Source organism: Hevea brasiliensis, chromosome 9 (assembly GCF_030052815.1).
Source record: "Hevea brasiliensis isolate MT/VB/25A 57/8 chromosome 9, ASM3005281v1, whole genome shotgun sequence".
Taxonomy (NCBI): Eukaryota; Viridiplantae; Streptophyta; class Magnoliopsida; order Malpighiales; family Euphorbiaceae; genus Hevea; species Hevea brasiliensis.
Window position 1 is genome coordinate 29,130,970 of NC_079501.1, and position 70,349 is coordinate 29,201,318.

Sequence of the window (70,349 nt, forward strand, 5' to 3'; positions counted from 1 at the left end):
AACTGTGTCTGTCACTCTCCTTTGTTCTTCTACCTGTCGGATAATAGCATCCTTTAAATCCCTAACCTGTGCTGTGAGTTTATCATACATCAACTTCCTCATGGTGAGCTGTAACTTATAATTGGATTTTTCTTTCTTCACTTGCTCTAATTCACACTTGAACGCCATGACTTCTTGCTGCCTTGCCCTCGATTCCATCCTTGCTTTCTTAATCTTGCTACTTCGCCCTAAGCCTCTTCTAACTGATACTGGACATCACAAAGTTGTTTTTGATATCCCTCTTCTACTTCCATACACTTATTCCTCCATTTTTGAACTTCTTGATTTTTCTCTTGAGTCAATTCTCCCTTTTGCTTGTCTAGTGCCTTGATCATTTTTGTCCTAAATTGTTCTGTCCTCTATTCCTTTTCTAATTCAAACTGCTGAAGCCGCTCCAGGCCATTATGGAACTTCTGAGTTAATTCTTCATATTGTGATTTTGATTGTTCCAGTTGAGCCTTCAAACTTTGATTCTCAGAGACCAAATCTTGATAATAAGACTCACACCTGCCCCTAGCTTCATCATAATAATCCTCAATGCAATTCTCTTGCAGAGCCCTGCTTTCTGAATTGATGAAAATTGGAGTGAAATATCCATTACCTCTTTGCTTTCTCCAAATGGGATATCCCACTGTCATACTTTCTCCCTTAGGTCCCTGACTCATTAAAGTCAATTTCTTCCAAGCTCCTCGTATTGCATTCAATTCTTTGACTTTTTCCTCTTTGCTGTAAAAGTGCATTTCTGAGAAATTTTTTGTTCTAGGAATAAACTGGCTAGAAGCAAACTGTCTCATTATTAAGGCTGGTGAGTAACCAGAACATCCTGTGACCCCTATCAGTGGGATAAATTGATAATCCCCTACTCTAAAGATGAAAGGATCAGATGTGTGCCACAGCTTACTCCAAGGATAATTCTGGTTGTTGTAACTCAAGATGATTTGTTGCCACACCATCTCACTTTTGCTCTCTATAGCTTTTGACACCAAGCTTTCTATAATCGATCGACCCAAATTCCTTGTTAGCCCCCGAGTTTCTTGCGGAAGAAAATGAACAATAAACCATAAATATAGCAGTTGAGTGCAACACTTTAAGCTTCCTATTCCTTTTTCTCCACAATAAGTTAAAGTCAAGAAAGTTTCTGCAAGAATAGCAGGAATTGGATTTATGTGCATGAATTCTACCGCATAAAATAGCTCCACCACCTTATGAGTTATGGCATTGGGCGGTCCAGGCAATAAGATCAGCCCATAAATAGTTAGAGCCAATGCTCTTATAGCAAGCTCGTCCTTCCCAGATTGTAAATGCTTATGAAAAAGTTGCTCAAAAAAAGTCCAAAATCATCCACGGGAGCTGTCCCAAGTAGCTTTACTATTTTTGGCCTTATCATTTGTCATTTGTAGCAACCTAACAAGGCGTTTCCAATTCTGTCTAAAATCCAATTGTAGAAAAATGCAATCAGAAGCTATATAAGGTATTTGTAGAAGAGCTTGGCATTCTTCAATTGTTAACACTGTATCAACATCGTTGAAAGAAAATACCCTATATGTAGGATTCCAGAATGATAGGAGAACTTTTCAAGCAGATTCTTGCTCTTTGACCCTTAATAGAGTTATAATGTTTCCATATTTTTTCTCGAACTTGATTTGTGATTCTTTTGAGAGCGATTCCCAATATTTAACCAAACTAGTGATACCAGGCCTTCTTGTTTTAATCTGAGCTAAGTCAAGAGGGGACAAAGGTTGAATTTCTGTAACAACATCACCTTCCAAAGCTTGCATACATTCTGATTCTTATATTAGCTCTGTCCACTCTTGAATATTTTGTTCTTGTTGCAAGATCTGATCGGGTGATTGGCTTGAAAATGCCATGAAGATGATTTAATTACCCTTTGCAAATAATAACTAGTAATGCCTGCACTTATGAAAGTATAAGTTAAAACACAAAGAATGGACAATCCCAGCATCCAAAATTTGTGAGAAATTATTCCCACTGATATGCATGTTTATGCATGTATTTATTCACCAATTTGAAATTGTATTATCAAGGTGAGAAAAATTATTTAAACATTTGTCAAAGTAGAAAGATGCTTATTGACTCACTTTGATAATATAATTCGAACACATTCTTTATTATTAATGGCACATGATTCAAGTTCTTGCTGATTCGACTACTGACGGAGAGGCATCACACCTCCTAACATGATTGTGAGATGATATGCAAAAGAGTAAGAGAGAAGTAAGCATGTCCCTTTTGTCCTAGCAGGGAACCATCCTAAAGATTGGAAGAGTCTATCTAATAGGATGGTATTATCCTCAAAGGTGGTTAACTATAGCTTTTAACGTGTAGAGTTTCAGCCCAAGATTTAACTTGCTAAGGTTTAAAAGGTCCCCAGATTGTCCCTACTGTAAACAGCAGAGCCCCATTTCACTTCTATGATACTGACGGGGAATCCACGGGTATCACAGTACATGAAACAAGTTCCAAACTGAGCAAAGTCCTCGCGGATACTGACGGGGAAACCCACGGGTACCGCTACACGACTTTCTCCTAATTCCTAAAAGGTTAAAATAGCTCGGGTATAGAGCTCAAGTGTGTAAGGACATTGTGTAAAGTGAATGTGTGTGAAGGGACATACAAACCTCTTCCCTTTCAGGGGTTACACTACCATACCCAAACAACTGCAAAATAAAAACAAACATATATACACATTTAAGTACAAATAGAAATTACCAGTCAACAAATAAAGCATAGAAGGAGTAATAAGATGATGCAAATTTAACAAGTTTAATCAAACACAAGAAATTTCAAGAATACCATAAATTAAACTCCATAATTATTAACTTTAATTTATTAGAGCACAAAAATAAATCCACCATTGAACCTCTGGACCAAAAGCATTGGTTTGAGTTACTTCCCCAGTGGAGTCGCCAAGCTGTCGCAACGTATTTTGGGGTTACTAGGCAATTCACACTGAAGTGGAAAGGTGAAGAGTCGCCACTCGAATTTTTGAGGGAAAAATAGAGAAAACCTTTTATTATATTTTCAAAACTTTTGTTTTAAAGAAAATGATCCACTTCTATTCCAAAGATTCAAGGTTCGGGGTCCTTATACGTGTGGGGAAGGTGTTAGGCGTTCCACATCGTCCCAAAAGGGTAGATGGATTTAAGAATGTGCTCAAATAAATTAATGTCAATAATTTGAAATGGAGCTTAATTTATAATATCGGTTCCTTGCATTTGATCGGAAATATAAATGCAGAAATGCTTAAATATCTTACTATTAGGGTAAGTCAAATACACAAGTAAGTGAAGCGACCATAAAAGTGAATTTTGACTCCATTTGATCTTTGTTTTATTTTTATTTTTTGAAAACTTTTTATTTTAAAGAGGCTTCTAAATTTGAATTAATAATCTAATGAAATTTTATTTGAAAATTAAATTTGGTTTGAAAAGTAAATTCTGCTTGAAAATTAAATTGAGCTTTGAAAATTAAATTTGTTGAAATATAATTCCACCTAAAATGAAATTATCTTAAAAAAATGATTTATAAATTAAAATTTTTTGGAAATTGGATTAACTTGAAAATTAAAATATGTTTGAAATTGAAAATGGATTTTAAAATAGATTTTTTGGTTTTAAGATTTTTATTTTTTATTTTTATTTTTTAAACAATATTATTAAAAAAATAGAAGCTAATTATTTTTAAGAAATTGAATTTTAGTTTTATTTTAAAAAAGTTTTAGTTATTTTCATTAAATACAAATATTGTTAAAAGGAGTCAAACATATATGTGATACGAGTGATGCCTACTTAACATTTTACTAATTTCCTCCCTTTCCTTGATTAAAACTTTAATACCGGGAAATGTGTCATTTAGTTCCTAGGGATTTCGATAGACCGTGAAAACTTTCAACTCCCCATTGTAAATCCCATCATTGGTGTCTGAATGACTGAGGGTGTTATGCGTGTAGTGCGCCTAATTATGTACAAATGCAAGTTATGAGTTGAACACGTATATTACTTATAAATTGATCGAGAGATTTAGCAAGATGCTCCCAAAAGTTGGATTTCTCAAAAATTTGTAGCTCTCGACAGGTTAAATAATTCCCATACAAGAATAATATTCTATTTGAATTTATTATTATCTTTAGAATAATTTAAGAGAAATTAATCTAATTATTTTATTTTATGGGGTATAAGACGAAATTATCATTACGCCTAACAAATCATTAATTGTTATTTCTTTAGGTCCGAGATGCAATTATCATCGAACCCATGATCTTTATTTTATTTTATTTTGTGGGATTTAAGATGAAATTATCATTAAACCTCTAATTATTTTAGTTTTATTTGATTCATAGAGCTTAATATGGAATTATCATTAAACTCTAAAATCTTGATTATTATCTGACTTATAAGATTTAAGATAAAATTATCATTAAACCCTGAAAGATTTTTATATGCTTTATTTCAAGTTTGTAAGATTTAAGATGAAATTATTATTAAATCCTAACAATACTTTATATTTTTAAATCCTAAGGTCTAAGATGCAATTATCATTAGACCTGAAGTAATTAATTCTGGATTTTGTAATTAAAAAGATCTAAGATGAGATTATCATTAGACCTAAAATTATTTTAATTTTGTATTTTAGTGCATTTTATGGGTTTAAGGCTATACTTATATTTAGGTGATGAAACTATCAACCAACCCAATAAATTTTAATTAATGATTGTTTTTTTTTTAAGTATGTTTAAGGTGAAATTAGCATCAAATACTAATTAGGGTCCATGACGAAATTACCAATGAACCCAAAGGTTTAATTAATTTATTTCCATTGGACTTTAATAGGGCTTAAGAAAACTTTTCATTAAAACCCAAGATTTAGATTAATTATTTTATTTTAATAGGTTTAAGGTAACATTACCATTAAACCTAAAGCATTAATTATAAAATTTTATTTTCAATAGGGTTTAAAGTGAAATTATCATTAACCCCAAAGCTTTAATTTAGATTTTTATCTTTAGAATTTATGATAAAATTATCAATAAGTCTAACAAATTAATATGATTTTGTGAGGTCTAAGATACAATTATCATTAGACCGAAGATCTTATTCCTTTAATCCAATTTGCTCATTTTCAATTTTTTTATTTTTTTTGTTTTTAGGATTCATGATCAAATTATCAATAAATCCCAACCAATCTTTTAATTAATATTTTTTAATTACAAGGTCTAAGATGCAATTATCAATAGACCTAGAATAATTAATCTCAAATTTATGATAAACAGGGTCTATGATGAAATTATGATTAGACCTCCGATATTTAAATTTTACTTTAATTTAATTTGTTTATTTACTTTATTTTTCAAGATTTAAGATGAAAATATCAGTAAATTCAAAATTTCAATTAATTTTAATTTTATTTATTTAATATTTATTTTCAATATTTACAATGGAATTGCCACTATTTTTTTAAAAAAAAATATCTATCCAAACCATAACCCAATGTAAAAAACCCATTCTTAAAAAAATTGTTCAACTACTCCCTACTGACATAATACCACTTGAAAGGCCTTATATTTGGACTCAACAAAAAGAAAAGAAAAAAATAATAATAATAAAATAATAAAAATAAATAAAATAAAATAAAATAAATAAATAAAAATTAATTGATGAGATCTAAAATGAATTAACAAGTTTTCCACACTCTGTAAATTACAAATAATCCAAACACCTATATCTCATTTCATGATAGATAATTTTTAAATCCATAGAAAACTGAACAGTCAGTTCATATATCAATATATCATCTAGCAGAGTATATTTTCAATCTATCAAGCATTATAATTGGTTACCAACAAATAACAATCAAGGTTTCCTTTTCTCAATCACTATCAAAGCAAAAAGAAATCAACTCAACAACTCAAAACAACCTGAGTTTTAAATCTACAAATTTCAAACATCATCTTATCAAAGCCATAAATTTATTTATTTTAACAAAACCATTAAGATTGAATGAAAATTAATCTAACAAAGTTATTTGAGATCAAGAAAGAGACTTTAATCCTTAGAGCAAAACTGAGAATTGAACAGAACAAAGTTGATGCAAGAATCAAATCTTAGAGAAGACAACATTTTTTCTTTAGAGAGGAAAGAAGATGAGTCTCCTCCTAGGAAAGCTAATGACGTTGCTATCAAGAGTCCTCTTCTAGGAAAGCTAAGGACGTTGCTATTAAGAGTCCCCAGGAGAGGATTTGTTCTCCCCTTTTAAAGAGAGGCTTGTGTCTTTTTGAGAGAGTCAAAGGGAGTGGAAAGGTTCCTCTTTTCACGTGAAACTGGGTTGTTTTCAAGAGAGCAATCAAAGGGAAAGGGAAGAGTTTCTTTGTACAGGTAGATAAAAAGTTTAAGAAATTTAATAAAATTAATTCCTCATTAATTGATTTTATTTTCTTTTATTTCTTCCAAAAATATATATATGCATATATATAACTAAAATTTAATGGCAACAAATTAAAACCTAATAGAATATTTCTTTTTCTTCTTTATTTTTTTATTTTATTTTATTTTTATTTAAAAAAAAAAGTTATTTCCGATCCGGACAAAATATAGTATTTACACCCTTCATACATTTGACCACCTCCTAATGGACTGCATTTGCAAACTCTTGGTTCCATTCTTCAGTTCTTTTATTTGAAATAGATGCAGACTCTTCCAACGGTGTATCTTGTATAGCTATATATGGTTAAGGCTTATTATACTTTTTCTGCTTGAATTCCAAGATTAATCTTGGATTATTAGAATTTTGCAACTGAGTGCTTCCTCCATTGATTTATCTACTGAAACTCTGCCTGAATTTCTAGATTCCACAATTGTAGCTACTTCTTATCAAAACCACAATGGACACAATTGAAAAAAAAAAAAAAAAACAACTTGCTCCTCTGATCAATTGAAAACAGAATGGTGAAATCTAGATCCAGATAACAAAGTAGCGAAACCTAGATCTAGATCTTGAGAAGAAAAGAATATATACACCGGAAAAACCACTCTGATACCATGATGAATGTATGTAAAAAAGGGAATTTGAGAGAATGAAAAATCATATTGATTGATATCTTTATATTTGTTTATATACCAGAATATGATCTGTACAGTTGTAACAAACTCATAACCTCTTAGTCTCCAGCTCATATTTTTTTATCCTAACCTAATGATCAACAGCCTAATAGTTTTCTCCTGCCAAAGAATTTAAATATCCTATAGAACTTTACCCAATGTCTCTGTCACTCATATCCTCAGGAAAGGTAACTCATTGACTGACTCTTTAGCCAAAGTTGGTGTGTCGTGCATAGAGGATTTTTTTGCCTGGCTTTAGTTAACACTCTCGTATGGAGCTTGTAGATGTGCTATGGTATTTTTCTATTGAATTTGTCTTAGCTGAATTGCTTGTTTCAGTTGCTCTCATTATTTAGTAGTATTTTCATCTTTGTATGATATTTTTTGGGGACCAGCTGTCGCGTCTTGGTGATTATGGGCTGATTGGTTTTTTATCCTTTTCCTTTATTTTCTTGCGTCTGTTGGTGTGGTTTGTGGTGTAGGTAGTTTGATGTGTGTGTCTGTGTGTTTTTTTTTTTTTGTCTAGTTTACTGACTTTGATCGTATTTTAGTCTAAGTTTTTTCACTTAACATGTCATACTTTAGGAGGGGTGTAATGGAAATGGTCTATTGACCTGGTTTTAGTTTGGTATGTCATGCTAAGTTTTTCCTCAAATTTGATCGATAAAATTTCCTATTTATCAAAAAAAAAATTCTCCTTTAATTTTGATACTGTAGAATAGCAACTTGCAAAGTTGACTTAATTATACTTTTTAAAAGATGAGATATTAAATGAGACATTTTTAAAGGTTAATGTATCACTAAACTTATTAAATAAAGGTTAGTGGTTAAAAAACACTTTTGACCTAAATAGAATAGAGTAGAGGATAATTAAAAAAAATTATATAATATATGATTTTATGTTAGCATTTGACATGAAATGACAAACAAATAATAACTAAACACGTAAGTAAATATGGTAATTATTTTAAAAAAAAATTGCAAAGTGGTTGTAGATTTTGGGATTCACCCACATATATATATATATATATATATATATATATATATATATATATATATATATATATATATATATATATATATATGTTCATTTATTGAAACTCACACACATATACATATCCATCATTATTGGATTACCATTTTATGTAGAAAATTTTACATGAAGTCACTGTTTTATTATATAATTTCTCCATATTAAGAAATTAATATAGGCAAGGCAAGTAGCTGGAGCTGCCGACTATTATGGATTTAATCATAAAAATCTGCCAATATATTAACATCGTTTTTCGCCAAGGACCGCAATCGAAGGGAAGAAATTGCCGGAAATCCAAACACATGGTAGTTAACCATGTCTTGATTCTTGATTGAGAAAGATTCCACGTAGAAATTTCATGGAGTATATCTTGCATTGCATTAGAATATATAATATAAACTATATGGCTTAATACGGTGGAAGGCAGGTCACATCATCACCGTTCAACTACTAAATGGAAAGCTTTAAATTAAAAGTGATGTTGAAGTCTGGTGGTTTATATTTTTTTACCATTTAAATATAATTGAGACATTTTTTTTGGCAGCAAAAAGGGGAAATAAACCACACGATCTCTCATTTTTTAGCAAGAATTAATCTAACTCAAAGAGATACGATTGCCCTTTAAGTTTGAGCCTTAATTAGTAACAAGCATAGTTTCAAATATGGACTGAATTAAGATGGCTAAATTTCATTTGGTATCACATAAGATCACATACAATTGACCAGGCACATATCGTGCCATCTTTCGAGATAGGGTCAACAGCAATGTAAGCGATATATATATATATATATTTTTTTTTTTTGTCAAAAGATTGTAATTTCATTACAGATTAATAGGACATTGAGTAGAGTACAAAGCTAGATTGAGCCATGGGATTACAAAGGAAATTTGGGTCCTTCATGACTTTTTCAGCTAAAGAGCATGCTACTTTACTTCCAAACCTTTTAACATAAACAAAAAGATTGCAGAAAAATTCAAAAATAGAAAATTTATATCCTTAATCAGCCTTATAATATCTAAGGGAATAGCGTGTCTATCGATCTATACTTTGCTAGGACTCGCAGAGTAGACCTTCAATACTTTGCTAGGATAATATTTATTTATATATAATTTATTGTTAATCTATGACACAAATATGTGAAAAAAATAAAATAAAACTCATATATTTATATATTAAATTTATAATGAACTAGATTTAGATAAAATTTTCCATTGAATAGAATAAAATAAATCTCTCCCACTGTCTTTAATAAAGTTAAAGAGTAAAACTCTTATTCATTAGTATAAATAATTTTTATGGTGTATTGATAAGTTAAAATCGTAAATAGCAGTGAGTGGGTGAATCGGTAGAATAACACCTTGAGGGTAATTATATATTTTATTATAAATTATTTGATGATAGTAAAAGATGATATATTTATAGATGTTACTCTATATTAAAAAAGTGAAACATATAAATATTTTATTATATTTATTTAATTTATTTTCTTTATGAATTTAATGCTTCACAGTCACTGCAAGTTAGATTTGATACTAACAATATATATAATATTAAATATACCTTCTGCCAAAAAAAATTTATATATCTTGTGCATTTTTTTCAAAAGCAAAGCCAATTTTGATTTTGCATTCGCTAAGCATAATGGGTATTTTATTTTATTATTATTTTTTTAATTTTTTTTATTTGGATGGAGCTAAGCCCCCTTCATCAATGGAGAAAATGAAGTCATGGATTAGAATTAGGTCAGAAAATACAATTGAAATCTGCAAGTAATTACAAATCATTTCCTCAATATTTCTCTGCAATGAGCACTATTTTCCTTGCTTCTCTAAGACATTTTCATTAGCTACACAGGAGATTTATTTGACCATACCGCTAATGGTAACCGGCATTTAAGTTTGACTGAATTTTTTCTTGTTCAGGGAAAAGCAAGTAAAACTTAATTTGCACCATTTAGCGACTATATACACCACTCAAGATCTTCAACTTCTAGAATTAATTCTTAATTTATTATTAAAAAATTTTGTAATCTATCTATATATAAAAAATATGGCAAGTTTTCCTTACAAGTTGTCATGTGTCACTTTCTAAGCAGAGTTTTCCTTAATAATTGTTAATTTTTTTTCCTTTAATGTTATTATATTAATGTTTTAATTTCTCTTTAATCAATTATGTTAATTCATAATTTAAAATAATAATAAATTACATTTAGTGGCTGTTGATTTATAACTTATAGCCATTGTTTTATAACTTATGGCTATTGAATGGCCAAACTTTGAATACCAAAATTATTGTGTAACTGCTTTCTTTTTTTTTAATTTAAATTTTTTAATGATTGAATTAAATTTATTTTTAATTTTTTTTCATCACCTTGCCCATAAATAGTAAACATTTTTGAGAATTACCAAACCTTTTTCTATCATTTAATAATGCTTTTAAATTGTTCTTTGATTTACTCTATTTATTATTATTTCTATTTAAGTTAATTTTATTAGTCTTGATTTTCAAATTTTGTTTATATTTTTATTAATTCCTGAACCGTTGAATTAAAAATAAAAAGATCAAGTAGCATCAACTAAAAAAAAAGACAATAGTAATAAGACAAATATTATTATTTGCAGATATATACTAAGATAAACTTCAAATGTTGATTTTGTATATTTTATTTTATTTTTTTATTTATCTTTACAATTTATTTACTGATCATACTTTTATATTTTTAATCTTTTTCATTCGTTTATTTTATAAGTAATAATATATTTTAATTATATATATGTAAAGTAATTTGTTTTTAATTGATAACAAAAAGTCATAAAAAATATATAATTTTATTGAAAATTTAAATATGACACATAAATATTGTACAAATTAAATTATATAAAAAATATTAAAAATGATTTTAATAAAAAAAATATTAAATTAAAATTAAATATAAAAAAAATTAATTTTTATAAAATTTATGCATAATAGAATAGTATATATATGGATAATAAGTAAAAACTGACCTTCATGCTATAATTGAAGATTAAATTGAATATTATTATTTTAAATGGATAAGAAAATTTTAAATTATAATACTGATAATTAAAGCGATATCATTCTAGATAAAATAAGTCAAAGAAAACTGAATCAATCTGATGCATAACATTGTTTTGACATTTATAAACTGATGGGATGAATGTAAAAGGAATCACAGGCAAGAAAGCAATTAAATTAAATCTATGGCAAAGACAAAGTCACTTTCTGAATTGGACTTTTCCAAGATGTTAACGTGGTTTAATCATTCATATTTTATTAAACACGAACCAGACTAGAGCATATAAGCACCTGTACCTTCTCTTGCAGGAATCATTCCTCCCACTCCAGATTCCTGGTTCCATAAGAAATCTTTTTCTTACCAATATATACCTAAAGATTTATTAAATTTTATTTAATATATATTTTACTAAATTTATAGTTAAATATTTTTAAATTTATCAAAGAGTTACAAAATTAATATAAAAAAATAAAATTCAATATACAAAGTCTTAATATTTAATGCTATATTTATTTTACAGAAAATATTTTCCTGGAAAATATTTTTCATATTTTTTAATGTTTAGAGTATTCAGAAAAATTAATTAATAAAAAATATTTCCTAATTAAAGAAAAAATTAAGCCATTTTTAAAGAAAATAATTTTTTTTTCAAAAGTAAAAATTATTTTTTATTTTTTAAACTTTGATGACTTTATTAAAATATGAAATGCTTATACATATATAAAATAAACACATACTACAAATTTGATATTACAATAAAATAATAAAAAATATTATTTATAAAAAAATATAAAAGTATTTTTTATAAAAAGTATTTTTCACATATAATTTATTTTTTAGAAATAAATCGAGCTTAAATAAAAAATTAATTTAATATTATTTTATTTTTATATTGATAAAATTATTATTATTATTATTTCCATTGCTTTTGAATTAATATTCAACAAAATGAAAAAAAAAAAGCATTGTCAATATGTACTTTTATTATTTATCTTTAATTTAAAGGAATAAAAAAATTAAATATTAAATAAATTTTATGACAAGAAAAAGCTACAGCTATAAAAGTTATACATACCATTAAAAAATATATAGATAATTTACTATTTATAATACTTCAAAATGATAAGATAATAATTATAAGCTAGTTATTATATTGTTTGTTAATTTAATAAATGCTTTGATCATCCTATGAATTTAAATTATTCTAAAATCATATTTTACGTTTGCATTGTTTCTCTCTCTCTAGTCTTATCAATAATAATAATTTTTAAGTTTATTAAATTTCAATTAAAATTCTAACTCAAAAACTTTATATTTTAACATCTCCATCCGATAAGGTTTTACTTTTTACAATTTTTTTTTTCTCTGTGAACGTACTCTGACTGCAGAAAGAATCCAAGCAGCTGAGTGGTTATTAAATGTTTTCAACTATTTGATTTATTCCAAAAAGAGCAATGCCTGGAAAAGTAAGACCCTGAAATTTCATTTTAGCCGCCTTGGAAAATAACCTGTAATATATTAAATGATAATCAAGACTTTTGAGCCAGAATAGGTCACAAAATTTTTGGACGGGCCACCATAAGTTGGATGCAATCCTTGCTCTTCTTCTGCAATCAAAAATCAAATTTCTCTATAAGTTGTCAGCTGTAAGGTGTCACTTTCTAAGTAGAATTTTCTTTGCTAACTATTAATTTTTTTTCCTTTAATATTATTGTATTAATACTTTGATTTTTTAATAAATTATGTTAATTTATAATTTAAAAAAATAATAATAATTTATATTTAATAGCTATTGATTTATAACTTATAGCCATTGTTTTATAACCTATGGCTATTGAATGGCCAAACTTGAATATCAAAATTAGTGTGAAACTTTTTTTTTTTAATTTAAATTATTTAATGATTGAATTAAATTTATTTTCAATTTTTCTTTATCACCTTGCCTATAAATAGCAAGCATTTTTCTATCATTTAATAATGCTTCAAATTGTTCTTTGATTTATTCTATTTGTCATTATTTCTATTTAGGTTAATTTTATTGGTCTTAATTTTTAAATTTTTTTTATATTTTTATTAATTCTTGATTTCTTATAATATTGGAAAGAGACCGTTGAATTTGAAAAAAAAAATCAAGTAGCATCAACTTTCTTCCAACTTTTATGATAATACATGTCCTAATACACTCAGTACTGTTAGGTCGACCATTGATGCTGCTGTCTCAAATAAGCAGAGAATAGCTGCTTCACTCATTCGCCTTCATTTCCATGACTGTTTTGTTCAAGTAGTTCACAACAAATATTTATAGTGTTGTGCACTGTGACAGCATGTAAACTACAAATAAATAAAGAAAACACGTAAAACAATAATATTTACATGGTTCACCCTCTCAACTTAAGATTAAATCTATAAGTATACCATCTTTCACTATTATCAATAAATAATCAATCATTACAAGTTCAAAACTATACTACCTATAAACCCTATTATACCCAAGAACCTACACTACATAACTGCTCATAATAAATACATTGGTTAGTCCTTTCAGTCTCCTCTAGACATAACCCAATATATTTACTACTATAACTATTAGACCACAAAGGGTATCTTCAACTACATGGTAATAACCATCTCATCAATGAACAAGAATTCATTTCTCTTGAATTCTATGACATTTCTTCACCTTAGGCCAAAACCTCTCTCCACTGCAAAATCAATGGGCAGAGCTAAATTCTCAGCAATTGGCAAAATCCCTCTCTACAATGAGTGACAACTCCTTTCCATGGATAAAGCCACTGTCTATGGGTAAAGACACTCCCTATGGGAGAAGCCACTCTCTTCAATAGGCAAAATCAAATAACTTTTCCATCGTTCTCCTATTTATAGTATTAATTCTCTTAATTCTAATCTGATTAGGAGTCCCACTCAATTTAGAAATAATACTAAAATAAGAGTTTTACTCTATATAGGAAAAGTTCTTTCTCTAAATCACACTAGAATTTTGAGTCATAATTCTAACAATCTCCATCTTGACTCAAAATCTATTAATCATTACATACCTTGAATTCTTGGGTGTTAAATCATCAATTCTTCGTGCTTGAGCTGAACCCTTCAAATTATCAACCTATTCAATTTTTATCTTAAGTGTAACTTACTTCTTTCTTCAGAAAATCTTCGCGTTATCAACTTTCTTAATTTTGTATTAAGAGCTCTACCTTAATTTCAACTCTCGACCATCACCAGAATGTGCGACTTTCTACATGTCGCGGCAACTCCACCTTCAAGTAAACTCGCCAAGATCATCCCCATGCTCTAATACAAATTTGTTCTACACTGCGAAAGCGTGTAAACTATAAAAAAATAAAGCAAATACATAAAATAACAATATTTACGTGGTTCATCCTCTCAACATAGGGCTACATCCACGAGCATGCCATCTTTCACTATTATCAATAAATAATCAATCATTACAAGCTCAAAACTATACTACTTATAAACCCAATTGCACCAAAGAAAACTCACACTACATAATTGCTCATAGTAAATGCATTGGTTAGTCTTTTCAGTCTTCTTTAGATATAGCCCAATATATTTACTACTGCAACTATTATACAACAAAGGGTGTCTTCAACAACATGAGCAATAGCCTTCTCATTAATGGACAAGAATTCATTCCTCTTGAATTCTATATCCTTTCTTCACCTTAAGCTAAAGCCTCTCTCCGTTGTAACATCAATGGGTAGAGCCGAATTCTCGGCAATTGGCAAAGTCCATCTTTACAATAAGTGACAACCCCTCTCCACAATAGGTGACAATCCCTCTCCATGGGTAAAGCCACTCTCCATGGATAAAGCTATTCCCTATGAGCGAAGCCACTCTCTTCAATAGGCAAAGCAAAATGACTTTTTCATCATTCTCCTATTTAGAGTGTTAATTCTCTTAATCCTAATCTGATTAGGAGTCCCACTCAATTTTGGAATAATACTAAAATAAGAATTCTACTCTACATAGAAAAAAGTATCTCTTCAAATCCCACAAGAATTTTGAGTTATAATTCTAACATATAGATATTTATTTAGTCTTGACATATTTTATATATATGCGCACATTCTTGAGATTAATGTAATTAACTTTGTCTTTAATTGTAGGGTTGTGATGGTTCAGTTTTGCTGGAAGATACAGCGTCATTACTGGCGAGAGAACTGCTGGCAATAATGCGAATTCCATCAGAGGATTCAAAGTCATAGATGATGCCAAGGCTCAAGTAGAGAGCATATGTCCTGGAATTGTTTCTTGTGCTGATATTCTTGCAGTTGCAGCTCGCGATGCATCTGTCGCTGTAAGTTTCTTTCTCCAATCTTTTCCTATTCAGCAAATGTTATACATCATGAGCTTGTAATTACTATATTTACGTACTGAGTTCTGCATATATACAAAACACAGGTTGGTGGACCATCTTGGACAGTGAATCTTGAAAGAAGAGACTCTACCACTGCTAGCCGAAGTCTAGCTGATAGCGACCTTCCCGCCTTTACAGACAGACTTGACAGGCTCATTTCTTTGTTCGGAAATAAGGATTTAAATGCAAGAGATATGGTTGCCCTTTCAGGTTTGCACGTCAACAATTTATTTCAATTCTATTTGTACACATTCATGCATAGAAGTACATTAAGAAGGCTAAAACATTACTGGAATACTTACAAGAGCACATACAATTGGACAAGCTAGATGCCTGACCTTCCGTGGTAGGATTTACAACAACGCAAGTGATATTGATCCTGATTTTGCTAACAGCCGAAGAAGCCAATGTCCAATACTGGTGCAGATGGAAATCATGCACCACTTGATTTGGTGACACCCAATACTTTCGACAACAGCTTCTACTCGAATCTAATTGCAAGAAGAGGACTTCTTCAATCAGACCAGGTGCTTTTCAGTGGTGGATCTACAGATAGCATTGTTAATGAGTACAGCACAGACTCTTCATCTTTCAGCCCTGATTTTGCATCTGCCATGGTAAAGATGGGAAACACAGACCCCCTCACTAGGTCTCAAAGAGAGATACGCAGGGTTTGCACTGCTGTCAACTAATTTCCCAACGAATCGCTCAAGTGTGTATAGTGTCAAACAGTATATATATGTTCTGGAATAAATAGTAGCTTAAGATCTGTTCCACTTGAGGCATTTTTCTCATTCTTGCATTTTCAACATAAGTGTGATTAAGTATTGTTCTTTTTTTTTTTTCCCACTCCTAGAAGTTATGAAGTGTAATTCATCTCCACTTGTCCTGAAATAGAAAGATATTGCATTTTTTCCCTTCGTTAAATTGGCTCCAGCAATTCATACATCAACTCAGTACTTCCTGGAATATGAACTAATTGATTCACATAAATATATATATAGTGCTATTATATGTATCCTGCAAATTAGTGTCATCAGAAATTTCCCAAGCACTAGTAAGTTGATGCAAAAAATATGAACCAGCCACACACACACACACACACACACATATGCACATATACGAATAATTGCACTCAAAATCTCTCAAACAAACAAATTAAGAACAATTGGTTGGCCCTTTAATGCAATTCCTTATCAGGGAACAAAGAACAAAAGTAAAATAATGCATGGAAGAAATAAGCTTTAAGTATATTTGCTTCAAGAAAGCCCATGAGATGCAAATTAGTGATACTGAAATTGTCTCCAAAGTTATTACTTGAGTTTTAATAAAATATATATATATCATGAGACAATCATTTTGACCAACTGATAATCGTCGAAATTAAGCTGCGGCACATTTACTCTAACATCTAAGTACTCTTATGATAATTTAGGACACTTGTATGTATGTGGACACAATTTATTTCGAATTAACTAAAATATTGATCAATGATTTCATCTAAATATAATTTTTATCTAAATTATAATTTATTATTAATCTAAGACATAAATATGTAAAAAATAAATAAATAAAACTCATATATTTATATATTAAATTTATGATGGACTTGATTTAGATAAAATTTTCTATTGAATAGAATAAAAATAAATTTCTTCTACTATCTTTAATAAAGTTAAAGAGTAAGACTCTCATCCATTATTGTAAATACTTTTCACGGTGTATTGATAAGTTAAAATAGTAAATAGCAGTGAGTGGGTTAATCGGTTGAGTAACACCTCGAGGGTAACTCTATATTAAAAATGTAAAACACATAAATATTTTGTTATATATATTTAATTTATTTTCTTTGTGAATTTAATGCTTCACAATCACGATAAATTAGATTTGATACTAACAATATATATAATGTTAAATATACCTTCTACCCAACAAAAAATCTATATATCTTGTGCATTTTTTTCAAAAGCAAAGCCAATTTTGATTTTACATTCGCTAAGCATAATACGCATTTTATTTTATTATTATTTTTTAATTTTTGGATTTGGATGGAGCTAAGCCCCCTTCATCAATGGAGAAAATGAAGTCATGGATTAGAATTAGGTCAGATAATACAATTGAAAGCTGCAAGTAATTACAAATCATTTCCTCAGTATTTCTCTGCAATGAGCACAATCTTCCTTGCTTCTCTAAGATATTTTCATTAGCTACACAGGAGATTTATTTGACAATACCGCTAATAGTAACCAGCGTTTAAGTTTGACTGAATTTTTTTCTTATTCAGGGAAAAGCAAGTAAAACTTAATTTGCACCATTTAGCAACTATATACACCACTCAAGATCTTCAACTTCTAGAATTAATTCTTAATTTATTATAAAAAATTTTGCAATCTATCTATATATGAAAAATAAAGCAAGTTTTCTGTTTAAATTGTCATGTGTCACTTTCTAAGCAGAGTTTTCCAAGCTAATTATTTTTTTTTTCCTTTAATGTTATTATATTAATGCTTTAATTTTTCTTTAATCAATTATGTTAATTTATAATTAAAAAATAATAATAAATTACATTTAGTGGCTATTGATTTGTAACTTATAACCATTGTTTTATAACCTATAGCTACTGAATGGCCAAACTTTGGATACCAAAATTAATGTGTAACTTTTTTTTTTCAATTTAAATTATTTAATGATTCAATTAATTTATTTTTAATTTTTCTTCATCACCTTGCCCATAAATAGCAAGCATTTTATGCTATTTGAAAATTACCAAACTTTTTTCTATCATTTATAATGCGTTTAAATTGTTCTTTGATTTACTCTATTTGTAATCATTTCTATTTAAGTTAATTTTATTGGTCTTGATTTTTAAATTTTGTTTACATTTTTATTAATTCTTGATTGTTTATAATACTGGAAAGAGACCGTTGAATTCAAAAACCAAAAAATCAAGTAGCATCAACTTAAAAAAAAAAAAAAAGACGACAGTAATAAGACAAATATAATTATTTGCAGATATATACTAAGATAAACTTAAATGTTGATTTTGTATATGTTTTCTTTTATCTTTATTTTTTTTATTTATCTTTACAATTTATTTACTGATCGTACTTTTATATTTTTAATCTTTTTCATTCGTTCATTTTTATAAGTAATAATATATTTAAATTATATATATGTAAAGTAATTTGTTTTTAATTGATAACAAAAATGTGACATCCCAAATTTTTTAAATAATTATTTTATATGTAAATTTTGATATTTTAATGTATTAAATATTGTGGTATTTAAATTGAATCTTCTAGGTTTTTAAAATTGGGTTTTTATTTTTCAAGATAATTAATTTTAATGATTTTTAAACATTAATTTAAAAACCACGTGGCAAGTTTGAAAATTTTTTTGAACTCTAGGCCTAGTAGGTTATCATAGGCGCTTTGTACAAAACTTCTCCAGGATAGCAGCTCCTCTGACATAGTTGACTCAAAAGAATATCCTATTTTTCTGGTCAGATGAGTGTGAGGAAAGTTTTCAGAAGCTTAAGGACTATTTAACTATAGCTTCTGCATTGACTTTGCCTATGAGTGGAGAAGGATATAAGGTATACTGTGATGCTTCTAGAGTTGGATTGGGATGTGTTTTGATGCAGTATGGTAAAGTGGTGGCTTATGCTTTAAGGCAGTTAAAGAAGCAAAAATAAAATTACCCTACTCATGATTTGAAAATGGCGGCTGTAGTCTTTGCACTAAAAATTTGGAGACACTACCTATATGGTGAAATGTGCAAGATATACACTGACTATAAAAGCTTAAAGTATATATTTCAATAGAGGGATTTAAATTTGAGGCAAAGGAGATGGATGGAGCTTTTGAAGGACTATGACTGCACTATCTAGTACCACTCCGGTAAAGTAAATGTGATGGCAGATGCTTTGAGCAGGAAGTCTTCTGGTAGCTTGACTCATATAACAATTGAGAGGGTACCGTTGATATAAGAATTACATGAACTGCTGGATTAGGGTTTGATATTGGATATAACTACTTCGGGTGTACTTTTAGCACCTGTTAGAGTACGATCGGATTTGCAAGACAGAATTAAGTTTTCCAGCAAAGGGACCCATAATTAATGTGGATTGTGGAAAGGGTGTAACAGGGAGAAGATTGTGAATTTGGTTTGATGGAGATGGTACTCTTATACAAGGCTCTAGGGTATGTTTGCCTGATGTGGACAACCTAAGAAATAAGATTATGCAGGAGGCACACTATACACCTTACAGTGTTCACCTAGGATCTACAAAGATGTATCATGATGTGAAAGATAGGTACTAGTGGAATGGTATGAAGAGAGAAATAGAAGACTTTGTGTCCAAGTGCCTAACTTGTCAAAAACTAAAGTTTGAGCATTAGAAGCCATCAGGGAAGTTGTAGGAGATTTCCATTAGAAGTGGAAAATAATCACCATGGACTTTGTGACTGGGTTGCCTCGTACTGCTCGAGGGTATTACTCTTTATAGGTGATTGTGGACCGTTTGACTAAGTTGACTCACTTTTTGCCTGTATGGATCACCTATTTTGTTACTCAGTATGTGAGTTTGTATATTTGCGAGATACCCAGATTACATGGGATTTCTGTCTCTATAATATCTAACGGAGGACCCCAAATCACTTCTCGATTCTAGAGAAAGTTTCAGGAAGCACTTGGCACATAACTAAATTTTAGTATAGCTTTCCACCCATAGACAGATGGGTAGTCTGAAAGAATAATACAAACATTAGAGGATATGTTTCATATGTGTGTCATGGATTTTGGAGGTCAATGGGATGATCAGTTACCGTTGGTGGAGTTTGCTTATAACAACAGCTATCATTCCAGTATTGGAATGGCACCGAATGAGGCATTATATGGCAGAAAGTGTAGATCCCCTCTGTGTTGGATAGAAGTTAAAGATGTGAGAGTACATGATTTAGATATGGTACAGTACACTTCAGAGATGATTCCTTTGATCAGGGAACGTTTAAAGACAGCTTTTAGCAGGCAAAAGAGTTATATAGATCCGAGGTGAAATAATGTAGAATTTGTAGTGGGTGATTATGTGTTCTTAAAAGTTTCCCCTATGAAAGGGTTTATGAGATTTGGAAAGAAAGCTAAGTTAGCACCTCGTTACATAGGACCTTTTGAGATCACAGACAGAGTCGGAGTAGTTGCCTACCGGTTGGAGTTGCCACCAAACATTTCTCATGTTCACCCAGTGTTTCATATTTTCATGCTTAGGAAATATTTTCCTGATCCTTCTCATGTGCTGCAACCATACACAGTGAAATTAAATGAGAACTTGACCTTTGAGGAGTAACCAGTAGCTATAGTGAATTATCAGATGAGACAATTTCGGTCAAAACAGATCCCTATGGTTAAAGTTTTGTGGATAAGTCAATCAGCAGAGGAATGCACCTAGTAGTCAAAGTGGGATATACACAACAAACACCCATACTTGTTTAGTATGTAACTCAGTGACATTGTTTTGCCTTGTATAAAAATTCAAGGATGAATTTTTTGTGAGGAGGGAAGAATGTAACATCTTGAATTTTTAAATAATTATTTTGTGTAAATTTTGATATTTTGATATATTAAATATTATGGTATTTAATTTGAATTTTTTGGGTTTTTAAAACTGAATTTTTATTTTTCAAGATAATTAATTTTAATAATTTTTAAAAATTAATTTAAAGATCACGTGATAAGTTTGAAAATATTTTTGAACTCCATAAATTTTTCTGAGTTTTCTGTATTTTTTTTGAAATTTTCAAGCCTCATTTTGGGTCTTAGGACAGAGTAAAAATCAAATTTTGGGTGTCTTGAATTGAACAGGTTGAATCAAACTAAATCGGATCAGACTGATCAAATCAGAGTGGCCCTTTCTTTTTTTCCTCTTCTTCTCCTGCGTGCCTTGGTCTTTTCTCCCTTCTCTCTTCTTTTTCTCTCTCCTCCCTCTTCCCCACTGCCAACAACCCCCCCAAACACCCCCCCCCCCCCCCCCCCCCCCCCCAATTTTTTCCTCCCTCGCTGGCACCTCACCGGCACCCCTTCCCTGCCGTCGCTACCTTCTTTTCTAACCAGAATTGTGGCCCAAAATGCCCCATTCTTCCACAAGTGTTTTTCCACTTTCTTTTGCCATCTTCGGCGATTCCAACCACCAATCAGACCGAGTATTGTTCTCATTTTGTTCTACTCCTCGAGAGCTTTTCATAGACACTAATTTTACCAAATTTTATCAAGTGATTTGTGCGAATTGAGTCCGGAAAGTTTTAGGCCTTTTCAACTTTCAGGCTAGATTTCTCCCAAACCGTAAATCCTACTGAAAATCCGAGACCACCAGCATATCCTACACGTCGAGAGCTTTGCAACAATACCAATTCACCAGCATATCCTACACGTCGAGAGCTTTGCAACAATACCAATTTGAAATTTTTTTGATACCGAGAACATGGTGGGTCGCATGAGCTTGCCAATGCTTTTTTGGGTCCTTAATGAGTATTTTTAATTAAATAAAAATTATATTCTAACTTCTGGTGTTGTGAGCTTCGCATAGGTATTTTTGTTTCAAAGAAATTCTATCGACAATCGAGACTGTAATTTTAGAGCAGACATGCGAGCTATCGAACCCACTTTAGAAGCAGGTCAATATTACAGTGCTTCCCGCCATTTTCAAATGCCCTGGATGCATTCCAAGTATCAGAATTGGTGTAGGTAAACTCGAACTCCAAATGCCCCATTTTATCTAAGGTTAAGTTTAGAATAAAAATTCATAAAACATTCATGAGTAGCTAGAAAATTATGATTTCAATTGTATTAGTATAATAGCATTGTTAAGGACTGCAAGGCATGATAATAGAATTTTTAGAGTTAGTTTAGATACTTTTTGCAAAATATTAGTTTTAAACTTAATAGCTGAATTGGGTAAATATGTGAGATTTAATTGTATTGGCAGGCCCAGGAGGGGCATTATGTTATTGTTGTACTATGAGCCTAAGGCCTTTGGATTAAAAAGTGTTATTTGAGTTGTTTTGTAGGTTGGGTAGGTCCTAAGTACAGAAGAAACTCTGCCAGATTTTCAGCATAAAAGTTAGGGTGTCTTTTAACTTTTTAAGTTCTTTGTTTTGTTTTATTATTGATAAATTCATAAATATAATTGTTTAGATGATCTGAGTAAACCTTCCTCATCTTCTTAGCTGCCCCAGTGACTTTTGAATAATTTGTAAGTTGATATTGATTTTAATTGTAATTTCAATATTATCAATTTATAGTCAAGGCATACTTATGCATTCACCTATAAATATGTATATAAATAGCTAAATGCTAGGCACATTCCTGTATTGCATATGTTAATGAACTTATTTGTGGATATCGCCTTAAGGTAAATTTGAGCTGTGTGCATGTGTTGGCATGAGTATGGTGTGAATATGGATATGGTAAGACGGGTAGTCACGGCTAAAGCTTGACTCACAAAGACCCGATCCTTATATGTGGATAAGTCGGGGTGAGCATGGTTTTGAATTGATCTCGCTGGCCCCCCCGCACTTGGATTATTAAGCAAAAGTTCGGCTTGAGTTGACCCTGCTGGCAAGTATTGGATTAAGAGAGTTTTATAAAGGATCAACTCTTATACATGTATTGATGTGACACACGGATGTGTGCGTGCTCCAAATTATCTTTTTGTGCGAATATTGTTTGAATTATTTGAAACTATATGAATATGCTGCATTTCATATATAGGAATGCATTAGATTTAGTTAGTTATAGAAATTTAATTTAAAATCAATATCTTACTCTCTGGGTCGAACGCTTACCGTTCAACTAATTTTTCCTTAGGTGATAGATGGAGTTATTGAGATTAACTTGCTTTTTTTTCTCACAGGTTTAACCAGCAAAATTTAAATCTACTCTTACTGTCTCTTGTTTAATTCTAGAACTCTCCATGTACCAGTAATTGTGTTATTTTTTTATGGGGTTGTAATAACATAATTTTCTGGAGTTGTAAACTTATTTGTGTGAGATTACTTGGATGCATGTGATGTCTATTACTGTGGATAGAGGGAGCTGAGCTCCCAAATATTGATTTATTTGTTTTGAGAATTGTGAGGATAAGCTGAGCTCCTCAGATTTTTGATATTATGTGTTACAGATCGGGTGAGTTATTGCTTCCCGTCGGGTAGTCCAATTTATTATCAGACTCTGTCTGTTTATTTTCTTGGAATTGAGTTGCTGTATTGGGTTTTATGTATGGATTAGAATAATTAGGCTTACTACAGGTTTCAGGGACCTTATGCTGATCCAAGTCCTAGTGTTGGTTCGATCCAAAAATCGGATCGTGATAAAAAAGTCATAAAATAAATATAATTTTATTTAAAATTTAAATCTGGCATATAAATACTAAAAATAAAATATTAAAGTGAGAGTATTATTGTTATAGATTTTACAAATTAAATTATATAAAAAATATTAAAAATGATTTTAATAAAAAATAAAATATTAAATTAAAATTAAATATAAAAAAATAATTTTTATAAAATTTATGCATAATAGAATAGTATATATATGGATAATAAGTAAAAACTGACCTTCATACTATAATTGAAGATTAAATTGAATATTATTATTTTAAATGGATAAGAAAATTTTAAATTATAATATTGATAATTAAAGCGATATCATTCTAGATAAAATGAGTCAAAGAAAGCTGAATCAATCTGATACATAACATTGTTTTGACATTTATAAAATGATGGGATGAATGTAAAAGGAATCACAAGCAAGAAAGCAATTAAATTAAATCTATGGCAAAGAAAAAGCCATTTTCTGAATTGGACTTTTCCAAGATGTTAACGTGGTTTAATCATTCATATTTTATTAAACACAAATTTGACTAGAGCATATAAGCACCTGTACCTTCTCTTGCAGGAATCATTCCTCCCACACCAGATTCCTGGTTCCATAAGAAATCTTTTTCTTACCAATATATACCTAAAGATTTATTAAATTTTATTTAATATATATTTTACTAAATTTATAGTTAAATATTTTTAAATTTATCAAAGAGTTACAAAATTAATATAAAAAAATAAAATACAGCATACAAAGTCTTAATATTTAATGCTATATTCATTTTACAGAAAATATTTTCTTAAAAATATTTTTCATATTTTTTAATATTTAGAGTATTCAGAAAAATTAATTAACAAAAAATATTTTCTAATTAAAGAAAAAATTAAATCATTTTTAAAGAAAATGATTTTTTTTTCTTCAAAAGTAAAAATTATTTTTTATTTTTTAAACTTTCATGATTTTATTAAAATATGAAATGCTTATACATATAATAAAACAATCATACACTACTAATTTAACATTGTAATAAAATAACAAAAAATATTTTTATTTTTGAAAATATTTTTTAAATTTTTTATGAAAAATATTTTTCATATTGCGAAATAAATGAAACTTAAATAAAAAATTAATTTAATATTATTTCATTTTTATATTGATCAAATTACATTTCCATTGCTTTTGATTTAATATTCAACAAAATGAAAAAAAAAAACTGTGCATTGTCAATATGTACTTTTGTTATGTATCCTTAATTTAAAGGAATAAAAAATTAAATATTAAATAAATTTTATGACTAGAAAAAGCTACAGCTATAAAAGTTATACAAACCTTTGAAAAAACATAGATAATTTACTATTTATATTGTTTGTTAATTTAATAAATGCTTTGATCATCCTATGAATTTAACTTATTCTAAAATCATATTTTACGTTTGCATTGTTTCTCTCTCTCTAGCTAGTCTTATCCACAATAACAATTTTTAAGTTTATTAAATTTCAATTAAAATTCTAACCCAAAAACTTCATATTTTTATATCTCCATCCGATAAGGTTTTACGTTTTACTTTTTTTTTTTTCCTCCGAGAACGTACTCTGACTGCAGAAGAATCCAAGCAGCTGAGTGGTTATTAAATGTTTTCAATTATTTGATTTATTCCAAAACGAACAATGGCTGGAAAAGTAGGACCCTGAAATTTCGTTTTAGCTGACTTAGAAAATACCCTACGATATGTTAAATGATAATCAAGACTTTTGAGCCAGAATAGGTCACTAAATTCTTGGACAGGCCAGCATAAATAGGATGTAATCCTTGCTCTTCTTCTGCGATCAAAAATCAAATTTCTCTCAATTTGTATCCGATTTTCTGCTATACTAATTAAGAAGGGGAAATTGAGAAAAAAAAAAACTAACATAAGAATGGCCTCTTGTTTATCTTTTTCTTGCATGGTTTTGACAATAGCAGTGTTATTGATTTTCTTAAGCTTGCCATGTCATGCGCAACTTTCGTCCAACTTCTATGATAATACATGTCCTAATGCACTCAGTACTATTAGGTCGGCCATTGATGCTGCAGTCTCGAATGAGCAGAGAATGGCAGCTTCACTCATTCGCCTTCATTTCCATGACTGCTTTGTTCAGGTAGTTCAGAACAAATATATAGACATATTTATTTATCTTGACATATTATATATATATGCGCATGTTCTTGAGATTAATGTAATTAACTTTGTCTTTAATTGCAGGTTGTGATGGTTCAGTTTTGCTGGAAGATACAGCGTCATTTACTGGCGAGAGAACTGCTCGCAATAATGCGAATTCCATCAGAGGATTCGAAGTCATAGATGATGCCAAGGCTCAAGTGGAAAGCGTATGTCCTGGAATTGTTTCTTGTGCTGATATTCTTGCAGTTGCAGCTCGCGATGCATCTGTCGCTGTAAGTTTCTTTCTCCAATCTTTTCCTATTCAGCAAATATAATACAGCATAAGCTTGTAATTACTATATTTACGTACTGAGCTCTGCATATATACTAAACACAGGTTGGTGGACCATCTTGGACAGTGAATCTTGGAAGAAGAGACTCTACCACTGCTAGCCGAAGTCTAGCTGATAGCGACCTTCCTGCCTTTACAGACAGCCTTGACAGGCTCATTTCTTTGTTCGGAAACAAGGGTTTAAATGCAAGAGATATGGTTGCCCTTTCAGGTTTGTACGTCAAGAATTTATTTCAATTCTATTTGTACACATTCATGCGTAGAAGTACATTAAGAAGGCTAAAAAATTATTGGAATACTTACAGGAGCACATACAATTGGACAAGCTAGATGCCTGACCTTCCGTGGTAGGATTTACAACAATGCAAGTGAAATTGATCCTGATTTTGCTAACACCCGAAGAAGCCAATGTCCAAATACTGGTGGAGATGGAAATCTTGCACCACTTGATTTGGTGACACCCAATACTTTCGACAAAAACTACTACTCGAATCTTATTGCAAGAAGAGGACTTCTTCAATCAGACCAGGTGCTTTTCAGTGGCGGATCTACCGATAGCATTGTTAATGAGTACAGCACAGACTCTTCGTCTTTCAGTTCTGATTTCGCATCTGCCATGGTAAAGATGGGCAACATAGACCCCCTCACTGGTTCTCAAGGAGAGATACGCAGGGTTTGCACTGTTGTCAACTAATTTCTCAACGAATCGCTCAAGTGTCTATAGTGTCAAACACTATATATATGTTCCGGAATAAATAGTACCTTAAGATCTGTTCCACTTGAGGCATTTTCTCATTCTTGTATTTTCAACTTAAGTGTGATTAAGTTTTTTTTTTGGTTTTTTGTTTTTTGTTTTTTTTTTCTTTTTTTTTTTAAACTCCTAGAAGTTATAAAGTGTAATTCATCTCCACTTGTCCTGAAATAGAAAGATATTGCATTTTTTCCCTTTGTTAAATTGGCTCCAGCAATTCATACATCAACTCAGTACTTCCTGGAATATGAACTAATTGATTCACGCAAATATATATAATACTATTATATGTATCCTGCAAATTATTATCATCAGAAATTTCTCAAGCGCTAGTAAGTTGATGCAAGAAATATGAACCAGCCACACACACACATATATGCACATATACAAATAATTGCATATATATGCTCATATACAAATAATTGCACTCAATATCTCTCAAACAAACAAATTAAGAACAATTGGTTAGCCCTTTAATGCAATTTCTTATCAGGGAACAAAGAACAACAAATTAGTGATATTGAAATTGTCTCCAAAGTTATTACTTGAGTATACATACATATATATATATATATATATATACATATATACATATATATATATATACATATATGTATATATATATATATGTATATATATATCATGAGACAATCATTTTGACCAACTGATAATCGTCGAAATCAAGCTGCGGCACATTTACTCTAACATCTAAGTACTCTTATGATAATTTAGGACACCTGTATGTATGTGGACACAATTTATTTCGAATTAACTAAAATATTGATCAACGATTTTATCAAGCATATCAAAAGAAAGAAACCTTGCAGAATTGTAATGATGATTTGAAGTAAACTAGGTAGCTATTTTGGCTAGTTAGGTAGCAAGTCTGTTAGTTTATTATAGTTAGCTATAGTTCTCACCACTTTTCATGTATATATGTAGTCCCAAAAGTAGTCTAAGAAGAGAGTGAATTGGACTTATAACAATTTTTCGATCTTTGCTTAAAACCTTATGAAAAATTGTCGTTTTATTCAACTGGGCATCCCAAGGTGTAGTGATGTTATTCAATGATATATTTTCAAGTTACAAACAAATTTGAATCACAACACACTAAGGCAACTTAACGCAAGTTTTTTTTCAACAAATCATAACTTATATTTCAAATGTGTTTGGTTTAGATGTTAACAACTAATCAAAAGAAGAAAACTCACAATATGTATATCAAATACGCACAAATCAAACTTTAATTTTAGCTAAGGCAACTCAAGGCATGAATATCTTCAATCACTTGAATGAATCAACTCAGCACATATGCAAATATCAATTTACTCAAAGATATCTCAAGATGTTTAACAAACACAATATAACACGTTATATTGCAAAAAGTAAAGAGAGTAGGGTTTAGAAAATTGAACACAAGAGATTTTTATAGTGGTTCGGCCAATAAGCCTACATCCACTCTCTCAAAAATCACTTTGAGTCTTCACTCCACTAAATTACTCTTTTCAATGGCAAGAGTCAAAGCTTTTTACATCAACAACACTTCCCAAGGTGCTTACAAACCTCTACAAGTGTTATCCCAAATACTCAACTAACTTCAAGCTTCAAAAGGTGCTTAACCAACCATCACAAATAGCATTTAAGATGATTTTCACTCTATCTCACTCAATACAAATAGATTCTATAAAGAAGAGAATAGTAGATTTGCCAATGCTCAAAAACTCATTAAAGCACTTAAATGAAAGCAATAAATATTTTTCAAGAAAAGAGAGCTATTCTTAGCTATCATTAAGTGTAAAATGGTGTCGAATAAGTGCTTTTGAAATCAAAATATTTAAAATCAATTTAAAATATTTATGGCACAGGTTTTGAGGAAATGACCATTATTTTATCATTTTCTGCATTTTGGACAGAGTAGCAAAATAAAGTAGCAAAGCATAGAAATTTTGAATACTAGTAGCAATGCAAATTAGAAATATCTTGAGAATTTTAGATAATAGTAGCAAAATAGTTTAGCAAAATGATACCTTCAGTGCCTCTTTGTTTAAGAACTTTAAATAATCATGCTAACCTTTAAGAAAATTATTTGCTCAGCTAAAATTCTTAGAGGCATGATAGAAAATAAGCTTTAAGCACTTAATTTTGAAAACTTAAAGAAGTTGAAGACATGAACACATTGGGACTACTCCTTCATTTCTTTATACAACAAGCCTAAAACTCAATGACCTAAACCTAAGCCTTTGATACCTCTTCAGTGCAGCTTGGAAGGCAATCTTCTTTGTCTTTCTTTTGCTTTGATTCGTTTGGTGTTAGATTTGAGAAATATCCATCTAAAAATGAGCTAACCACAAGTCCTTTCTTTTCATTAAGCCTTAAGAACATCACACAACTTAGAGAAAATGTTAGATTGATTTTAATTGAGTTTTGGTATTATCAAAATCCAAGCTCATTTTGAGCTTATAGGGCCAATAATATAAACTAAGAACTTAATTTTGCTCACTTTTGTAATATGCCATCAGAGCTTTATCTGCATCATTCAGAGAACCAGGCTTAGTGATTGTTGCACCAGTATTGATTTCCTTTAATTTTGCTTCTTGGCGAAGGTCATTTTTGCTTGCAGTTTTTATAAGGAATCAGTAGGGCTTTCTTGATGGATCCGTCACTAAAAGAATCTCTGTATCTTGCATGAGTTCGATGTAACAATCTAATTGTGGCATGGCTCTTAAGGTCGATCTCACCCCAATTGCATCAACTGTATTTACATGCAAGATGCGAAATAGATCTGGGCTAAGTTGCATCAGTGTTTCCTAACCTGATGATTCTCGAATCTACCATCTACGACAATTGTTGTGCATAGTAGCGCAAGATTTGCGCTTATGGTTAGCTGTACAAGAAAGATAATGCTCAAGGGATTAGCTTCATTATTAATCTTATCCCTGCTACTCAAAATTTTTGTCCAAGATGTCTCACAAATAATGAAACCGCTTCCCACATCTTCTTGGAATGTAAGTTTCCGCGGGCTGTATGGACTTTGTTTCTTTCTTGGTGGGATATCAAATTTTGCATCCCAAGATCCATTAGTAGCCCTTTTAAAGAATGGGGTCTCTAATTCAAGGGAAATTTCAAAAGCAATTCTTGATGAATTTGTTATACGCCATTTTATGGTCTATTTGGCTCGCGAGGAATGAAAAAGTTTTTAATGGGAAAGACATTATGGATATTTGTCTCTTAATCTTGCACAAATTAGCTACATGGATGAAGGTATTAGATGCATCTTTCCCCTTATGTGCCATGGATTTGTTGATTACTTGTGCATCCATTAAGTCATGGTCCAATCATCTCAAAAGGAGGCAATTGAGTTCTTGGTTGGCTTCTCCCCTCGGTTTTGTTGAACGAAACGTTGATGGATCCGCCTAAGCCAGAAGGAAGAGCCATTGGAGGAGTTCTTCGCAACATTCAAGGTTTTTTCTCTGTTTATCTTCGTGTCAATTTGGGTTTGAGGATTCCAATTGTGCAGAATTGAAAACCATACAAAAGCTCTTCAACTTTCTATTGGTTCCCCCCCAATTGCATTATTCAAGTCTTATTATCATCAAATTAGATTCTAGAATTATTGTTTTCATGGGTCTTGCATCACAATAATGCCCCTTGGCGCCTCTTCTCCATGGTCAACTCAATCATCGAATGTATAAATCAGCTTCCAAGTATGTCATTCAATCACATTCTCCGTGAAGGAAATTCGATTGCCGATGGATTGGCAAAATTAAACAAGGATTGAGTAGAAAACTTTATTACTATTTTGCTCTCCTTTACATTGTTTTCCGCTGCTGTTGACTTTGTACCATTGCTTTTCGGTTGGTTCTGGGCTCTATAAGATATGGGTGATGGTGTGCCTATGGGCTAGATTGTTGAGCTCGTAGCCTTCTTTTACTATTAATCTTTTATTTTCAATAAAATTTAGCTTTTATATATATATATTGAAGGTATGAAACAAGACAAGAGAGTGGCACCGAACGCCTCAATTTTAGACTTGCCTAACCAGTGACAATTAGGCATCTCAATACATTAAGAAATTTAGAAATAAAAAGTCCAAAAATTTCTCATAGTATGTTAATTATATATGAAAGTCAAAGAATCATATTATAGGATTTTAAATTTATTTATTTATGCATTCAAGTTAACAAAAAGAGTAAGAGAATATTTGACTTAACTTATAAAAAATTAACTTATAAGCACTTAATATTTATTAGCTAACTCAAGTTTATAAACATTTAAAATTTTAAATAATTATATATTTAGTTAAAATGTTTAGAATTGACTAATAAATAATTAATACTTTTAATAAAAAAATTAATTTATAAGCATATTTATTATTAAAATTACTAAAAAATATATTAAAATGAGATATATGTTGAAATTTTAAAAATTGAAAGAGGACTAGCTTATAAATATAGGGTTTATAAGTATCAAAATGAAAAATTATTCTTCGCTTGTTTGTTTTTTTTTTTTTAACTTATAAACAGAGTTAATAAGTCTAAAAAATTGTTGTAAACAAACAATAAATTTCTGATTTAACTAGTTTATAAACTAAAACAAACCCCATTTAAAATAGTCTACTACCTACTTAACAAGGAGAAATGTCAGGTTAATCTTATCCTACAATTTTTTCTTAGCAAGCTGCTTGTTGAAACCTTTCACTTTCACTGTACTTTGACAATTACTAAAGCAATCATGATTAAGCATGGTTACATCAATGGTTTTAACATGTCAACATTGCAAAATCTCTCTTTGGACTATAAACTATATATAATTTTAGGACAAAACATAGAGAGAAGAAAAAAAAAATTTAATTATAAACTATTTATTTATTTCTGAAAAAAAAAATTTTTAGAAGCATTAAAAATAGGTTGAATACATATTTTCATCCTTGAACTTTACTTAAAAATCCTTGTGGCATCCTGAACTTTTACAATGTCATATGAAATACCTCAACTTCTGTAAATATTTCATAATACACCTCAATTTCTGTAAAAGTGAAATTAAAATACCCTTCTTAGTAAATTACCAAGTCGGTATCTTAATTTTACTTTTATAGAAATTGAGGTATATCATAAAACGTTTACAAGAGTTGATGTATGTCATGAGACATTTTAAAAGTTTGGGATGCCACACGAGTTTTTAAGTAAAGTTCAAGGATAAAAATATATATTCAGTCATTAAAAATATAAAGTTATGAATAATTATCTAGTTGAATTTATTTGTTAGTAAAATCCATTCATACAAGTAAATAATGAAAAAAATAATAATTTTATTAAAATTCCCCATTTTATCCATATTTATCAGGGGAAGATTTATTTATTATTTTTTTTTTTTTGTGAGAATTGACAAAGGCGACTCTATAGATGCATGAGTTGAACCAAATAGAAATTGAGCTCATTCTCATTGAAGATTGATGAATGTAAAACGAACAATCAAATTAAAACCAAAAAGCTGTTAGGCATATACATGAAGACAAGCTAATGAGTCTGAAAGATCACTTCCTGACTTTTATTTTATTTTTGAAGGCCCGCCTTGAAGATTTTTTTTTTTTTTTTTTTTTAAGAAAGCCTTGAAGATTCTCTAAAATTACTTAAATTTGAAGTTAGCAAAATTAGTTTTATGTAATGTTAAGGAGATCCTTCCCATCCATTGTATCCACTTTTATATATATGCTAATAATATCTAGACTAGCATAAGATCCATGATTTTAAATGACGATCTTTTTTTAAAAAAAATGATAAATTTAATATCTTTATTTAATATATTTATACTTGTTATTTAGTTATATATCTTATTTTTAATTTTGTGTTTAGGAAAATTGTTGTTTAAATCTGGTCTATGATGGGCACAAAACAAGATATGTGGAATCCGTATTTAATAGGAAAGTCCCACTATTTTGTGTTTTTTGTCCAAATGGAATTTAAACAAAAAAATTCATATCTTTAGATATTTACTCATTTCATGAAATTTGCAAATTATTTAAAAATTTTATCTAACACAAACTGTTATCGCTACGTTAGGATCATTACAAGCATGTTTTGATTACCCATGATTGCAATTGCGTTGGATTTAAAACTGCATTAGAAAAATGATTATGTGTCTGTTTAGCATTGCATTTAGATAGTCGAAATTACTTTTCTGAATAAAAGCAATATTTTAGATGCTTTTAAAAAAAATATTTTAGAAAAAAATGTTTTCTTATTTTAATATTCTTAGGACTAAAACTTATTAAATTTAATTTTAAATTATTTTTTAATACTCTCTGACTAGTATATTTAAAAAAGTAATTTTCTCAATAGTAGTTTCAACAGTAATATCACTTCCTAAATTTTTAAATAATTATTTTACATGTAAATTTTGATATTTTAATGTATTAAATATTGTGCCATTTTAATTTAAATATTTTGGGTTTTTAAAATTGGGTTTTTATTTTTCAAGTAATTAATTTCAATAATTTTTAAAAATTAATTTAAAAACCACGTGATAAGTTTGAAAATATTTTTGGACTCCGTAAATTTTTCTAAGTTTTTTGTAATTTTTTTGAAATTTTCAGACTTCGTTTTGGGTCCCATGACAGAGCAAAAATCAAATTTCGAGTGTTTTGAATTGAATCGGCGGAATCGAACTGGTTAAGATCGGACCGACCAAATCACACTAGTCTTGTTTTTCTCTTCTTCTCCTTCTCTTTTGCGCCGCCCCAACGCTCTCTCTTCTCTCCCTCTTTTCTCTCTCCTCTCTCCCCACCACTACCGGCGCACCCCCCAGTCCCATTCTCCGCCACTGGTAGTCCTATTTTTTGCGAGAAATCGCACTCCTAACCTCCACTTGTGCTCGCGCAACTTTTGAGTTTCCCTTGCCATTTCTGGCGATTTCGGCCGCCAATTGAATCGGGTCTCATTTCCTTTTTGTTCTACACTTTACAAGCTTCCCATAGACACCAATTTCAATAATTTTCATTAAGTTGTTTGTGCAAATCTAGCCCTAGAAGTTTTTGCCCTTTTTGACTTCCGGACTAGATTCCTCTAAAACCGTAAATCCTATCAAAAATCCGAGACTACCAGCGCATCTTACACGTCGAGGTCTTTGCAACGATATCAATTTGGAATTTTTTTTGACACCGTAAATTTGATGGGTCCCACAAACTTGCCTCTAATTTTTTAGGTCTTTAATGAGTCTTTTAATTAAATAAAAATTATATTCTAACTCCTGGTGTTGTGGGCTTCGCGTAGATATTTTCGTTTTGAAGAAATTTGACCGACAATCGAGACATCAATTTCAGGCTGAACGCGCGGGCTGCTAGACCCACTATGGAAGTGGGTCAATATTACAGTGCTTCCCACTATTTTCAGATACCCTGGACGCATTCCAAGTGTCAGAATTAGTGTAGGTAAACCCGAACTCTGAATTCTCCTTTTTACCTAATATTGAGTTTAGAATAAAAATTCATAAAATATTCGTGGGTAGCTAGAAAATTATAGTTCCAATTGTAATAGTAGAATGGCATTGTTAAATACTGCAAAGAATAATTATAGAGTTTTTTAAGTTAATTTGGATAGTTTTTGTAAAATATTAGTTTTAAGTAAATAGCTGAATTGTGTATTTATGTGAGAATTGACTGGTTTGGCAAGCTCAAAAGGGGCATTATGTTGTTATTGTGTTGTGGGCCTGAGACCTTTTGGATTAAAAAGTGTTAGTTGAGTTGTTTTACAAGTTGAGTAGGTCCTAGGTACAGGAGAAACTCTGCCGAATTTTCGGCATAAATTTATAGTATCTTTGACTCTTTGGTTCTTTGTTTTGATTTATTATTGATAAATTTCTTGAATATAATTGTTTAGGTGATCCGAGTCAATCTTTCTCTTCTTCTCAATCGCCCCAGTAACACTTAGATAATCTGTGAGTTTGATATTCATTTTATTTATAATTTTAATATTATTAATTTATATTCAAGGCATGCTTATGTATTCACTTATATGTATGTATATAATTAGTTAAATGCTAGGCACGCTCCTTTGCTGCATATGTTATTGAATTTGTTTGTGGATGTCGCCTTAAGATAACTTAGAGCTTTGTATGTGTGTATTAGTGTGAGTATGGTATGGATATAGATATGAGTAGAACAACTTTGAGTTGATAATCCTTATATATGGATAAGTCAGGGTGAGCACGGCTTTTAGTTGATCTCGCTGGCTCCTGCACTTGGATTACTAAGCAAAAGTCCGGCATGAGTTGACCTCACTGGTAGGTATTGGATTAAAAGAGCTGCATAGAGGATCAACTCCCATATGTTTATTGATGTGACACATGGGTACATGCGTACTCTAAATTATCTTTTGTACAAATATTGGTTGAATTGTTTGAACTATGTGAACGTGTTACATTTCATATATAGGAATACATTAGATTTAGATAGTTATAGAAATTATATTTAAAATCTATATCTTACTCTCTGAGTCCAACGCTCACCTTTATTTAACTATTTTTCCTCAGGTGATAGGTAGCTTTATTTGTGATTAACCTACTTTCTTTCCCCGTAGGTTTAAACAGAAAATATTTTAATTGACTTTTATTGTCTTTTATTTAAATCTAGAACTCCGCAAGGATCAATAGCTGTATTTTTATTTGGGTTGTAATAACTTAGTTCTGGAGTTATAAAATTAGTTATGTGAGATTACATGGATGTATGAGATATTTATTATTGATGATTGATGTGACTTATCCGCAAGTATACGGGTCGTCTCAAGTAATAAAGTGATGAATCAAGTATCGTTCCCACGAGGATTTGCTGTTTGATTACTAAACTATGAATGAAGCGATTATTTGGGCTAATGATTAATGAATAAATAGTAAATGTAAATGAGCAAGGTAAATTGATTAATCTAATTGAAATGGGTAAAGAGCAAACAAATAAATTCTAATTCTAGTTCGCAATTAAACTAAAATTAACAATGGGTAATTTAAACGAAAGTCTAATTATGGTAAAAGTGATTCGAGTTGGGGTTTATGCATAAATTAATTGGGATTTGTCTTGGGCATTCCAATTTTTTAGGGAAAAATAGAATTTGAAGGAAATTGATTCTAAATCCCTTTAATATCTTTTTCAAGCATACCAAAGTGTATTCTAAAATAACCAAACCTACTTTCGTATGTATTTGATTACTTTAAAACCCATTAAGTTTTGTAACCAATAATTAATTCCTCTTAAAGTCCTAGTTTATTTCTAAATCTAGGTGATTTTAAGTTCCAATCCTTGATTAACTATCAATGACTTTCACCTTTCGGTCCTTCAATCAAAGATTAACACAATACCCAATGGGTACCAACATTAGGCAAGTAAATCAAGCACACAAGGAAGGAATCAAAACTCATATTTATGTAAAATAAGGAAATACCCAATCCAAATCCACAAATTAATCTAAAACATATTTCCCAACTCTGAAATCCAAAGAAATTACTCACTCATGATGGTATTTACAAGAAATATAGATGGAAGAATAAAGAAAAACATGATAAAAGGACTGAAATGGGAAAACCCAGGTGGAAGAACCAAGGTCTCTGGTTTCTGGAGCTCAAAACTCGTGCAGCAGCTCCTCTTCCTAGAGAATGGCGTCTTCTCTCCCTCTTTCTATATATTTTTCTTTCCTTTTTGTTTTCCCTTTCTTCCTCTTCTTCAAAAATAAGGAAATGATGAATTTATATGGTCCCTAAAAGTTACCCTAAAAGTAAATAAAAGACAAGGAGTGGATAGGAAATGAGGTGTAAAATTATCCAAGTCAGCAGCACTATTCACGTTCTGGGCATTCTGCTTAGGGTTCGGCTTAACCCTAAGCAGCTTCTTAGCAAATTTCAGCCTCTAGTTGCACTGTCTACTTAAGGTTAAACAGACCCTCAGCAAATCTCGGCAGACTTAGAGTAAAATAGACTTTTCTGCTCATGCTTGACTTGTGCTGCACCTTAAGCACTGTCTATTTACCCTAAGCAGGATCTTAAGCAAAGACTCAAGCAAATTTCGGCTAACTTGCTCTTTCAAGGCTTGATTTCTTCAACTTTCCTCTATGCTTAAAGAACTCCAAACTTCTTCAAATCACTTCCTAATGCACTCATTGATCTTCGATTTGCCACAAAATCCTATCAAAAATAACAAAATTACAAAAAACAAATATAAAGTATCTAAAGTTAACAAATAAGCTAAAATAAAGCAAAAAACATAAAATATACTAAAATATAAGGGCAAAATGGATGCAAAACTACCCTAAAATGCCTATATGAAATGAGTGAAACAAATTCCCCCAAACTCAAACCTTTGCTTGTCCTCAAGCAAATTAAAAACAAATAATGCAATTTGGGGTACCTTACCTTAAATTCATGAAAATTACTTATCCAAACTCTCAAGCTTACCTTTAGCCACCAACAAACCATATACCCACTTTCAAGGTGCAAAGAATTCAATCCTTACCAAAGTTATCACCGCTTAGCCTTGGGTCAATTATCCATATCATCAAGCACAAACCGATCAATCACAAAGAATAATCATGCATAAATAGACTATAGGGTAATCCATAAGCTAAAGTATCTCAAATAATGATGGAAGTAAATGAATGGATTAATGATATCACAATCCCATAGGCAATTCTCCTATTCCAATCTCCACTAATGTAGCAAAACACCATCAAAAGATCAAAAGGACTTTCAAGGGTCGTAATGGGGCTAAGGGGGTGATAATGTGGCTAACAAGAAAGGATAAAGGTAACAAAATATGAGAATAATCAAATTATTAAAAGATCAAGACACAATTTCATTCATTTTTTTTTTTTTTTGAATCAAATTTGGGAAGAAAGAACTTTACAACTATTCACCAATGCTAGCATATACTTTTGAAGCTTTTAGAGGGACTATATAAATGATATTGACTTTGAATTACAATTGTCCCTTTCAATTCACCCCCAAACTCATTTCTTTGTGTACTTGGGTGGTGAATTACTTTACATACCATAATTGAATTTGCTAGCTTTTTTACTTTGGCCACTTCTCCCAACTAATTGTTATATATATATTTTTTTTTATTTATTTTTTTTATGTGTATCTATCACTCAAAGAATTATTCTCATGGAGGGTAGGTAAGTATTTGAGTTTATGGCTAGGTAGTAATGTGGGTTCCAAAGGAATAAAAGGGATAAATGTAGGCTCAAATTGGTTCCAAAGGGAAATTTTTAAGTGAGGTTGGTTAAGGCTAAAATATGGGTTTAAAATTCAAAGAATGCCTAGATCATTTCTTTTTCAAGCGTATGCTATGATTTCGCCTTGAAAGGTTTAGGAAGATTGTTCTAGGATTGGTGAGACATCAATTAGCTACTTCTCACCTTAGAGTTTTCTCTAAGCACTCAAAGTCAATGCAATTGATTGGGTGGCCCTTGGCTAAGAAGATATAAACTAAAGCAAGAATCTAATAACTTTGCACCTATCTATAACTTTCAATCCATCAAACCCTTCTAAAAGTAAGCTCAATTGCTCTTCAAAGCAATTCTCCATCCTCCAAGGACAAGGTAAAAATTTATTTTTATGATATGCATGATCCTAAAATGAATGCATAAATCGAATTAAAACTAAATGTAATCTATATGAAAACTATATGCAAATGTATGTGTATGAGTATAGACATGTGTGTGGTTTATGTATAAGTGTATGGATTATCTATATATGGATGAATGAAATGCAATAAATGAATAAAAGAAAATTTTAAAAATTTTGCAAAAATTTTGCCCTCACCCCCAAACTCAAATGAAACATTGTCCTCAATGTTTAAAATGAATGCAAAGATGGGCAAAATTGTGAGAATTACTCAATTATTGAAATTTATACAATTGGGGATTAAATCAATATAAGCTCAAGAATTCCAAAATTAGCTCAAAATGATATTAACAATGAAGCTTTAGAGAGAAAAATGTGAAAAAGTATCCCAAATGTATGAGTTTACACTGCTTAAGATGTTGCTTAACCTGTTGCGTAGGGTAAAGCGAAAGCATAAGCATTGGTAACATACCATAAGCTTAACTGGTGTAAGGGAAATCATACCTCCAAGCGATGTGGAGCAGATTATGCTCAAAGAAAATTCGTGCAACTCATCAATGTCAACAAAATTAGGATTGAAGAAAAGATAAAGTGCTAAAATAATGTTCAAGAAAATGAAAGAGTGTAAAGAAATAAAATGTAACAGTTAAATCAAAAATTAAACCAAGAAACATTCACAGAGTGTTTATGTCCATATCAGAAGATAAAATAAAATAAAGTAAACTAAAGGAAAGAAGTGCAGAGATAATAATAAAAACTAAGTACCAAAGTATTACAACCATGACCAAAGTTTGAAAATTAAAATAAACAAATTACAAAAATAAACTTAAAACAGAAATTAAAACTGCTGCTACTGATCAAGTTCTGCTATCAAGCCTTTGTTCTTTGCATCGTGGTCCGCCTTCAGGTTCTGCAGTTGGTTCATTGTGATCCGAAGCTTCAGAAGCAGTTTCCAAGTTTTCTGTTAAGTCTTTCATTTCTTGAAACATGGCTTGGCCCCAATGATATAAATTGTTGTAGGATTGGGCCAGTTTGTTGTAAAGCTCCAGCATTTGAAGTTGATGTTGCTTCATTTCTTTTAAGAGATAAAAATCTCTTTTTAAGTTTCTTTTCTAGCTTCTTCTTTTGGTTAACCTGCTCCTGACCCATGGCTTCAATTTTGATTTCTAAGTTTTTCAAGGTAGCAAGAATTTCTGTGGTATCAGGTGAGGGAGCAGATGGTTGGACAGTGAAATTTGTTATTCTGGATTCCAAGGATTTTAAGATGGATAAAATGTCTGCTGAAAACTGTGGGGTAGAGGTTGGTTGTGGTTCTCTTTGGTGCAAAAGTGGTGGGGTTTGCACAGGGTATCGTGGTGCCAGAACAGAGTATAGGTATGGCCTATTTTCTCACAAACATCCATATGCAGCAACATTGTGCTGTCTATATATGATTCCCCAGAAACTGGCAGCAATTTATATAGACTAGCATCAAAGCTAAATGATTTTGCTATAGCAGTTATATACCCCCCAAAAACAATACTACCTTTAGTATGCTTTGTGACAATTTGGTGCCAATGAGTAGCTATGAAATGGGCTGTACTTACTTGTTTTCTCTCCTTCATGCACCACAAGAGAAACAAATCCCCAGCACCCACAATACTGTTACTGTGTCCCCTTCCTAAAACAGTGTAAGTAATGAACCTATGGAGGTATTTCAATACATGGTCAACTATCCTAGAGGCTTTTGCAGTCCTCTGTCTATAATAACCTCCAAAAGGTGCAATATCCTTCCAGAATTGAACAGGGTCATAAACAGTTTGCTGCCACTCAATGTTTTTATACCCCGAATCCTGAAAACCAAAAATTGCATTCATAGCACCCATGTCTAACTCCCTATCAGTTCCAGCACATCGAAAATATATCATATCTCTATGTTCAGGCACTGCTGGTTTGAAACTCAGCCTTAGGGAACTCAAAAATTCCAGGGTTAGATCTTTGTACACTGGTTCCCTAATTTTAGCAAAGTCAGTCCAGCTAACAGCATTCAAATAGGCAAATACAGAGTCATAAATGCCTAATTCTTTCAAAATCTGCTCATCCATATACTTGTTTGCCAAAATTGTTTTAGAAACTAATTTCTCATAGGCCTTTTTCATACCCATATCCCTAAAAGCCCAAGGTAATGGAGAAATTACCTCCTCAATAGTATCTGCAGATGACGCAGGTGCTGGAGAGTGTAAGGGAGACTGGGTTACTGGTGTTTGGACCGTGGTCTTTGGGGTTTGCGAGGAAGACCTGGTCCTTTTGCTAACTGGTTCAGAGGACTGAGGTGGAGAGTTTAAGTCGAAAGGGACAGAGGGTACTCGTTTTCGTTTTCCGACAGGGGTTTCTTTGAGTCTACCTGCGGCCCTTTTTGTTTTGCCTTTTGTTTTTGTTTGGGTAGGCGCAGGTTCTGGGGAATGGGTGTCGGGAATTGGTGTTTCATTTTGTGGCTCGGATTGCGGCGAGAGGGGAGTAGGCGAAATGAGAGGCGGTATTTGGCTTGGGGGTGGTGGCGGTGACTGAGGTGGTGGCGATTGTGGTAGTGGTGGCGTTTGTGGTGGTGGGGACTGAGGTAATGGCGGACTGGGGCTGGGGTTAGGGTTTGTGGGTAATGAGGATGGAATACCCATTTTAGATTTGACAGAATGTCGAAGTCCACTGAGTTTGGGTTTGTGAGAGGACCACATTTTGGTTCTTACCATTTTAATGAAAAGGAGGAAACCTTTCGGCTTCCTGTAAAAATTGCCGGAAAAAATGGCGTGAGGAAGGAAGTCGACGAGGTTTATCGGGAGTGTTGGCGAGGTTTTTGGAAAATTGGCGGAAGTGCTGGGCCTTTTAAAATGTGGGGTAGACATGTGGTATTTTGGGCCATGCTTAGGGTTAGGCATAAGGTTCAGCAGAATTTGCTTAAGACTTTGCTTGACAAGCAATGTCATCAGCAAGTTTCGGCAGGTTTTGGGCAAAATTGTGGTTTTGCTTACCAAAATCAGTCCAAAAGCTATGGAATGCTATTGTAACCCTCAGCAATTACCAAATACACACAAACACCATAAAATTGAGGGATTTAAGTTCATCTCTCTCATAAACTTAGTAAGCATAACACATGTTCATTTAGCTTTTTACAATCATTGTTCATTTTAGGCACCAATTGTGACTACCCTTTTGCACATTCAATGAAATGGTCTCCTTTCTAAACTTATACCAAAAGCATATTTTCAGCAGCATTTTAGACAAGTTCCAATCAACCAAGAATTGCAGATAAGATGTAGAAATTGACCTTTTTAGCAGCATGAACAGTAGCATATACAGTAACCAAAATCTGCAGAATTCAAAAATTAGCAGCAATTCCAAACAAAAGCATGCAAATTCCTATCAGACTACAAAATTATATATACACTAAAAGGTAAAACTTAACAAACACTATTTTTGCACTTCAAATAAGCTCTCATCAGTCCTAAATATCAAAATTGATTCTCATTCAAGTTGCATTTCACAGAATTCACACAAAACACAAAATCAAACATGTGCTATCAAGTATATTGCAATATCAGCAATTTAGCACAAGTTTAAAGGTGTTACTGTTCACAGGCACTGCATAAAGTGCAGAATTTTGCTTATACTTGCTTCTTTTCAATTCTTTGTTTTTGCCACAAGTGTAAACTTGCTCCATCTTCATGAATGACCTACAAAAGATAAACAAATGTCACTTTTGAGTTTTATGAGGGTAAAAACTGAAATGAAAATGAAATGGAAAATTAATGAACTATAAAAGGATACGCTTGGGTTGCCTCCCAAGAAGCGCTTGTTTAAGGTCTTAAGCTTGACCTTCCACTCCAATTCTCCTAAGTATCCCTGACTGGAGAACCAAGCCATGAAACCTCTACAAACTTTTGCGTGGGTTCTCCAACAATATAATGTTTTAATCTCTGCCCATTAACTTTGAAAGTCCCTGAGGTCTCATTGCCTATCTCAACAGCTCCATAGGGGTATACTTTTATAACAGTGTAGGGCCCTGACCATCTTGACTTCAATTTTCCTGGAAATAACCTTAACCTAGAATTGTATAGGAGAACAACATCACCTTCTTGAAATTCTTTCCTCCTAATATGCTTATCATGCCATCTCTTAGTTCTTTCCTTGTAAAGCTTGGCATTTTCATAAGCATCCAATCTAAGCTCCTCAAGTTCATTTAGTTGCAGCATTCTTTTTTCTCCTACGCTTTTAAGTCAAAGTTCGGTGTCCTTATGGCCCAATATGCTCTATGCTCCAACTCCAAAGGTAAATGACAAGCCTTCCCATAAACCAATCTAAATGGGGTAGTTAGATAGGGGTTTTAAAGGTCATTCTATAGGCCCAAAGAGCATCATCTAACTTTATTGAACAATCTTTCCTCGAACAATTCACTGTTTTCTCAAGAATCCTTTTCAGCTCTCTATTGGAGATCTCCACTTGACCACTAGTTTGTGGATGGTAGGGTGTTGCAACCTTATGCTTCACACCATATTTTTGCAATAATCTTTCGAATTGATGGTTGCAAAAATGAGAACCTCCATCACTTATAATGGCACGTGGAGTTCCAAATCTTGTAAAAATGAACTTTTTAAGGAATTTAATCACAACTCTTACATCATTAGTTGGAGATGGTATAGCTTCAACCCATTTGCTCACATAATCTACTCCAACTAAAATGTATTTGTGTCCCAAGGACGATGGAAAAGGTCCCATGAAATCAATGCCCCACACATCAAATAGTTCCACTTCCAATATATTTTGGAGGGGCATTTCATCTCTCTTTGAGATATTACCCATCCTTTGACATCTATCACATGCATTTACAAACTTCCTCACATCCTTAAACATGTGTGGCCAAAAGAACCCTGCTTGAAGAACTTTTTCTGCAGTCTTTGTCACACTCATATGACCCCCATAAAGTGAAGAATGGCAATCTTTGATAACATTCCCTATCTCTTCATCAGCTAAACATCTTCTAATCAGCCCATCTCCACATTTCTTGAACAAAAATGGTTCCTCCCAATCATAATCCTTCACATCAAAAAGAAATTTCTTCTTTTGCTGCCATGTTAAATCAGGTGGAAGGATTCCACACACTAGATAGTTCACAAAATCTGCATACCAAGGTGTTTTTGCATTCATGATTACTAACAGTTGCTCATCAGGAAAATAATCATCTATTAGGGGTTCTTTTCCCAGATTGTCTCCTTGTTCTTGCCTCAATCTAGATAGATGACCCGCTACCACATTTTCTACTCCTTTCTTATCTTTAATTTCCAAGTCAAACTCTTGAAGGAGTAGCACCCACCTTATCAATCTAGGTTTAGCCTCTTTTTTCTGAAGGAGATACTTGATAGCTGCATGATCTGTGTATACTATGACCTTAGATCCCACAAGATAGGACCTGAATTTGTCTACTGCAAATACTACTGCCAAAAACTCTTTCTCTGTAGTAGAGTAATTTATTTGAGCATCATCTAAGGTCCTACTTGCATAGTATATTGCATACACCTTCTTATCTTTCCTTTGTCCCAAAACAACCCCAATGGCATAATCACTAGCATCGCACATTAGCTCAAAAGGTAATGACCAATCGGGTGGTTGCATAATAGGAGCAGATATCAAAGCTTCCTTTATCCTGCAAAAAGCATTCATACAGTTAATATCAAAATTAAATTCCACATCTTTACTCAATAAATTGGTAAGAGGTTTAGAAATCTTAGAGAAATCCTTGATGAATCTCCTATAAAATCCAGCATGCCCCAAGAAACTCCTCACTCCCTTCACAGATGTTGGGGGTGGCATTTTCTCAATAACTTCTACCTTTGATTTATCCACCTCAATACCCCTGTTTGACACAAGATGTCCCAAAACAATTCCTTCTTGTACCATAAAGTGGCACTTTTCCCAATTCAAAACTAAATTGAACTCTTCACATCTCTGCAAAACCTTAGACAAGTTAGATAAGCATTCATCAAAAGATTTACCATACACAGAAAAATCATCCATGAACACTTCCATAATACCCTCAATCATGTCAGAAAATATAGACATCATACATCGTTGGAATGTAGCAGGGGCATTACATAATCCAAATGGCATCCTTCGATATGCAAAGGTACCATAAGGACATGTGAAGGTAGTTTTATCCTGATCATCTGGGTGAATAGGGATCTGAAAGAACCCTGAATAGCCATCCAAGTAGCAAAAATAAGAATGATGAGCTAGTCTCTCAAGCATTTGATCTATAAATGGTAATGGAAAATGGTCCTTTCTAGTTGCCTTATTCAATTTCCTATAGTCTATACACATTCTCCATCCAGTTACAGTTCTTGTAGGTATTAGTTCATCATTTTCATTTTTCACCACTGTGATGCCCCCTTTCTTAGGTACAACATGAACTGGACTTACCCAATTGCTGTCAGAAACAGGGTAAATGATACCTGCATCAAGCAATTTCAAGATCTCCTTTTTCACAAACTCTTTCATGTTTGGATTCAATCTCCTTTGTGATTCTCGAGAGGCTTTATGGTCATTTTCCAACAAAATTCTATGCATGCATACAGAAGGATGTATTCCTTTAATATCATCAATGGTATAACCAATTATCCTTCTATGCTTCCTAAGAACTCTCAATAATTTTTCAACCTCACAATCAGTCAATTTAGCACTAACAATCACAGGATATGTAGAATTTTGACCTAAAAAGCATACGAGATTTGTTGGAAGAGGTTTCAACTCTACCTTAGGTGCTTCACCTTTTTCAAACTTTGATGATGAAGTTGTTTCTTGCTTCAAGTTCCCAATCTTTTCAATATCAGCCATAGGCAATGGTGGATTTCCTTCCAAAATTGTAGCATATTCTGCAGCTTCCTCAATCTCATCCCCTTTTTTGATGTTATGAACCAAACAAGCTTCTAAGGGATCTTTAGGATGTTGCTTTTTAAGCACTTCTCTAACCTCTTCATCTATCACATCAACTCTCAAGCATGAGTTTGAATCATCTTTCTTTTTCATTGCTTGAAACAAATTAAATTCAACTTTCTCTTCCCCAACTTCTAATGTAAGCCTCCCATTTTTTACATCAATCACGACTCAGTAGCAAGGAAAGGTCTACCAAGAATAATAGGAATGTGTACATCCTCCTCCATCTCCAATACCACAAAATCCACTGGTATGAAAAATTTCCCAACTTTCAGAGGAACATTCTCAACTATTCCAATTGGAAATTTAATAGATCTATCTGCTAACTGTAGTGATATGGTAGTAGGCTTCATTTCTCCAATTTTCACTTTCTCATAGATAGACAATGGCATCAAACTAACACTGGCTCCAAGATCGCATAAAGCCTTATCTATACTGATATCCCCAATGTGACATGGTATGGAGAAACTTCCAGGATCTTTCAGTTTGGGTGGAAGCTTATTTTGCAAAATGGCACTGCTTTCTTCCGTGAGAGCTACAGTCTCAAATTCCTCCAGTTTCTTCTTGTTAGATAAAATCTCCTTTAAAAATTTGGCATATGAGGGCATTTGTGCTAAAGCATCAGTGAAAGGAATAGTTACATGCAAAGACTTCAATACCTCCAAAAACTTCCCAAATTGTTTATCCAATTTTGCTTTCTGAAACCTTTGATGGAATGGTAAAGGTGGCATGTAGGCTTTAGGTGCAACATATTTGGGCTCTTCTTCTTTGCTCTCCCTCTCCTTACTTCCTTTTTCTTCCACTGAATTTTCTTTCTCAGCTTCAATTCTAACTTCAACTTCAGTTTGTTCATCTCCTTCTCTACTTTTCTTTTCTTCAACTTTCTCTTCAATATTTTTATCCCCATTCTCCAATATTTTTCCACTTCTCAATGTAATAGCCTTGCAATGCTCCCTTGAATTTTCTGGTTGGCTAGGAAGCTTCCCAAATGCTTTGTTACTTGAAGAGCTAGCTTGTTGAGCTATTTGATTCTCTAACATCTTGTTGTGTGTTGCCATTTGATCCACTTTAGATGCTAATTGAGAAATCATTTCTTGTTGACTTTGATGGCTCACAAGTAGAGTTTCAATCATAGATTCCAATCTAGCTGTCTTGTCTAGTTGTGCTTGTTGTGGTAGAGGTGGAGCAGGTACATTTTGAGGTTTAGAAATTCCAGGAGGAGGACCTCTATTCTGCTGAAAGTTCTGATTTTGTTGATATCCAGAAGGTTGCTGAAAATTCTGATTTTGCCCTTGTCTACCTCCCCAAGAGAAATTTGGGTGGTTTCCCCATGCTGGATCATAAGTTGCAGAAAATGAGTTACCGCTTGGTCTTTGATTGTAGTTTCCCACATAATCCACTTGCTCATTTGAAAAATCTTGATTAAGTGCAGAAAAATCTGCTGCACAATTGACATTTGCAGCTCCAATTTCTAGTGTATTACCAGAACCTCCGGCTGAAGAATCTACTTTCATACTTAACTTGTCCATCTTCTTTGTCAAAGCATCAAACTTAGCATTAATCATATTCATGGCATCAAGCTCAAACATACCAGCTGGTTTCTTAATCTCATTCCTCTCACAACTCCATTGGTAGTTGTTATAAGCAATTTTATCAAGAGCGGAAAAAGCTTCATCTTCAGATTTCTCCATGAGGTCACCTCCAGAAGATGCATCAATTGTACTCCTAATAGCTGGTGAAACTCCATTATAAAAGTGTTGAACAAGCATCCACTTAGGAATCCCATGATGTGGACATCTCCTTTGCAAATCCTTGTACCTCTCCCATGCTTCATACAAGCTCTCATCATCTCTAGGTTTAAAAGAAGTCAGCTCATTTCTTAGCTTAGCTGTCTTGCTTGGTGGAAAATATTGAGCCAAAAATGCTTGAGAAAGTTCATCCCATGTTGTGATAGAACCCGGTGGCAAAGAATGTAACCACTCTCTAGCTCGGTCCTTCAGAGAAAAAGGAAATAATCTGAGTCGAATTGCTTCATCAGAAACTCATTTATCTTCAACATATCACTGATCTCAAGAAAGTGTGTCAGATGCACATGTGGACTTTCACTTGGATTTCCTCCAAATTGTGCTTGTTGTACCATTTGACAAAGTGCAGGCTTCAGTTCAAAATTATTAGCTTCTACCCTTGGTCTTGTGATACTTGGCATGAAATCTCCAATGTTAGGATAGGCATGATCTTTCACAGAGCGGTTGTTATTGTTGTTGTTGTTGTCAGCCATTTCTTCTTGTAATTGCTCTTGCTCTTGTGCTCTTTCTTGTTGTTGTTGAGCTTTAATTTCAGCTTTTCTCCTCTTAGATTCTGCTCTTAAAGCTTTTGCTGTCTTCTCTATTTCTGGGTCAAAGAATAGATTGATTTCTTCACTTTTTGTCCTTCTCATAAAATAAAGCACCTGAAAAACAAAATAAACAAATTCTCAAAGTAAAATGATAAAAAGAAAATAAAATAAAATGCCCAAATTAACCAAACAAACAATCGTTTAATATCAAACAAAAATCAAATCCCCGGCAACGGCGCCAAAAACTTGATGTGACTTATCCGCAAGTATACGGGTCGTCTCAAGTAATAAAGTGATGAATCAAGTATCGTTCCCACGAGGATTTGCTGTTTGATTACTAAACTATGAATGAAGCGATTATTTGGGCTAATGATTAATGAATAAATGGTAAATGTAAATGAGCAAGGTAAATTGATTAATCTAATTGAAATGGGTAAAGAGCAAACAAATAAATTCTAATTCTAATTCTAGTTCGCAATTAAACTAAAATTAACAATGGGTAATTTAAACGAAAGTCTAATTATGGTAAAAGTGATTCCAGAGTTGGGGGTTTATGCATAAATTAATTGGGATTTGTCTTGGGCATTCCAATTTTTTAGGGAAAAATAGAATTTGAAGGAAATTGATTCTAAATCCCTTTAATATCTTTTTCAAGCATACCAAAGTGTATTCTAAAATAACCAAACCTACTTTCGTATGTATTTGATTACTTTAAAACCCATTAAGTTTTGTAACCAATAATTAATTCCTCTTAAAGTCCTAGTTTATTTCTAAATCTAGGTGATTTTAAGTTCCAATCCTTGATTAACTATCAATGACTTTCACCTTTCGGTCCTTCAATCAAAGATTAACACAATACCCAATGGGTACCAACATTAGGCAAGTAAATCAAGCACACAAGGAAGGAATCAAAACTCATATTTATGTAAAATAAGGAAATACCCAATCCAAATCCACAAATTAATCTAAAACATATTTCCCAACTCTGAAATCCAAAGAAATTACTCACTCATGATGGTATTTACAAGAAATATAGATGGAAGAATAAAGAAAAACATGATAAAAGAACTGAAATGGGAAAACCCAGGTGGAAGAACCAAGGTCTCTGGTTTCTGGAGCTCAAAACTCGTGCAGCAGCTCCTCTTCCTAGAGAATGGCGTCTTCTCTCCCTCTTTCTATATATTTTTCTTTCCTTTTTGTTTTCCCTTTCTTCCTCTTCTTCAAAAATAAGGAAATGATGAATTTATATGGTCCTTAAAAGTTACCCTAAAAGTAAATAAAAGACAAGGAGTGGATAGGAAATGAGGTGTAAAATTATCCAAGTCAGCTGCACTATTCACGTTCTGGGCATTCTGCTTAGGGTTCTGCTTAACCCTAAGCAACTTTTTAGCAGATTTCAGCTTCTGGTCGCACTGTCTGCTTAAGGTTGCTGCACCTCAAGAAATCTCGCGGACTTAGAGTAAAATAGACTTTTCTCGCTCATGCTTGACTTGTGCCGCACCTTGCTAATCGTCGCTTTACCCTAAGCAGGATCTTAAGCAAAGACTCAAGCAAATTTCGGCTAACTTGCTCTTTCAAGGCTTGATTTCTTCAACTTTCCTCTATGCTTAAAGAACTCCAAACTTCTTCAAATCACTTCCTAATGCACTCATTGATCTTCGATTTGCCACAAAATCCTATCAAAAATAACAAAATTACAAAAATCAAATATAAAGTATCTAAAGTTAACAAATAAGCTAAAATAAAGTAAAAAACATAAAATATACTAAAATATAAGGGCAAAATGGATGCAAAACTACCCTAAAATGCCTATATGAAATGAGTGTAACAATGATAGAGGGAGCTGAGCTCCCAAATATTGATATATGTGATTTGAGGATTGTGAGAGTAAACTGAACTCCCCATATTATTGATATTATTTGTTTATAGGTCGAGTGAGTTAATGCTCCCTGTTTGATAGTTCAATTTATGGCCGAACTCTATCCGTTTATTTTTGAAATTGGGCTACCTTAATGGGCTTTATGAATAGATTAAAAATAGTTAGGTTTACTAATGCCAACTAGTGACTGTCCTAGTGCCAAGAAATCGGGTCATAACAAAGCAATGCCAAAAATGCCTTCTAATGAGTTCCTTAGAAACTTGTTATTGGTAAAAAATTTCAAACTTTAATCATTCACTTGATTGTATTCTAGGAAGCAAAACTTGGTAAGCTTGGAATAAAATTCAGCAATTTCAATCCTCTAATTTATTTTATTTAGTTAAAAAAAACCTTGAAGGGAAGAAAGTAGACTCAAAAGAAATTTCATTGAGTTTGGCACATAATATAATACAATACAAAGAAAGACTAAGACTTTGAAGCATCCCTTGGGGAACGTACATTTCACGCATTTTTGAGTCTGGGCATGCACTATAAATAGGATGTGAGGCCTATGCTTCTTCCTCACCCTAAGCTACCAATCCAGTAGCGTTGCTCCAATGGATCTTTTCTCTTAGTTGCATAACGCATTTTGTAAAGTAGCAATTTTCTGCTATATACTAGGAAGAAGAAAAGAAAAATGGCTTCTCGTTTATGTTTTACTTTCACAATACTGTTGATGAGCTTGTCATGCTTGCCATGTCAAGCGCAGCTCTCTTCAACCTTCTATCACAGGACATGTCCTTCTGCACTAAGTACTATAAGAGGTGCTATTTGTGCAGCTGTCTCGCGTGAACAGAGAATGGCTGCTTCACTCATTCGCCTTCATTTCCATGATTGCTTTGTTCGAGTAACAAATCACTTGTTATATTTTTATTATTCTTCTTGCCAAGTTCTTGAGAACGTAAGTTATAATTTTAATTTGTGTATTAATTAATTAATGCTGGGTTGTGATGGGTCGGTCTTATTGGAGGATACTTCCTCAATGAATGGAGAGAAAAATTCACTAAGCAATGCCAATTCTCTCAGAGGATTTGATGTCATTGAAAATGTTAAGGCTCAAGTAGAGAGTCAGTGTCCTGGAATTGTTTCTTGTGCTGACGTCGTTGTAGTAGCTGCTCGCGACGCATCTGTTGCTGTAACTAACTTTAAATTGCTTTATTCTTGATCAAGCTACGAGCAAATGTATCTATATATTAATTAATATATATCTTCTCTACATATATATATATATATATATATATATATATATAAAATAAACACTGCAGGTTGGGGGACCGTCATGGGCAGTGAAGCTTGGAGAAAGAGACTGCCTCACAGCAAGCAGAGACCTCGCTGATCAGAACCTTCCTCACTTTACAAATAGTCTCAGCGAACTCACTTCCTCGTTCAGTAGCAAGAATCTAAATCAAAGAGATTTGGTTGCCCCTTTAGGTTGGTTAATGAATCAAGAAATTAAATTAATTACTAGTTTCAGGAGTGCATCTTTCTATTGTGTGTAAAACGTAAATTATATTAAGATGGCTAACGATTTCATTTGGGATATAGGAGCACATACATTGGGCAAGCAAAATGATTCAGCTTCCGTGACAGGGTTAACAGCAATGCAAGTGATATTGATCCTGAGTTAGCTAGGTCTCTAAGAGAAGATCTTCCATGCCCAGCTGATGGCTCTGGAAATGCAAACCTTGCCCCATTTGATGCAGTGACTCCCAATACTTTTGATAACAGCTACTTCAGGAATCTGGTCGATAGGAAAGACCTTATTCCATGAGATCAGGTGCTTTCAGTGGTGGATCCACAGACAGCATTGTGAATGAGTACGTCAGGGACTCTTCAATCTTCCTGTCTGATTTTGCAGCTGCAATGGGAAAGATGGGAGATATACTGGTTCTCGGGGAGAAATACGAAGGGTTTGCAATGTTGTTAACTGATTTGCCAAAGAATAAGCAAATCATTAATGTCAGGAATATGTTTTTCTATATATCCTAAAATAAATAATGGGTGAATAGCTTAAGCAAAATTCATTCCACTTAAGGCATTTTGTTCATGCAATTTCAAATTTCAATTGAAGTGTGGTTAAGTGTTTTCATTCTTTCCATTTGAAGCGGGATTGTTATTCTTTTTATGCTTGCTAGAGCAGAAAGATAAGGCTAGGAATTTGGATGGAAATCCGCGAGGTAACTAGTTCAATGTAATTTTTAAACAGGTTAGCTCGATCATATTTACAACCCAGATTGCCCATATATTAGAAAACAAGCCTGTCCAAAATATGACCAATAATTATTCTAACGAAAAATATTATACTTGTAGTCCACGTGTATCTTTTTCTTGTTTTACAATGCAATTATTTATTTCTTATATTTTTGCTAGTTCTCATTTCATATTTCAACTTACATGTCGAGTAAAACTATTGTAATTAATGCGTTAAATTATGATTCACATCTTCATGTATATCAACATTCGCCCAAAAAATATTCCAATTATTACACTAATTTTGCTCAAGACTTTAGCGACTACCCCACCCGTCCCTATCTGTGGGTAAAGCTGCAATTCTGTTAGGATTTACCCCGTCTAAAACATCTAGGATACCAACATAAGAATGACTATACATCCAAACAGTCAAGGGTAATGCAGATAATCCCCTAGAGGCAATCAGTTATCTACTTTGAGCAGTGGGTTTTTGAAGATGGTTTTTGTTAGTTTCCTTCCCTTTTTACTGGCAAAACGAATGAGTACAGAGTGAATTTCCAGTTAGTTTGTTACTTTGCTCCTTTTGCTCTGGGTGCCAATTACTCCCCATTGCTGGAACACTATGAGAGCAGATCAAAGCATTTGACCACTTGGTACTTCCATATCAATTCAGTTACAAGTTAGAGAAGCTCCCACAAAATGACAATTTTGGGTTCCCATTAACAAAAATATCTGCAAACCTAAAAAACCACTGATGCTTGCATCGGCAAATCACACTACCACAATACTGAACTATGTCTTATGCTGCCTTGGCTGTGTCACGAACAAGGGCAAGCTTAGCCAAAAGGCCACATAGCTGAAGGTAGGAACCAACCCCATCACAAATTCTCATATGGGCAAATCCAGTTTCCTGCAAACTCAAAAAGATCAAGAAAGAAATATGCAATGCAGAAATAAATAATGAGTCTGGAAAGTAAGAATTACCTTCATGAACTCCAATTTCAAATATTCAGCCATGTCATAATTCTTTATGACACGAAAAAGGGTTGTAATTATGTCTGTGGGAGAATACCCCAAATCATAGAGCTGCTTCAGACCAGAACAAGCATCATCAAATTTTCCCTCAAGCACATGGCGCACCATATTCTTCACATGCAATGGATGAGGCTGATCACAAACCTAAAAAGTAACCAACAGCTCAGAGTTACCACAGCAAACTGATTGTTAATGTTAATACTGTATATTGCAGTAATTATGACTTGTAACCTTGAAAACATTTTCCTGGTTGACAAATCGGAATCCACTGTATGTAGCTTGCAAGTTATTCAATGCCTGCCTCATATCTCCATCAGCAGTGAATATGATAGCTTCGAGGCCTTCAGGAACATATGGGACCTTCAATGAATAAAAAGTCAATAAACTGCTCCATGTCTTATAAACACAATATATCAAGATTCAAGGGTGCTGTAGAGTTATAATCTTGAGGACAAAACTACATAAGCTTCTATGAACCATGCCAAAGTACTTTCCAGTTTGAATAGTAAGAGGGTTGATGTGCTAGTAAGCTTTAACCTCCAAATGTAAGCTTTATACAACCTTGTTATCTCCCCCTTGATGTGATTTAAACCAACATGCCTAGCTCAACAGTAGTTTGTCAAACATGATCAGTCAGGCGTCACTTCTTAACCAGCTCACCACCATACTTCAGTGCTGATGCTGAAGTGATGTTACCTATCAGATTACCAATCTGAAGGGGTGATTTACCCATTAAAATTAGCAAGGTATTTGGCATCTGCCACCTACCCAATTTCCAGTTCTTTCTGTATCCCTGTGACAGCTTTAACAACCTTCACAAATCAAGGTCTTATCTTCATTTTCTGCCTAATAGCCACTAATTGATATGTCTCCTCTCAAGAATGCCACTCTACTTTCTGCTCTACTAAATTAAAGCAATAGATGATAAAAGCCCAAGGCTCCACTTCTCTAAATTTGTGATGATACCATTCTGTTATTCCGAGTTAGAAATCTTCCAAAATAATATTACTAAAGGAATGTATAACTTAAATTAAACAAAATATTATGGTGAAAAAGAGGGACTGCAATGAACTTTCAACTAGAGCAAATGAAGTAGGTCCAATCAGAAAACAAGAAATGGTGAATAAATCTTATGGATATTCTCAATCATAACAAACAGGTTAAATTTGGCCCCAATCAAAAACATAAATCAAGGAAATGTTGCAAATATAAAACTTTGAACAGTGCCAAATGAATGTGGTATGCTGTAGAACCATAAAGTATCACCTTTTCTGCTTCAACTACTACCATGAGACGACCAAGTATCTCTTGATCAGATAATCTTGAAAATCGAACAAGCGCACATCTACTCTGAATAGGCTCAATAATTTTAGAAGACGTATTGCATGCAAGAGCAAAACGGGTGGAATTTGAATATATTTCCATTGTTCGCCTCAAGGCTTGCTGTGCTCCAGATGTCATGCTGACATTTATTAATTGTAAATGCAAGAAAACCCCGTGCCATTACCACCAACATAAAAGAAAAATAAGGAGGGGGAAATCAAACACCGACAGGATAAAGGATAACTTCGTGTTAATCTACCAACAAAAGAATTACATAAATAAATTGTAAAGAAAACTACACATCTGCACATACCTATCAGCTTCATCCAGAATTACAATTTTGTGCTGTCCAGGAGGCAGTGTCACTTTTTTTTGTGCAAACATCTTGATTTTGTTCCTCACAACATCTATACCCCTGGTAAACCATATGGAATTGATAGCAAGACCTGAAAGTTAGAGATCCCAAGTAACAGAAAGCTTAAATGCCATAAAATTTAGACCCTTCTTACCTGTCATCAGAAGCATTCAGCTCCAAAACAGCCTCCTTACAATTTGGTCCTAAAAGCTCATGTGCAAGAGCCAGTATGCTTGTAGTTTTACCAGTTCCAGGAGGACCCTGAAACGCACAAAGCAAAGTGCTCACTAACAGCTTAGCACCCATGCAGCAGAGAGCACATAAACTAGAAACATTCATGTTAACTTCACATGGAAATTAGAAACATTCTCCTCCTTTAAAACGATTATCTATTTACAAGAAAATAATTCAATTGAAATACATTTTAAAAGGCATTTACTTTTTTTTTTTAGGAAAGGCATTTATTCAATTGAAATACATGATTGTGTAATTTTAAAAGCTACATGTAAATGGAGAAGAAAAGACAGAAAAATTACACATTTCCATCCCTTCATTTTCTACATGGTTGAAAAAAATAATTACTACATTAGGGTTTAAGAATTTCATGATCAACAAAATTTCTCAAAAATACAATTACAAAATTAGTTTAAATTAGTATAAGAAACACATAATTATCTATTCGAAAAAATTATGCTGAGCAATTAAGATCTTAAACAACAGGGCATGAAACGTACGGCTAGGATGAGGTTAGGCATGTTGCCGTCACGAGCGATGACTTGGAGGCGGGAGACGGCGTCCTGGTTGCCGACGATGTCAGAGACTTTGTTGGGCCTGTACTTCTCCACCCATGGAATGTTGTAGCTGTTACTGCTATTATTAGCCGATGAAGAGGACGACGCCATTTCTGTCACCGTTGAGGAGAGGTCGGTGTGGACAGATGGAGAGAGAGCGCGATTCTTTGTACAGAAACGATCGCTCGCGGAACGCTCAACCTATCCCTAAACCCCTTCAATTTGGAGGGAAAGTGCAATAGTTATGTTTTTTTAACTCGGTAAATTCTTGAGGCTCCAGGGGTGTTTGTTGCATAGTAAGAAAAAGGTAATTGTTATTTTTATAATTTTTAATTCTTTTGATATTATTTAAATACTTATTAGATTAATTTTTTATTTAAAAAGATTTAAATTAATAATTATCCTTTTTAAAATTAACTCTTATGAAAATAATATGTAACTCTTTTAATTAAATTGTATACAAGAAAAATAAATAAATTCTTATAAAATTAAATTATTTTATCTTATTTTTATTTTTTTTAAAATTTTATTTAATTTCACGTATCATGTTTATAAATTTAAAAAAATAATTAAATTAAATTCTTATAAATTTATAGCTTCCAAATAGAGTAAAAAGAAATAAGGATCTTTTAAATTTTTTTTATTATTTAATTTAGATATTTCTGTATAATATTTTAAATAAAACATTATTATTTATAATAATAACTATAATAAACAAATAAATTTAAGTTATTTAATTTCTTTTTTACTTTTTTTTCAAAAGTGAAGGGTGTACACTGCAAACGTTTTAATTTTACTAACTATTGCGCATTAAAAAAAAAAATAAATTACCATTACGCACTAAATTAAAGGGTGCTTAGATGAAGGAATTATAGATGAATACCATATGTAATGGGAAAATATATAGTAGCCTACTATTTCATGTAAAATTAATATATATGTCACGACCTAAATTATGAATTTGATCAACACTAGAACTTTGATCAGTATAAAGCTCCCAAAACTTGTAGTAAATCTAACTATTTATAACCCAACCGTAAAGTCCATCACTGTAGTCCAAATCTAAGAAAATAAATAGACAAACTCTAGCTATAAATTAGACTATTTAACGAGGAATTTTAACTCACCCAACCTGTAAACTCAAAAATATATCAATTTGAGGAGTTCAGCTCACTCTCATAATCCTCAAGTAATTTAAATTATCAAATGGGAGCTCAGCTCTCTCATCAAAAGTAATTTCTTATCTCATACAATTCAATATATATATATATATATATATCCATAAAATAGGTTTACAAATTCAAAGGAAATAAATTATTACAATCCCAACAAGTTTAGAACCACTACTAGCACATGCAGAGTTCTATATTAGAAAAAAAGGAAATAAAATCACAATAAAACTTTTGCTGGTAAACCTGCGAGAAAGAAAGCAGGTTAATCTCAAAGAGCCCTCCTATCACCTGGGGAAAAATAGTTGAACAGGAGTGAGCGTTCGACTCATAGAGTAAAATATTGATTTTAAATACAATTTCTATAATTATCAAAGACTAATACATTCCTAAGTATGAAATGCAACACATACAAACATACTCAACCAAATTCAAACAATAATCACACAAAAGATAATTTGGATTACTCACACACTCATGTGTCACATCACTGTATATAAATATGGTAGCTGATCCCCTAGATAGCTCTCTTAATCTAATATCTGCCAATGAGATTAACTCAAGCCAGACTTTCTCTTAATAATCCAAATGCGGGGGTCAACGAGATTAACTCAAAGCCGTACTCACTCTGACTTATCCATAAAAAGAATCAGGTCCCAGCAAGTCAAGCTTCAGCCGTTCTATCTGTCCTACCCATATCCAATGTCACGACCCGATCCCACGGGCCAGACCGGCACTAGGGCTTGGGTCAGTATAAGGCCTCTGAAGCCCGTAGTAAGCCTAACTAATCTCTAACCCATCCATAAAGCCCATATTTTGAACCCAATTTTAAGAAATCAACCAGACAGAGTCCGACCATATCCAGGACCATCAAACGGGAAGTTTTTGACTCACCCAACCTGCAATCACAATATGTAACCATTTGGAGAGCTCAGCTCACCCACAACATCCTTAATAAACACAATGTGACCACTAGGAGCTCAGCTTCCTCATCCACATAAACAAATAAATCCATAAATCCATATATACATAATCAATAAGTTAACAAATTTAAATAGTTAATCTTTTACAAACCCAACTAAATAAAATGTCACTAGCATATGTGAAGTTCTAGATTTCAATCAACAACAATAAATATAAACAAGGCACCAATGGACTTGCGAAAGAGGAGCAGGTCAATCACAAGAAAAACTCTCATGTAACCTGGAAAAATGGAGTGAACATGAGTGAGCGTTCAACTCATAGAGTAAGATATTGATTTTAAAAACAAATTTTATAACTATCTAATTCTAATGCATCCCTAAGAATGAATGTAACACTGATCAATAATTTCACCAAATTCAAACAATATTCGCCCAAAAAATAATTTGGAGCACTCACACACACATATACCATATCAAATAAAATATATATGAGAGCTAATCCCCTATACAGCTCTCTTAGTCTAAAATCTGCCAGGGAGATCAACTCGAGCCAAGCTTTTGCTTAAAAATACAATTGCGAGGGTCAGCGAAATCAACTCAAAGCTGTACTCATCCCGACTTCCTCGAAAAGGATCGGGCCCCAAGTGAGACAAGCTCAAGCCGATTTGCCCGTCCTACTCATATCCATCACACCACACCACACGCACGCCGACACACGCACACAGCTCCAAATTACCCTAAGACGACATCTACATCCATTTTTGCAATTAAGAAAATGCAACATAAAACGTGCCTAGCATTTAGCTACATACATATATTTATATGTGATGCATGAGCATGCCCTGAATATATAATAATATTGAAATTGTAATTAAAATCAATATCTACTCATAGTACTTCACAGGTCATTGCGGCGGCTGGGCAGAGAAGGAAGGCTGACTCAGCTTACCTAAAAATTATATCACAAATTTATCAATATTTACTTAAAGCAAAACTTTAAAGAATCAATGGACATTCTAAGTTTTGCTGAAAATCCAGTAGAGTTTTCCCTATACCTAGGACCTATCCAACCTGTAAAATGATCTAAATAACACTTCTAAATCACATCTTCCATATCTACATCTCATCAACATTATATGGTCTCTTCTGGGCCTGCCAAATCAGTCAAAAATTATATAACTGCACATAAAATAATTATTTAAAAATTCGGGGTTTTACATTATTTTCCCCTGATAGAAAATTCGTCTTCGAATTTTACACAAGGTAAAACGATGACACATAGTTGCATATCAAACTTATGAGTACTTACTGCGCATATCCCGCTCTAACTCCCAAGTGTATTCCTTCACAGGAGTAACCATAGGGATCTGCTTTGACCAAAGCTGTTTCATCTGATAGTCTACTATGGCTACCGGTTGCTCCTCAAAGATCAAATTCTTATTTAACTCCACTATGTCTGGTTGTAGCACATGAGAAGGATCGAGAACATGCTTCCTAAGCATGAAAATGTGGAATACTGGGTAGACATGAGAAAGGTTTGATGGCAACTCTAACTGATAGGCAACTGCTCCCACTCTGTCTGTGATCTCAAAAGATCCTATGTAACATAATGCCAATTTGCCTTTCTTTCAAAATCTCATAACCCCTTTCATAGGAGAAACCTTCAAGAACATATAGTCACCCATTACAAATTCTACATCTTTCCGCCTTGGAACTGCATGGATGGTTAAAAATATTTTACATTTATCTGCCCTTGTCATAATACGCCAGCTACCATCCTCCTTCTGAGACTAAACCATCACATCTGACTACTCGTTCACTTTTTTTTGTCATCTCTAGTACTCACTATAACTCCACTACGCTTTACTTGATATCTCATAACTTCAATCAATTGTGGCACCTACCTTGCTTTCATTATGCCCTAACGTGTCTCTTAGTGACTTCAGTCCCCATTCTTCTGTTTCAATAATCTATACTCTCTAAAGACATGACTTATATTCCTTATCCTATAGTATCCTATGAGATGCTTTCCTATAGCACCTCTCATATGCATCTTGTTCGAAATCTTTACTTGTCCTATGACCTCAATTGTCAACACCTATGCATCTTCTCATCCCCAATGGTACTTCAAATTTCCAATCTACTTTATGTCATTACTAAGGTCCTTAGACCAAATCCTATCAATCTTATATAACTAGTCATACAAAGTTCCATTCAAGTGCCAAGTGTACCCTGCACCATCTATCAACATTGAAAATTGAATTGGGTCTCTTCTCCTATATGACAAAAGTGTTTGTATTCCTCGACAACCAGTTAACGTGACCTTATCATTTCCCACTCCTCCTCTAGAATGGAAGTATCTTGACTTCTTCCTAAAGCTTCTTATTATGTGACGTACTTTCTGACACATTGGCACTTAGATCGAGGTTCCATTACTCCTTTAATCTATCATTTCACCATAACTTGTTTTAAATATCCCTTAGTGTGTCCCTAACATTTGTGTCCCTAACATACTTATTCCTCCTTATTCTCATCATTGTAGCCAACTCTATCGAGCTTTCCTCCTGTTCTTTGGATCTTATCCATTTTTCTTTTTTCTGTTTCTGCTATTATTGGTATCTTTTCAACCTACTATACTTATTGTTTAACCTTTATCCTCTCACACTCTTATACCTTTTTCCTTCAAGGATGTCCATCCCATCATCAACTTCAATCTTCTTTTTATTTCTTAGTCCTATCTTGATTACTAGTTCCATTACTTCTAGACTTCTCACTTTATGATTGGCTCCGACCAGCACATATTTCACATTATGTAACACTTGTAATTGGCCATAAAAAATTCTTCTTGTATCTCTTTTCCCAACTTGACCATCAGAACATTATCATTCCCAACTACCCTTTGTAAAAAATCGCTCGCCATGGTTAGATAGGAACCCTTGAAACTATAAGTTCTACCTAAGCTAACATGGCTATGAGAAATGTGTGCTATGCTATAATTCCAGATAAGATATTTCACGTGCTTATTCTCCTTAATATAATCACATATATTGCCCACGGCTCTTCAAACTTCAGCCTCAAATTTACCCATCAGCAACAATTTCATCCACTGAAACTCATCTACAAATAGTACTTTCTCTTGCTTATAGTTCAGGAGAGTTGTAAGTCATAGTAACTAACTCGATTTAATTCCTGTCACTGCTCTAATCGTTCTTTCTTACTTAACATTAGATACATTTACCATCATTTCCTTTTAAGGAGAATGTGTGCGAACTGGTGCTTACTAATTTCTTAAATACTAGGTCACCTCAACACCATTTGCCTTACTTACATAGTCTTCTATAGCCAAAAGCATGAGCTAAACTTGAAGAGAATGAGAGATCTCCTCCTACAATCATCAGCACACTATTATCTATAGAATAATGTTTAACCCATGTCTCTTGGTCTTTTTTTTGAAATTTCATCATTTCTTTCTATAAGATATTAGGTGCAATAATCCTTCTGTTGTACTACCAATTGGTTTGACATATCATCTTAAGATTTACTATCCTTACTTATACTCCATTTTTACCTTTTATGCCTACCCTCACTCCGTTGTATCCCCATATCTTATTGTATTCTAGAAGACACCTCTCACTAACAGACTATTTCAGAATTGATTCCAATTATGCTTATGCCATAATTTTTATCCTTATACTTCTCAGTGACATGTGACTATCACTCATACATATCTCCTTCTGCTCTATCTCTTACTGTCATTCTGTCACTTATTTTCATTCATGTTTCCTTATAAAGTGACCCTATTGGTCATATTGAAAATGCTTACCTAACTCTTGATTGCAGACTCTGTAACTGCTATCTCACCATCTCTACTCATGATCTAATCCTATATGCCATTTTCCACCATCCTTTTTGTTTGCCATGCCTATCTGAACCATTAGGTTTACTTTTATTTAACTTACTACTTATTAATTCCCTCCTTTGCCTGATAGGACAGTTCAAGACACCCTTGCACATCTTATAACTCTTGCTTGCTCTGGTTACATTCCTCAGCTAACTTTCCTCATACTGTTAGAAGTCTAAATGGACTTATCCAATTGCTACCTACTCCATCTTGGGATCAGGAATAGACAGAGTTTAATCCATATCTTGCAACTCTGAACTCCATGCTTTAGCTCCTGACACTACCCGAACTAAGAGCTGCTCTAAGTCTTACACTTTTGGATTCTATATCTTGACAACTATCCTCACTCATGTAATCTAGTTCTGGACTCTCTAATATTGCCTTTCAGTTCATCCTATTTACCTTGCATAGGATGGCACTTTATGTACTTTATATCTCACTTTGATCTTTCTAATCTTATCCTATTCTTGGCTATTCGGTTTGCTCTTTAATTCATCTCTTTTATCTTACCCAAAATAGAACCTTGATTACTTATTCTTTAGTACTACTCTCTTTCTTGATCTAACATTATGTCAGGAACTTATATTCCTTCACTATCTTTATCAAATCATCAACACCTTGATGTTACTCAAAATTGATATTTTAACCACTTTAGCTAGTACTTCTACTAGTATTCAGGTTTTCTCTCCTGCTGCATTTGATCTGACTATTTTATTTTTCCCTGCTGCACTTCTTTTATATATACACATATTCTATGATTTACCTATACTAACTTCTATCCTTATCCTTTCCTTTACTTAGAGTATACTTTTGTCTCAAGCAATAAGAAGCTAATGAGGAACTCAAAGAATAATAACCATGTATTCATTATGTGATCTCTATTTTTGTCCTTTGGATCACATACTACCCCCTACTACCTCAAGGAGGGAATCTACAGGATTTCCTTTTTCCCTTGCTACTCCAAAGCTTTACATCTATCATGATCTGATCCCTTATGATCCTTACAATGAAAATTGTACTCTCCCTAAGGGGTACATCAGTCAACTATTTCCTATCACACAACAGTCCCATTTAAGATATTATTCCATAGATCATTATATTAGTGGTACTCTTCTATTTTTTCTGAGAAGATATAAGATCAAACCTTACATCATAACTGACTGTAACAGGGGTACTACATCTGCCACCTTGCCAAAATTATGTCAAATCATTTATTCTCTTATCATACCGCAACTCTTTAAATTATCATTTCATAGGCTATGAACTTTATTCCTAACCTCCGGTCTTCTTTAGGTAGCAAGGTTGTACTTTGTATCTTGCTGACACACGAGGGATATATTATTCTTACTAAGCTTTGGGCCAAACGTCTCTTGTAATGCCAAACTGTCCAAGACCCCATATTGGAAACCAGATGATCCCACTAAGTAGGTGTTATCATTACACTGCAACCATGGTAAAAAACATCTGGTCTCGTGCCACTTATGCTATAACTCTATGCTCAAGTTAGGATAACTGAGTCATTGACTCCAGTTATCACCCAACTGTAACCTTTGATGTCTATCTCAAGGGTTTTAAACCCTAACTAGGAGTTTTCCTAACTCCTCTACAGAAATAGAACTCTGTCTTGACATAATTGTACTAAAATAGAGACTGTCTATAAATACCCTCATCATGGTGCACCACGGGGAAGCACGCAACTCTACAGAATAATCCCATATCAGTACTATAATCTGCAGCTTACAGCACAAACATCAAGATGATTGCATAGTTACTACGATACATTCCAACAAACTAGGTTTCCAAATCTCTTATCCCTCTTGAAGCCACTGATATCATAAACGTATTCTGACTGGGCTATCTACTGACGACTGCCAGCAGTGGTACTCTCACTCCCATCTAAAGTAACTATACTACCAAAAATCACCTTTATGTCCTCATGCCTTGCACTAGATAGGCAAGCCACTTAAACCGATACTGACAGAAATATAGCATTTCTTGGAGTACGCATCCTCATGGCTGACCTCAACATGTCTACCAGCTCTAGTTCACATCACCATGTACTCCACGAAAACTGAGACACCAAACTAAATCACTCTTACACTATCTAAAAAATAATGCAGAATCTAAAAACAAGGATTTACAAAAGAAGATAAAATAGGAACCTATACTTTGCATGTGACCTCCTAACAAGGCCCCTTTTTAAATCCCTAAACATGCACTTCCCATGAATCTGGAACTTAAACTTTGATACCAACTTTGTAATGACCCGATCCCATGGGCTGGACCGGTACTAGGACTTGGATCAGCATAAGGCCCCCGAAGCCTGTAGCAAGCTTAACTAATTTCTAACTCATCCATGAAGCCCATATTTTGAGCCTAATTTCAAGAAATCAACCGGACAGAGTCCGGCCATATCCAAGACCATCCAATAGGCAGTATTTGACTCACCCGACCTGTAATCATAATATGTAACCATTTGGGGAGCTCGGCTTGCCCACAACATCCTCAATCAACATAATGTGATCACTGGGAGCCTAGCTCCCTCATTCACATAAACAAATAAATCCATAAGTCCCCACATACATAATTAATAAGTTAACTAATTTAAATAATTAATCTTTTACAGACCCAGCTAAATAAAATGTCACTAACATATGCGGAGTTTTAGATTTTAATCAACAACAATAAATATAAACATGGCACCAATGGACCTGCGAAGGAGGAGACAGGTCAATCACAAGAAAAACTCTCCTGTAACCTGGAAAAATAGGGTGAACAGGAGTGAGCATTCGACTCATAGAGTAAGATATTGATTTCAAAAATAATTTCTATAACTATCTAATTTTAATGCATCCCTAAGGATGAAATGTAACACCGATCAACAATTTTCACCAAATTCAAATAATATTCGCCCAAAAAATAATTTGGAGCACTCACACACACATATACCATATCAAATAAAATACATATGGGAGCTTATTCCCTATACAGCTCTCTTAGTCTAAAACCTGCCAGTGAGATCAACTCGAGCCGGGCTTTTGCTTAAAAATCCAATTGCGGGGGTCAGCGAGATCAACTCAAAACCGTACTCATCCCGACTTCCTCAAAAAGGACCGAGCCCCAAGCGAGACAAGCTCAAGCTGATTTGCCCGTCCTACTCATATCCATCACACCACACCACAAGCAAGTCGACACACACACACAGCTTCAAATTATCCTAAGGCGAGATGCACATCCATTTTTGCAATTAAGAAAATGCAACATAAAACGTGCCTAGCATTTAGCTATATACATATATTTATATATGATGCATGAGCATGCCTTGAATATATAATAATATTAAAATTGTAATTAAAATCAATATCTACTCATAGTACTTCACAGGTCACTGTAGCGGCTGGGTAGAGAAGGAAGGCTGACTCGGCTCACCTAAAAATTATATAACAAATTTATCAATATTTACTTAAAGTAAAACTTTAAAGAATCAATGGATATTCTAAGTTTTGCAAAAAATCCGGTAGAGTTTCCCCTATACCTAGGACCTATCTAACCTGTAAAATAATTCAAATATAACTTCTAAGTCACATCTTCCATATCCACATCTCATCAACATCATATGGCCCCTCTTGAGCTTGCTAAACTAGCAAAAAAATTATATAACTACATATAAAATAATTATTTAAAAATTCGAGGTGTTACATCCAATATCACACCACACGCACGCCGACACACGCACACAGCTCCAAATTATCTTAAGGCGACACCCACAATAATTTCATCAAATAAAGATGCAATATAAATTGTGCCTAAGATTTAGCTATATACATATATTTATAAGTGAATAAATGGGTATGCCTTGAATATATAATAATATTGAAATTATAAATAAAATCAATATCTATTCACAGATTAACTGGAGATCACTGAGGCAGCTACATGGAGGATGAGAGTTGATCCAGATCACCTAAACAATTATATCCATGAATTTATTAATATTAAAACAAAATCAAAAAGTTAAAGAGTCAAAGACATCCTAAATTTATGCTGAAAATTCGGCAGAGTTTGTATATAGGACCTACCCAACCTGCAAGGTAACTCAAACAACACTTCTAAATTCAATGGCCTCAGGCTCACATTACAACAACATCATATTGCCTCTCCTAGGCCCGCAAAACTAGTCAAAAATTATATAACTACACAATAAATAATTATTTAAAAATCTGAGGTGTTACATTAAAATGACAAATTAATTATAATTTGACACTTAAATATGATAGATAATTATTATTTAAAAGAAAAAAATGTCTTGAACACGTGAAAAAAATTGAATATTATGACTCATTTATACTTATTTGCATGATTCTCATTGGTTTGCCATTCAATGTAGATTATCTTACATGGACTCAATGCTATGTTATATAATTTATCTATGTAATGGGTCTATCAAGTTGAGCGTATAAGGATTTCTAAAGACCTCCTTGGCCTTTCTATTACCACTTACAAGCATTACTCAACCTCTATTATATGGTAAAAGAGGGTATGAATATGTATATGCGAAACAACAAATGGTTAGAGTGCCAAGTAAGCCTTTCTTACTTTGTACTTTGGTATTTAAATTAGAAGGGATAGTAAAAGCTTTTAATATGGTAAAATGTTAAGGGATAAATTAATTGGGTGTTATGAGAGTTAATGAGTGTCTCATATGGTTGGTGAAGATGTTTATGTTGTAGTTAGGGAATTTTTTTATCAATGGTAAAATGTTAAGGAATATTAACCATATTGTTATTACTCCTATTCCCAAAGTTAAATCTATAGAATCAATGAAGGATCTTCTAATTAGGCTATGTAATTTTTTATACAAAATTTTCTCTAAGATCCTTACCTTCAGATTGTAGCCCATCGTGGCTTTCATCTTTGCCTCTTAGCAAAGTGCTTTTACTAAAAGAAGGCTAATTTCAACTAATATTCTCCTAGGGCATGAGTTAATGCATCATTTAAAGCAAAGAAGAAAAGGAAGCACTATGCTATGGCGATTAAATTAGATATCAATAAAACCTATGAATGTATGGAGTGGCCCTACTTTTGTTATATGATGCAACTTTTGGGTTCCATGATAGTTGGATTTAGTGGGTAATGGAGTGTGTCACAACAATCTCCTACTTCCTTCAAATAAATGGTCAGAAGACAGGATTTCTAAGACCTTCAAGGGGAATTAGACAAGGGGATCTTTTATCTCCTTACCTTTTTCTAATATGTGTGGAAGGGCTATCCCACCAAATCAAAGATTCACAACATCAAAGTCTTTCCATTTCTCATAGAAGCCCAACAATTTCACACTTGCTCTTTGCATATGACTCCATTATCTATTCTAGAGCCTGCTCTACTGATGGACAGATGATTAAGCAAATCCTCAAGGATTACTCTTAAGCTAGTGGCCAATGTATTAACTATAACAAATCTTCCTCGGCTTTTAGTAGAAACACCCCAACAACTAATTGTGTTGCTATCTCCTCCATTCCCCACATAAATAACTTATAGGGCAAGACAAATTTTTAGGTCTTCTAGCAGCCATTCTGAGATCGAAAGAGTTAGCTTTTCCACAGTTCAAAAACAGGATTTCTCATAAAATCGTTGGGTAAAAGTTCTTATCAAAGCTATCACTATTGCCATTCTTGTGTATGCTATGGCATGTTTTAAACTTCCTTCTAGATTTTGCAAAAGTATTAACATAATGGTGTCCAATTTTTGGTAGGAAAAATAAGAACAGGAAAGGAAAATGCATTGGGTGTCTTGGATAGATATATCTGCTCCAAAGAAGATGAAAGGTTTGGGTTTTAGGGACTTAGAAGCTTTTAATTTGGCTCTATTGACAAAGCAAGGGTGGTGTATCCTTTCTAATCCAGATTCTTTACTGGCCAAAGTACTTAAAGGGTAGTATTTTTTTAATACCTCTTTTCTCAATGCAAATGTAGGGAGTAATCCCTCTTGGGGTAGGAAGAGCATTCTGTGGGTAAGACAAGTTCTTCAAAAGGGTATTAGATGGCAGATAAATGATGGCAATTCCATCCTTTACAAATCTGACTTAAGGATTGGTAATTCCTTCCCCAATTTACTAAGGGTTAAGGAGGATCATAATGAAGAAGTTGGTTGGGCTTCACAATTACTTTAAGTGAATGGTATGTCTTAGGATATTCACAAACTTAGAAGCAATTTCCATGCAAAAGAGGTCTCCAATATTATGGCAATTTTGATTTCTTTTTCCAAGAAGGATGATAGCTTGACATGGCGTCATATAACGCATGGGAATTATGAGGTTAAATCCGGCTACCATATTGCTTTCAATTTACTGAGACACTATGACTCCTCCCATCATGGAGACCCTGGTCCTTCAACAAAAATTTGTCTCAGCTTTGGAAAGGCATTTGGAAGCTCAAGTTGCCTATAAAGTTGTCCATTTTCTTGTGGAGTTTGCTTAAGGAATCTCTTCCAGCTAAAAAAGTAATTAATAGAAGATTATCCCATGCTTTAAAAAAATGTAGCTTCTATAAGGAAACTGAAACTTTGAGTCATCTTTTCTTCTTATGCGCTAGAGCTATTGAGATATGACTGCACTCCCCCCTGGGCTTTAGATCCTCTTTTCTTATAGCAAACTCAATGAAGGATTAATGGACTATTGTTTGTAGCTGGTTGCAGGCTCAAGAAGATCATTCTAATTTGATTATTCTATTTATTTTTTAATTATGGAAAATCTGAAAGGCCAGGATTCTTTATTCTTTTGAACATAAGCTTATAGCTTTTCAATACGTTATTTCAGTGGCAATTAGGCATAAAAAGGAGTTTGATGCAACCCAAAATCCATGCATCCAAGTTCAGGCTGCCCCTCTCTCATCTCCAGGGATCACTTCTCTACCTCTGAGGGGTTGCATCAAACTCAACTTTGGTGCTGCCCTTAATGCTAAAGAGGCGGAAGTTAGCATAGTTGCTATCATTAAGGATTGTAATGGTAGTTTTTTTGTATAGACTTTTAGGAAGATTAAAGGCATAATGGACCACTGGTTTTGGAATCTTTGGCTTGCCAAGAAGCAGCTTTTCTTGCTAGAGACAAAGTTTTCAAAACATTATTCTTGAAAATGATTCATAAATTGTTGTTAACAGTTCCATGGTAGTACTCAAGCCAGTTCGATTTAGGGTATTCTTTAGGATACTAGGATAGTTACTAGTTTGCTTTCATATGTGTTCTTTTTTTTTGTTAAACATTTTTTCAATTAAGCAGCTCATCAGCTAGCTTCTTTAACTCTTATGGATGCTTCATTCTTATGTAATCCTTATGAGTAATTCTATGTATTATTTTCGATTCTAACCCTTTAATGGCTTCAATGCATTTATCTTTAACCCACAAAAATAATGATAATAATGAGTGTCTCATACCTAGTGTTCACAAAGAATATATAAGTTGTAACACCTCTCACCCGTCTACAGTGTAGATGAGCAAGGCGTGCTACATTCGTTGCCGGAACACCTTGTACTGTCTTGTCGTGTACAATGTTAATTTAATTATCTATTTAATTATATTATCTTATATGTAGAAAAAAATTTTTGTTATGTTTTTTTCATTTTTATGGAGATGCAGACAGAATCTCCTCCGTTTTATTAGTGCGTGGCGGGTTTCCTTATTTACCTGTTAAAAACAATTTATATCCAGTTCATACATCATATCATACCATTGCTCATAAAATTTTTTTTTTAGAAAGCCTATTTCATTTCATTCATATAAACTTTATACACAATAATTTACAATTTATATATAATCCAAAATGATTTACAGTGTTTACTTATATAAAATATCAAAATGCAAAATCTAACTTTACATGAGCCCTACCAAAATGACTGATGAGGTGACAATCTATACTGTAGCAGATCTGCTCAAGTCCTGTCTAGGCTCTACTGCTGCTGCTGTGGGTCTCCTGTACCTACGCGATGGAAAAACCAACGCGCTAAGCATAACGCTTAGTGGTGCATAAATAAGGAAAAATAACTAAACAATTTAAAATAATTATTTTAAGTATAACCTTATAAAGTAACATACAATTATATGAATTTACAATCTTTTTACTTATTTATCAAACTTTGGAAGCAATTAAATTAATCGGGATCTTTTTATCCATGTAATTTATATTCGGTCTTATATAATTTATATTAATAGTTCTTTCATGTACTTATTTGAATTTAAAATTTTATTTCTCACAACTGTGCTCAAGTAACCTATGACAGACTATAAAGACTGGATACACGGAAGTATACTAGTTAGACATCTGTATGTCTACCCAGTATACAACGGTCATGTCAAGCACAAGGCCAGCGGGCATGCATAAGCCAGTAATAATGAAAATTGACACTATGGCCATCGGGCAGGCATAAAGCCAGTTGAACAATCATCTTAGACATATGTTGTCTGTCAATGACTATCCCTGTAAGCAGTACTGCAATCTATAGTCCCTAATTGGTATACCAATTGATCCAAGCTATATAAATGAGTCTAGGTGTACTTTGGGCAAACTAATATTATTAAGTATTTATAATTTCATTAATTCATGTTATTTTTATGTT

The 70,349-nt window shown here is 32.9% G+C and overlaps 3 protein-coding genes, 1 non-coding gene and 2 pseudogenes across 4 annotated transcripts; 4 read left to right on the top strand and 2 right to left on the bottom strand.

Moving 5' to 3' along the window:
- The first annotated feature begins 12,680 nt into the window (after window positions 1-12,680).
- LOC110656965 (lignin-forming anionic peroxidase-like) lies at window positions 12,681-16,314 on the top strand (annotated as a pseudogene).
- A 9,500-nt stretch (window positions 16,315-25,814) lies between these two features.
- LOC110656962 (lignin-forming anionic peroxidase-like) lies at window positions 25,815-27,326 on the top strand. The gene is made up of 4 exons (XM_058154178.1): window positions 25,815-26,133; window positions 26,237-26,428; window positions 26,533-26,698; window positions 26,793-27,326. Exons 1-4 carry the CDS (start codon window positions 25,912-25,914, stop codon window positions 27,179-27,181), a joined length of 969 nt encoding a protein of 322 aa, XP_058010161.1. The 5' UTR covers window positions 25,815-25,911; the 3' UTR covers window positions 27,182-27,326.
- A 13,433-nt stretch (window positions 27,327-40,759) lies between these two features.
- Window positions 40,760-41,553, bottom strand: LOC131182864 (proline-rich receptor-like protein kinase PERK10). Its single transcript, XM_058152209.1, has 2 exons — window positions 41,020-41,553; window positions 40,760-40,834 (listed from the first exon to the last, which is right to left on the bottom strand). Exons 1-2 carry the CDS (start codon window positions 41,551-41,553, stop codon window positions 40,760-40,762), a joined length of 609 nt encoding a protein of 202 aa, XP_058008192.1.
- A 6,028-nt stretch (window positions 41,554-47,581) lies between these two features.
- Window positions 47,582-47,688, top strand: LOC131183739 (small nucleolar RNA R71). The gene has a single exon (XR_009151764.1). It is a non-coding gene; the product is annotated as a small nucleolar RNA R71 (small nucleolar RNA).
- A 3,004-nt stretch (window positions 47,689-50,692) lies between these two features.
- Window positions 50,693-51,986, top strand: LOC110656961 (lignin-forming anionic peroxidase-like; annotated as a pseudogene).
- An 886-nt stretch (window positions 51,987-52,872) lies between these two features.
- On the bottom strand, window positions 52,873-55,998 carry LOC110656986 (replication factor C subunit 2). Its single transcript, XM_058153652.1, has 7 exons — window positions 55,693-55,998; window positions 55,113-55,219; window positions 54,917-55,018; window positions 54,547-54,742; window positions 53,512-53,640; window positions 53,230-53,424; window positions 52,873-53,155 (listed from the first exon to the last, which is right to left on the bottom strand). Exons 1-7 carry the CDS (start codon window positions 55,858-55,860, stop codon window positions 53,045-53,047), a joined length of 1,008 nt encoding a protein of 335 aa, XP_058009635.1. The 5' UTR covers window positions 55,861-55,998; the 3' UTR covers window positions 52,873-53,044.
- Between the last annotated feature and the right edge of the window lie 14,351 nt (window positions 55,999-70,349).

What these genes read in the sequence shown, in the direction of transcription:
- LOC110656962 (XM_058154178.1), top strand. Translation starts at nt 25,912, where the DNA reads ATGGCCTCTTGTTTATCTTTTTCTTGCATGGTTTTGACAATAGCAGTG. An exon ending in CTCGCGATGCATCTGTCGCT is followed by an intron (nt 26,429 to 26,532) that starts GTAAGTTTCTTT and finishes TACTAAACACAG; the next exon opens with GTTGGTGGACCATCTTGGAC. An exon ending in AGATATGGTTGCCCTTTCAG is followed by an intron (nt 26,699 to 26,792) that starts GTTTGTACGTCA and finishes GAATACTTACAG; the next exon opens with GAGCACATACAATTGGACAA.
- LOC131182864 (XM_058152209.1), bottom strand. Translation starts at nt 41,553, where the DNA reads ATGTGGTCCTCTCACAAACCCAAACTCAGTGGACTTCGACATTCTGTC. An exon ending in CTGCAGATACTATTGAGGAG is followed by an intron (nt 40,835 to 41,019) that starts GTAATTTCTCCA and finishes TGCTAAAATTAG; the next exon opens with GGAACCAGTGTACAAAGATC.
- LOC110656986 (XM_058153652.1), bottom strand. Translation starts at nt 55,860, where the DNA reads ATGGCGTCGTCCTCTTCATCGGCTAATAATAGCAGTAACAGCTACAAC. An exon ending in TGCCTAACCTCATCCTAGCC is followed by an intron (nt 55,220 to 55,692) that starts GTACGTTTCATG and finishes TGTGCGTTTCAG; the next exon opens with GGTCCTCCTGGAACTGGTAA. An exon ending in ACCAGGAAAATGTTTTCAAG is followed by an intron (nt 53,425 to 53,511) that starts GTTACAAGTCAT and finishes GTTACTTTTTAG; the next exon opens with GTTTGTGATCAGCCTCATCC.